We start from the raw sequence: 72,089 nt of genomic DNA, 5'->3' as shown, positions 1-72,089 counted from the left end.
CCTTCTCAGCCGTGGCGCGTCCAATCAGCAGCCGACATCCAGGACCGCACCTGCAAGGCGTCATCCACTCTCTCTCTCACACACACACACAAAATAAATTGTGTTCAATCATGTTAAACTTGGTTGGGGCACAGCCATGGCTCTTTATATTTTATTTTTATTTTATTTTGTATTTTATTTTGAAGTTAGCGCTTTGCATTCTGGGCGATCCTCAGTACAGAGGAAGCCCATGAAGCAGGTGAGACGGTCTCCTCCCTGCTGAGACAGAAATTAATGCAATAAGTCATGTAACTGTGTTTCAGTGTTTAAATGTGTGCTGGTGTCTTTCATTTAATTTTTTTTTTTATTTTTTTTTTTTTTTTTAGCAAAGTTCGGTTTTTTTTTAATTGCTATTAAAAACGATTAGCATGCTAGCATGTCCATTAGCAGCACACAGCTCTCATACGGAGCACGTTGTCTCTGCAGGAGGTGACCAAGTTTCACGGAGCAAGTTATGGATGTGTCCCATTCTGTTTCAGGTATGTGTGTGTAACTGGAAGAATGTTACAGTGTATAAAAATGGAGCTTTAGGGAGCGAATTATTGAAATTGCGAATGTCATTTTTTTGTATTTTGTAGAAAAATGTATTTTATTTTTAATATTATTTGTATTGTAGAAACAACAACTATACGATCACTACTTCAGTACAGAGGAAGCCCATGAAGCAGGAGGTGACCAAGTTTCACGGAGCAAGTTATGGTTGTGTCCCATTCTGTTTCAGAGAATAAACTGCTGCTCCACACCTGACTTCTGCAAGTCTTCATTATACAGCAAGCAGTACAGAATAGGAGAGGTCACATTGGTGCCGTGACTCGAGACTCTTTTGTTGTGCTACCGATGCTGCAGAGCGACCCGGGGACTGTTCTGCTGCTGCTGTTCATCTGCGGTCACTGAAGTCGGTCAGATGTGTTGTTTTGTGCAGTGTTAGACATCAGATAGAGGGTTTATGTACTTTTATTTGATTTTTTTTTTTTTTTTTTTTTTTCAGTTTCCAGTCTAGGCCTTTTGTGGTTTCATCCTTTTGTTTTGTGGTATTGTGTTTTGTTAACTTTTTGGAAAGATGAGTAATCCTCAGGGTAATGTTTTTGTAACTCCTTTTGGTGCTGGCAGAGGGAGGGGTTTTATGCATCCTTCAAGTTTACTGTTTGAGAGTCCTGTTCAGGGGGGTGGTGTAGTGTTGGGTAATCAGTGTAAACCTGGGCGCCCCTTGCTCAGTACTGGTGTTATCCCTCCCCCCAACTCATATGCAAACCCTCATGCCCTTGCTAGCCAGGGCACGCGTTCCCCTGTCCCGGACAGGCACAGCATGTGTTCCCCTGCACCTACCCCTGATGTTATTGCTGCTAGTATTGTAGGTCAGATGGGTGATGCATTGATTCAACAGGTCAGCCAGCGGGTGGCACAGGACATTATCTCTCACCTCAGTGCATCTGTCACTACCCCTTTACTCAGTGCTGCCCCTTCGCCTGCCCATGCTGATATGCTAGCCAGTTCCCCTTTACATAGTGCTACCCCTCGACCTAGCCATGCAAATGTGTCTGCCACAAATGCTTTTGACGTGTCCCATTTGCAATATGTCCCTCATCGAAAGCTGAAGGAGCCCCCCTGCTTCAGAGGAGACAACTCAGACTCTGTTTCCGTCCAGGAGTGGGAGGAGCTCATGAGGAGTTTCATTAAGAGGGGGAATCTGCAACCTGAGGAACAAGCGGAGGAGATCCTTGTTCATCTTGGTGGCAAAGCAAAGGATGTTGTCAGGTTTGGGACCAGGAACAGTGGTATTAACATCACCTGTAACCCCGATGCCATTTATGGTCTCTTGCGGAAGCACTTTGATTCTGTTCCGTGTTCACCACTCCCATTAGCAGACTTTTACACCACTCTTCCTGGGAAGGGTGAGGATGCCTTTGACTACTGGCTTAGACTGAACCGCGCTGTTGACTTGGCCATTGAACGTCTGAAGGAGCAAGGAAAGTCACTGGACAGCCCCAGCACTGAGGTGACTCGAATGTTCATAAAGAACTGCCCTTCTACTGAGCTCGCCATGACCTACAGGTCGAAGACGATAGACAAGTGGACTGCTGGTGAAGTCCAAGACATTCTGAACGAATATCATTCTGAAATGATGTCAGTGAACAGAACTTCCAGAGAAAGGGTGTCAGTGAATGCTCTTGCTGCTGTCTCGCCACCTGCACCACCTGCTGAAGAACAGAGCCCACTGCAGCCACAGGCCACTGACCCTGATGCCCTGAACCGCCTTATTAACATGCTGGAGAAGGTGCTCCTGCAAAGATCTTCCCCAGCTTCAAACAGTCCTGTTCATGGTCCGACTCGACGGCCTGGCCCAAGGCACCCCAGGATCGGTGGGTTGCACTTGGAGGAAATGTCTTCTTCTCCACCATGGACTTGACGTCTGGCTTCTACAATGTGCCACTCCATGAAGAGCACAAAAAATACACAGCTTTCTCTTCACCTTTTGGCCTCCACTAGTACAACAGAATGCCACAAGGTCTGTCCAACAGTCCTGCAACATTCATGCGAATGATGATGTCAATCTTCGGAGATGAAAACTTCACTAGTCTGCTCTGCTATCTTGATGACCTGATGGTCTTTGCCCCAACTGAACAGCAGGCGCTTGAGCGTCTAGAGATGGTGTTCTCCCGTCTGAAAAGTCACAAACTCAAACTGGCCCCCAAGAAGTGTCATCTCTTGCGGAGGTCAGTAAGGTTCCTGGGACATGTCATTTGTGGGGACGGGGTGATGAAGGACCCTGACAAGATGAAAGCCATCATGGATGTGGGAGAGGCTGACCTGATGGAGAGTGATGGTGTGACCCCTTCCTGGAGGAAGATTAATTCTTTCCTGGGCCTAATCTTCTACTATCAGCACTTCATAGCTGACTGCTCTGCTAAAGCAAAACCCTTGTTCAGACTCCTCTCTGGAAGGCAGGTGCAGCATAAGGCCATGAGAGGCAGGAAGGTGAAAAAGCGATCATCTGCTCCACCAGCGCTTATGGCGAGCGACTGGACTGCTGCATGCAAAGAATCGTTCCAGACCCTGAAGAATGAATTAGCTTGCAATGTCACCTTATCCCACCCCAACTTCAGTGAGCCCTTCGTTCTCGCTGTTGATGCGTTGTTTGATGGCATTGGCGCAGTCCTGTCTCAAGTGCCACCAGGTGAGACTGTTGCTCGACCTGTCGCTTTCGCCAGCAAGACACTGTCCCGATCACAAATTAACTATCCAGCGCACAGGTTGGAATTCCTGGCGTTAAAATGGGCCATTTGTGACAAGTTTGGTCATTGTCATTGCCCATTGTCCTACATCTTAACAAAGCCATGTTTGGATGCATGTGAACAAAGATGGGTTGCTAAGCTTGCCGCATTCGATTTCGATCTGAAGTATGTCCCTGGCGTTAAGAACGTTGTCGCTGATGCGCTAAGCTGCGAGCCATTCGTTCAGTCATGTATCAGTCAACGTCTGATGATGAAAGAGCCCTACGTTGCACTGCTGGACCAAGTTAATGGCGTCGTCAGGGGTACAGTGCAAGATGCCTTCCGGCTGACAACTGCCAAGTTCTTCAAGAAAGGGAACCAAGACCATCCGATTCTGATGCTGAAGCCGTTATTTTATTTTGAAAGGTGACCCGCAGCTATTTTAGGTCGAGAAAAAAAAATGGCCGAAATGTTTGTTTGATGGAAAGCGGGTCAAGCCGGAGTGGTTGGTGAGCCAAAAATTCTTTTGACCTCACGTTGTCTGTGTTGCCTCGAACCAAAAACTCAAGAAGGAAAATAAACGAGTTAAATGGAACCCACGTCTCATCAAATTATGAATGATGTAGTGGTGCTGTTATGACGGACGGACGTTGAAGACACCTGAGCGTCAAAGGTAAAGAGCGGCTACATGAATGAAAACTGTGGAACTACACAGTCAATCAACACAATCAACACATTGAACACACAAACACATCACATCCTTCCTTCATTTGGCAGCAGACAATAAAACAGCAGTTGGATCAAAGATGCAGTGGAGTCCGAAGAGACGCCAGTGAAGGATCTCTGATCCAGTGGAGCTCCAAGCTGCAGTGACTTTACACACAACTGAGCATCATGTTGAGTTGAAGCAGCAGATCAGAGCAACACTGTCAGTCACAACAGGACGTGTTGACACTCAGTGGCTGGAACACACTGGAGTGTGAAGCTGCACTGAGGACACTGTAGTGGAGACACTGAGGACCTGGGGCTTCATTTACAAAAACGTACATGGATTTCATCCTGAAACAAAAAAATCTGGATGTTCAAAATGTTGCGAACGCACAAACGCACACCCATTTCCTTTGAGCGTCCCAATCCTTGTGGAATTGATCGCACATGAGCACGAGCCCTGCTCCTCCCTCAGAACACCTCCACATACAAAGCGTTGGACTTTTGGAAGGACAGTCTTGAGGTCAGCATGACTAAAATCTCCAGTGAGGATGGTAAAGCTTTTGGGTTTGCTGTCTGTTGATCACTGATGGCCTGTTACACTTCATTGAGTGCAGTGTTCCTCTCACTGCTGTTGTTGGTGGGAGGGATGTAAACTGCAACTAGCAAAATGGCAGTAAACTGCCAGGGCAGATAGACTGGACGGCACTTTATGATCATCAACTGTGCCAGTGGTGAACAGTGTTTGCATACCACTGCAGTGTCCCGGCACCACGCACCACAGATGTAAACACATGCTGCACCACCGCGGGACTTCCCTCCATTTACATGATGATGGTGATGGTGATGATGATGATGATGATGATGATGATCAGACATTAATGAGTCTTGATTCACTTTCACTGTCTTTAGAATCTCACATGTCGACCACAACTTCTCTCTCTGCTCTCCTTCATCCAGTGAACTCTCAGAGCTTCAGTGTGCAGTGGTGTCTTCAGCTCTGCAGTCCAGCCCCTCCCACCTCACACTGCTGGACCTGAGTGAGAACTTCCTGAGGGATCCTGGAGTGAAGCTGCTCTGTGCTGGACTGCAGAGTCCAAACTGCAGACTGGAAGTTCTCAGGTCAGTTCCTGCTTTCTACTGGTGGACAGTGTGTGTCAGCAGATGACAACTGGTGTGTAACGCTGCTCAGTGTGAAGACTTTGAAGCAGATATTAAAGACTCATCTAGACAAAGTGGATGTTGATATTTTCATGTCAACAATCTGCAGCCAGAAAAGACTTTGGATGGTGGAAGAAAGTGTGGAAAATGTCTCCAGTCACTTTGGAGCTCAATGGAAGTTGTTGATTGGTGATGAAGGTCACATGACTGAGCAGAAGATCGTGTGAAGAAATATTAGAGGCAGATTAATAGTGCAGCAGTATTTCTTCATCTTGTCCTTTGAATGTGTTTGACTTGTAATGAGACTCTGATGACTGAAAACAGCCACAAGCACACAAAGGACTCACTGATTATTTTCCATCTTCACTGCTGATTGGCTGCACACTGACTGACACACTGCTGTTGTTATTGTGTTGACAACCCACTGGCACAATGACTCCTTTGAGGGAATGACTCAGTGATCCCAACAGCTGCACATCTGGATCATCAACAGGGAGAAATGACTCTGAATATGACATTTACACCATGGAAGAAATCAAATATTGATTCTTTATTCAGGCTGGAGAACTGCTGGTTGACAAAGCTCAGCTGTGATTGGCTGCTCTCAGCTCTGAAGTCCAACCCCTCCCACCTCAGAGAGCTGAACCTGAGTTGGAACCACCTTAAGGATTCATCAGTGAAGGAGCTGAGTGGTTTTCTGCAGAGTCCAGACTGTAAACTGGAGACTCTGAGGTCAGTTCACCCTCTTCACTCTACAACTTCTATCACTCTTGTTATTGTTGTCATGATTTTCACTTCACTGCTGTTGGAAATTCAATTTGCAGACACTTTTTTTTGATAATGAATGAAAGGGCGTGTTTTCATTGCCTCACCTCGCCTCGCCATGGTATGGTGTTAGGGTGTTTGCACTGGCTGCTACACAGTTGTAGGGGGCGCTGTTTTGGTACCTCAATCTCCCAGGGTCCGAGCAAGACGAAGCGAGTTTAGTGGTGACGTAGCGACGAGCAGGGCACTGGATTGGCTCCGTGTCCGCGTCGATGTTCCCTGTCAGAGCGGACATCCACGCCAACTCCTTTGACACAGAACTTCCGTGTCAGGTACATTTTACCGTGAATACAAGTAGCTACTATTGGTGTTGTACAAATACATTTATGTGTATACACTTTTTGAAAACAGCTTTTTCAATACATGTTTACTTTCGTCTTTTGGGGAGAGGCAGGCGAACCGGGAATGCCCTCGACGTCGCGAGTGTGTTCAACCATATTCGCGAAAACGACAAACGGCAAATGGCGAAGCGCTCGGTAAAGAAAACAAATCGAGTTGCTCCTGCGTGAGGCGCGGTAAGCTAGGGAACCCCAGGAGTCTTGAGGAGAGAAGAAATACTGATTCGTCGAGAGGACGTGGCTCTTGGCCGCGAGGAAGCCTCAAACACCGCGGCATATAACAAAGTCGTCCTTGGCTCGCGAGGGCAGCTATTTCAAATAAGGAGGCGTGTTTACTGTCTGTTTTTCTGTTTGTTTGTTTTTAAATAAACGCTATTTCCCGTTGTATCCGTCTCGTGTTTACTTTTGGTGAAAATATGAAGGTTGAACTACACATTTGCTCGCATGGAAAACGAAACAATAAATTATAAATGTTGCTGCATAAATGATCAACTGTGACTTCAGTGAGGGAAAGTGTTCTTTCTTGAACAGAAAAGCAACCACAGACCGAGCAACAGGTATGAAACAACTTCTACTTTGTCCATCGCTGCGCTGTTGTGTATCGCACAGAAGTGATGCTGGGGAAAACATTGTCCCGCTTTACCGTGTCGACTCCGCCCACGGTCTCGTAATCACAGAGCCAATGAAAACGCAATTGTACCGAGGCGAACCGTGGTGAGGCAAGGCAATGAAAACACGCCCTAAACTGGGCTTGAAGGAACAGTGGATAAAATCCTCCCATCTAGTGGTCAGATTGCAGACTGCTTTTGTTGCAGATTCTGAAGTCGACGTTTCACTTTGATGTTCAGAGTGATGACACCCTGGTAAAATTCCATCGTTATAAACTCTCCATCATTTCTTCTCTATTCAGGTTGGAGTACTGATGGTTGTCAAAGCTCAGCTGTGATTGGCTGCTCTCAGCTCTGAAATCCAACCCCTCCCACCTCAGACACCTGGACCTGAGTCAGAACCAGCTGCAGGATTCATTAGTGAAGGTTCTGAGTGGTTTTCTGCAGAGTCCAGATTGTAAACTGGAGACTCTGAGGTCAGTTCACCCTCTTCACTCTCCAACTTATATCAGTCTTGTTGTTGTCGTCATGATTTTCACTTCACTGCTGTTGGAAATTCAATTTGCAGACACTGGTTTGTGTTTGAAATGAGTGGAACTGGGTTTGAAGCAGGGGTGCCCATTAGGTCAATCGTGTGGAGTCCTCGTCACTTCCAGCAGGTAGAATGGTTCAGGCAGGAACTCAGTGATCTTGGTCATAATGTACGATGTGCTGGATTTTGTTTTTATATGTGCTGGATTTTACAGTCAAAGGTAAATGAGACGAATCGGCTTCTGCACCGCTCAGATCAAATAAAGGAGACATAAAGCAGATTTCATTTTAAATCTGAAACTATAATAATTGTTAAAATCAATGTATACTTCAGATACCTGCATTCTGTATGAGAGCAGACAGGGACAGCAAAAAGAGTTTGGCTGTTGTTTTCTTTAAATACACGCCAAACTACCGTGCCTGTCACGTGAGCTTGCAATCCTGGCGTAAACTGACGGAGACGCCTCACTCGCAAAATACGCTTCAAAGTCACGCACAGCAGAAGCACCGGAGATCCTGGGAGATGCTGCTAGCAAAACATCTGCGTTCCACACACACACACACACACACACACACACACACACACACACCGATTGTATAGTAGGTAGATCTTTTTGACTTGGTAATTTTAAAAGTAGCTTGCATGTTGAAAAAGTGTGAGCACCCCTGGTTTAAAGGTACAGAGTGTAAAATCCTGCCATCTGGTGGTCAGATTTCAGATTGCAGCGCTCATTCACTCACCCTCTCTCCTTTGTTGAGTGTCAGATTCTAAAGTCGACATTTGACTTTGATTCTAAACTCTCCTTCATTTCTTCTTTATTCAGGTTGGAGGGCTGCAGGTTGACAAAGCTCAGCTGTGATTGGCTGCTCTCAGCTCTGAAGTCCAACCCCTCCCACCTCAGACACTTGGACCTGAGTTGGAACCACCTTCAGGATTCAACAGTGAAGGAGCTGAGTGGTTTTCTGCAGGGTCCAGACTGTAAACTGGAGACTCTGATCTCAATTCACCCTCTTCACTCTACAACTTCTATCACTCTTGTTGTTGTTGTCATGATTTTCACTTCACTGCTGTTGGAAATTCAATTTGCAGTCACTGCTTTGTGTTTGAAGCGTATGAAATTGGGTGGAAAGGTACAGTGTGTAAAATCCTACCATCTAGTGGTCAGATTTCAGATTGCTTTAGTGTCAGATTCTGAAGTCAACATTTCACTTTGATTTTCAGAGTGATGACACCCTGGAAAAACTCTCCATCATTTCTTCTCTATTCAGGTTGTGGAGATGTAGTTTGTTAGAGCTCAGCTGTGATTGGCTGCTCTCTGCTCTGAAGTCCAACCCCTCCCAACTCAGACACCTGGAGCTGAGTTGGAACTGCCTTCTGGATTCAACAGTGAAGTTGCTGAGTGGTTTTCTGCAGAATCCAGACTGTAAACTGGAGGCTCTGAGGTCAGTTCACCCTCTTCACTCTACAACTGCTGCAAATATTGTTGTCATGACTTTGAATTGAGTTTGTTGGAATTCACTTTGATTCCATTAGAAATGTGTAAAACTGGTTTTAAATTACACACACACACACACACACGTATGCGCACATACGCACTCACGCACGCACACACACACACGCGCGCGTGCGAGCGCACACCCAACTGTGAATGACACTCTCCATCATTTATTCCGTATTCAGGTTGGAGAGGTGCAGGTTGTCATGGATCAGCTGTGATTGGCTGCTCTCAGCTCTGAAGTCCAACCCCTCCCACCTCAGAGAGCTGGACCTGGCTGAGAACTATCTTCAGGATTCATCAGTTAAGGAGCTGAGTGGTTTTCTGCAGAGTCCAGACTGTAAACTGGAGACTCTGAGGTCAGTTCACCCTCTTCACTCTACAACTTCTATCACTCTTGTTGTTGTCGTCATGATTTTCACTTCACTGCTGTTGGAAATTCAATTTGCAGACACTGGTTTGTGATAGTAATGAATGAAACTGGGCTTGAAGGTACAGTGGGTAAAATCCTCCCATCGAGTGGTCAGATTGCAGATTGCAGATGCTGAAGTGGACATTTCACTTTGATTTTCAGAGTGATGACACCCAGGAAAAACTCTCTATCATTATAAACTCCATCATTTATTCTCTGTTCAGGTTGTGGGGCTGCAATTTGTCAGAGCTCAGCTGTGATTGGCTGCTCTCAGCTCTGAAGTCCAACCCCTCCCACCTCAGAGAGCTGGACCTGAATATGAACCCCCTGAAGGAGTCATCAGTGAAGCCACTGATGGATCTTGTCTACAGCAGTGACCATCAACTGGAGAGTGTGAGGTTAGTACTGGTTTGGAACCAGTGGATGATGGTTCCAGCACCAAAGCCAGTTGATCCCACAGCAGAGGTCCAGTGTTCCCAGTCACAGTGTGAGAGGAGGATGGTGACGTCCAGCTGCTCCTCATTCATCCAACATCTGCTGCCAAACTGCTTCTTCTCTCAGTTCACCACCCAATTATTGATCAGTTCATCTTCATCAGGCCTCAGTATCAGTCCTACACTCCATGGTCACATGACCTTCTGATGTTCCACACTTGACATGTGACTGAGAGTCTGCTTCTTCTCACCAGTCACTCCATCATCTCCATCAACAGTCAACGTCTCTGTGATGATGCGTTCAAGGACCGTGAGTCCTGAGTCCTGCTGTCTCTTCTTATCTTTGCAGGTGGTGGTGAGGATGAGGAGACTGAAGAGGAGCGCTCCATCTACTGGTGGCTGACAGAACTACAACCAGTGGAGCCAAACAGCAAGCTGCACGCACCAACACTGTGTGGGCGTGTCACGACCTTTGACCCCAGTGCAGCCTGGTGGCTGGCGGACTGCTTCTCCCTACAAGCTGCTGTGGTTACTGGGAGAGACGTCCCAGAAGCCACTGGTGGAGCTTAATCCTCAGTGGAAGAAGCAGGACTTGGAGCAGCTGCTCAGTGAAGGCAGCAGCAACACAACCACTGCTTCTGCTCTCATCATCCACGGCTGGAACATCTCAGCATGAAGGTTCCACACATCAACAACACACTGCTCTGCTCTCACTTCAGAGTTCTATAACATCTTCATTTTGGAGGTGAAAAATACTTTTCAAGAGACTTTATTTCTGCTTCATGATCTTAAATAAGGAAATCATGTGGAAAAGATAAAGTGATTCACAACACCTGTGATGGGAACTCAAATCATTATTGAATCATAAGTAAGACAAAAGAAGTTTCCCTCAAAATAATTCATGGTTTTGATGCTTGCCAGATGTTTGTGTGGAGATTTCAGAAGGACGTCAATGAATCAGAAGGAAACCAGATCATTTATTTTATGTGATTATGTTATATCATCCTAACTTTGTTACGAGCTCAAACATTATATTTCAATGATTCAATATTCTGACAATAAAAGCCATCACAACCTCTGACCTGTGTGACCTTGACCTCAACTGACGTTTCATTTCTGCTGCTTTAACACTTTGATTATATATCTCCTGAAGTCCTACCATGGGGATTCTCCATATCTGAATAACTTGTGTACTCAATTCTTCTGTAGGCCATACCCACTTCTCCACTAGGTCTCAACATAAACCACATGAATCAATGAAAATAAATCTCACTTTTACAAACAAATCCAATTCAGTTCAAATATAATTTAAATAAAATAAATGATACATTATAATTAATCACCAACAGATAAATCAATGCAAGATATGAGGTGGTTTGCCCTCTCTGGGTCGGTGGGGAAGCCCTGCCTCAGGGGGAGGAGTTCCAGCATCTCGGGGTCTTGTTTGGGACGCCTCCCTGGGGAGGTGTTCCAGGCATGTCCCACCAGGAGGAGACCCTGCTGGAGGGACCAGGTCTCTGGGCTGGACTGGGAAGCCTTGGGGTCCCACTGGAGGAGCTGGAGGAGGTGACTGGGTCCAGGGAAGTCTGGGGGTCTCTGCTGAGGCTGCTGCCCCCAAGACCTGACTCCAGATACGGCAGTAGAAGATGGATGGATGGATGGATGGATGGATGGTTGCCAGGTGATAGAACATTTCATAAAAACAGACTCTGCATTATAACTTCTATTGCACTCTAAATAACTCACTCCAATATAACTGCACTCGTCCTTCTCTCACATTACATTGGATCACAATGACCAAACAACACAACAAAGACAATGATCCAACTGTACTGCCACTTCCAGACTCAGTGTAGGTCTGTAGGCCTCTTGGACCTTCATGTGAACCACTGCGTGTTGACTGGAGGTGAAACATGGCTGACTGCTGTCCTCCGACCTGGACAATGCAATCTCACTTTCAATCTCACAGCCACTAAAAAACCTGATTGTGATTGAGAGGTCCTCAGCAGCCAATCACTGTTGGGAGTCCAGCCTTCAAACACTCCTCCTGAATCCACAGTCACATCTGTGAGCATCTGGAACTTTGGCCCTGATCCTCCACACCACACAACTTGGGATGACAGCGCCACCTACCTGGATCCTTTCAGCAGCCAGTCCATGCTCTGACCCGTTTCCACTGTGGCCTGTTGTGTCATCTGGACCGGAGTCTGGATCATCAGTGTCCAGGTTCATGGAATCTGTCAGAGTGCCGCCGTCCTGTGATGTAATGATAGAGAATCACTCTATTTATACTAATGTGCAGAACCACAAGAGTGTCATTTCTTCACTGCTGTCAGCAACAAGCATTTGGTGTCACACTGGTGTACAACACTTATGGGCTAATTAATAAGAAATGACATATTTATGAATCACCCGCAATGCCCAGATTGTTGCTGCTTATCTGCTGATATGAGCCGTCAACTGTTGCAATATAGAACCACGGGCAGGAAATTACAATTAGTGTAGAGTGTATTATAATTTAAAAGTTTACTAACGGTAGTTCTTTAAAGAATTTAGCAGGGATGGAACAGCCTAACGTGACGACGTCACTTGTAAAACTGAAGGAGCTCAACCTGCTGTCACGGTGAAAACTCCGTGTTACGTCCCGTCGAGGGGGACCGAGACGCAACGTGTGGGACACCTTCCCCCACTCCCAAGGCTCATTAATTTCTCACGGCAGTTGGCAGTTTCAACAAAAACATTTATGAATCAGTAAATGAAATAAACAAAACAACTTAACCGGTGGGCAGCAAAGGTTTCAGGGTGGGCCCAGGCCAAAATAATAAACCAAACTCCAACTACCTCGCCTAAGAACTAACTAAAGAAAGAAAGAGAAGCCAAATACAGAAAGGCTAACCTCCCTACATACTTAATAAACAGGAGAAAAGAGGGGACAAAGAAAATGGCAGCCCACCCCTACGGCTGCGTGCTCTAACACCATTTCAGAAGTGACTAACTGCAGACTTGGGAGCGGAGGAGGGATGACCGTCAGGCTGGCTCGACTGCTCCTCCTTCTCAGCCATGGCGCGTCCAATCAGCAGCCAACATCCAGGACTGCACCTGCAAGGCATCATCCACTCTCACACACACACACACACACAGACACAAACATAGAGGTACCTAGACCAACCTGTGGGTCATAACACCCCCTCCCTTAAGAACCAAACCCTATTAACATACCGACAAACAAAACTAAACAAGAAAACCCTCAGTTCCCCCGAAATAAGAATTTCGCAGCTAGTCCACATGTACACGTGATAATGCATCTGCCAACACAATATCAAGATCCCTAGATAGTAAGTTTGATGGATGGATAGAAATAGATAAGTTAGTTAAAGTTACACACACACTATACATATATATATATATATATATACCTATATATATATATATATATATATATATATATATATATATATATACATACATATATTTATTTTTTTATTTTTTTATTAACCTCTTTCAATGAACTCCAAAACATACATGGTCAAAATTCATATTATTATTATGTTGTTTTTTTTAAATGCTCATACAAAACAAGAAAAGTGGAGGGAGAGTTGTCTGAATTGGGTTCAGTGAGCATCACATCCACTTCTAGGGCATTATTTCCAGCGGCAAGTTTCTGTTACGACTGTTCACTTGCGAACTCAAGGGCAAAGATTGGTGGAGTGACGAGCAACCAGCACGTGAAGTCTACGATCAGCTTCCTCCCACGGAAGTACCATAGGAGGACACGGATTAAATAGTATGGCTTGTCCACCAGAAGGCTGTATTATGGTGTACGTAATATAAAACTTCTGCCCAGTTCTGCTTGTATTGCATTGTATTGGTTGGTGTTCCTGAAGTTTCATTTTTCGTCCCTTTTTATTTTTTACATCCATGTTTGTGATGAAATTGTATTGTGAATCGATAGCTCGCATTGCATGCTGGGAAACAGCGTCACTCAAGGAAGTTTTCGCTTCGCTGACACGGTCCTGAAGGGAAGTGGGTTTTAGTGCACTGGAACGGGATGAATGTGTTTAATCAAGCAGTACAAACATGATTAATTGTCTTAATACTTCACTTCGAATGGCCATATTGTTTAGGATTAGAATTAGACGACAACTTCTTCACAATATTTGCAACTATTCAATTTGACCAGCAGGTGTCAGTAGAAGACGAAATTTCATGTTGACTATTTCCTAATGGAAGTGCTCTTTTTACGTTGGATTTTTCTCATAATTATTTGAAGTGTAGGCCTGTATCTGCACACAATTTGGAATTCGTCCCAGCGCCCTGAGCTGTAAATTTGGACGGTGTAAAATGAAAATGGCCAGCTGCAGCAGAAAAGTGGACCCATATATATATATATATATATATATATATATACATCTGCAATTCATATTTTAACGGTTTATATAGACCCCTCAGGCTCCATTCAAAATGGGGGTTATTGTAGGAGAGTTGCAGTCAATTGAGATTTGGAGAGAGTTTGGATTACTAGATTTTGGATAGTGTTTATAGTTTGGAGTGTTTGAGACTAGATAGCGTTTAGTTTGGAGATAGTTTTGAGAGCTTAGGGAGAGAGTGAGGAGAGGAGAGGTGATAGGATGGAGCCCCCTGTCCTGTACATCAATGTCAATGTTACACAAGCATCTATGTCAGGGGTGCCCATTACGTCCATCGCGATCTACTGGTCAATTGCGAAGGGAGTTTGGGTCTATCGCATGGAGAGAGAGAGGGAGAGAGGGAGTGAGTGTGAGAGAGAGAGAGAGAGATCCGCGTCAATTACAGCAGGTAGAATGTTCAGGCAGGATTAGAAAACACGGTGGATCTGGTTGATTTTGGTCATAATGTACGATGTGCTGGATTTTGTTCTTATATGTGCTGTGCTTTACATTCATTCATTCATTCATTTTCCATACCCGCTTAGTCCCAAACTCAGGGTCACGGGGGTCTGCTGGAGCCTCTCCCAGCTGTCTTAGGGCGAAGGCAGGGGACACCCTGCACAAGGGTGTCCAGGGTAAATGTGACGTATCGGCTTTGGCACCATTCAGATCAAATAAAGACCAGACAGGGACAGGAAAAAGAGTTTCGCTGTTGTTTTACACGCAAAACTAACGGGGTTGTTGCGTGAGCTTGCAATCCTGGCGTAAACTGATGGAGACGCCTCGCTCGGAAAATGCGCTTCAAAGTGCGCACACACTACAGACGCGCCGGAGATCCTGGGAGATGCTGCTGGCAAAACGTCTGCATCACACACACACACACACACACACACACACACACACACATTATCCCTAACCTATGCGCTGGAAAACACAAAACTATACAGCAAAACATCTTAACGTAAACACACTTTTATTGATAAAATCAAACATAGGCAGATATAACCTAAACAATTTTAAACCATGAGTTTTCTGTGCAATGATGAGCATAAATGCACATGGGAACATGTTGACCCATTTAATCCTCTCTTTCTTTATCATTGGACTACAAATATATTTCTGAATGAATATGTTTTCCTGTTTTATCGGAAGTGGATCTTTTTGACTTGCTCATTTTAAAAGTAGCTTGCATGTTGAAAAAGTGTGAGCACCCCTGATCTATGCCCTTTTCCAAGTCCCACAATCACTTTCACTGTCATCTGCCTGATTACACCCATGCCATTTTCAGAAAAAAATTGCACAAACAGAATACATTCAAAAAATGTATCATACACATAGTTATCAAGTCAAGTTATTTATTTATTGTCATTGTTGAACAAAGTTAACAACAAAATTTGTTTGGAGCATGCCCATAACCACTGGCATCAGTACCGATAAAATAATCATAAATAAGTGAGAAAAAAAAACAAAAAAATATATATAATTTATGTACAGAAATTATTTGGTCATTCATTTTTTGCAATTCATAGTCATTCCCAACAGACATAACAGACACAAAAATTCAATGCATCACACGTGGTTCAGACACAGCTTGCCTGTGATTGTACATTTGGCCAGTAGGTGGTTTCGTGTGCACATGAAACTTCGAGAAATGAACCGTTTCTCGAACCAGTTGGCTCAAGTGGTTCAATGCCACATGAGGCTTCACCTCACCATCACTACAGTCACTGCATCCTGAATCAGTCACAGTCAAAGTCGCACACCACCTCTGCTTTGTTCTGGACTGTGGAATGGGCAATATTAATTTAATCTAATTAAATTCTGTTTTATTACTTTATGTCTATTTTAATGCTCTTTGTTGGTGCTGAATGGAAGTGTGGTTGTTGTTTTATGAGCTAATGGATAGACAGGTGGCCTATAACATAAGACGCTTAAATGAAGTGAATAGGATATGTCCACATTGTCAAGAAAGGAAGCAGGGTGTCTTTAAAATCAATAACATTTGAATAAGTATTAAAAGTTGAGTTGATGTTATACTTGTATTGACATTATGAGTAATTTATACAACCTTTCCCAGGAACTTTTCCCAATGATGAGGTTGAGGGCCCATCATCTGCAATTCAGCATTCTGCAGGTAGTCAACACCAAAACAAGCGTATTCAGCTGTCATAATCCTGTTTGTAAATAATACACATAAACTGTGTACTTGTAATATAAGTCAAACTTTGGTAACTTGAATATAATTCTCACAAAGGGATTTTTCATGTGTATGCACTTTGTATCTGTTATGAATTTAAAAAATAAACATTCATAACTAAACTCAGTTGTTGGTTTCCATCTCTATAAGTTAACAAAGATACATAGATACCTATGAAACACTTGTTTATCTTGCTGAAACTAATACTAGGTTACTAGTACTAGATACACCAGTATACTCTCCCGGAGCACAGATCAACCCACTCAAACAAACAAAAAGCATTTTACTCAGTCAGATAAGATTACTAAATGCTGGATGATACACTGTTTTGTGCATTATTTGGGTAAATAAAATAGTTCTATTATTCATACCTCCGCCTACCATTTATTATTCCCTAAGGCATAGGGCATTTAAAAAAACAAAACAAATGTCATTCCGGTGTGCCACCCGTCTGTGCCCCGAGCTTGCCCCCCCAAGAAAAAAATTCTAGGACCGCCCCTGTTTCCAACACTGTGGATGCTCGGTTGTTTATTGCAGCAGACAGATAAACAATTAAACGGCTAAAGCCATCTATTCCACCGTGAATGACAAATCTCCAGCTTTTGGTAAAAAAGGGAGAGAAGATGGAAAGAGAAATCTAAAATATATAAGGCATCAGATAGCTAATTGAAAAAGGTTCATGCACAGCTTATTTGACACAAAAAAAGGTATGGTACAAAGATGAAAAGATTTGGAGTGGGTAGAAAATCTCAATGTTTCATTTATTCAAGTATTTAAAAACAGTTTTGAAAAATACCGTATTAATTTGTGGTTTCCATCTATGTGCCACATTGCATTTGGTGCAGGAACAGAATACTGCCTCCGTCTTAGTGTGCGATTGGCCAAGGCTCGCACTTCAGTCCCAATTGGGTCCACTCTTCTTAAGGAATCACGTACTCTTTGAACTACAACAACAGCAAAAAAAGAAAAGAAAGACAAACTACATAAAATATTAAAGGCACAAATCCGTGTTAACACAGATAATGCTGACAAAAGGTATGATTTCATTTATTAAATACCCCCCCTTTCTTTTTTTAAATATACCGCCATTCTTTTTTTAATCATCCATGTAAGCACTTTTAGCTACATTTTGTACGGAAAGCGTTATACAAATAAAGCTAATTATATTTGTTTGTTTCGGTTTAACTGATGCACAATACAGATTACTGAATACATTCATGTGGGGATCAACTTCATATCAAACTTACTTTGCACTCGTAATCCCCTGGCATGAAGGAATGCTCTCATCATTCTGTACCCTGTGTTTGGGTGACTGAGTTGGATTTCTGCAATGACAGCATCCAGCTCTTCATCACAAAGCGCTGAATACATGTCCGATATTCTAAACAAACAAAGAATAATTCCTGAAATTTTACTTGGCAAGAGCCAAAACATATATAATAATAATGATAATAATAATAATAATAATAATAATAATAATAATAATAATAATAATAAACTTTTATTTGTACAGCGCTAAATCACAACCAAAGGCGTCTCAAAGCGCTTTATACAATCGTATAATATATGATATATTATATATTATATACTGATATGATTAAAAGCGTCCATTTTCACTGCAACCAATTTGACGTGTATTTGTTGTATCATTAGTGTTATTAGGTACAAGTGTTGCTGCGTTCATTGCAAGGTTAACGTCATTTGCGTCAATAGATATGGAAAACAACTACACTTAAGTTTAAAAGAAATGTGCACGTTTTGTAAATGGCAATTTCTTAATATTATTATTATTATTATTATTATTATTATTATTATTATTATTATTATTATTATTATTATTATTATTATTGTTAGTGTTCTGTTAAGGTGAAACAACAAAGAAGCCTTTAAGTCTAAATTGTTTAATAAATAGGTTAAGAGCAGTTGGTGTAAGTATGAAAGTCATTTCATTTATTTGTTGCATTAAGAGAAGCATTTATAGAGCGTCGTTGCCACCTACTGGCATCTTTCGGTAGTATTTCTGTTGTAATTTTGAAGCGAACTTTATACCGGAAGTAAGACACGGGAAACACACTGCCAGCGTTTTCTGATGAGCACCCGTTCCTGTAAACCAGTGTTTGTGTGCCGCGAGATATTGTCAGGTGTGCCGTGGGAAATTATCCCATTTGTGTGCGTGTGCAGTCTAGCCGGCAGAGTAATCATGTAGTACTCTTCCATACCAGTAGGTGGCAGCAGCAGGTAGCTAATTGCCTTGCGCTTGGAGACAAGCGAATTAGTGACGCATGGATGCAGCGACAGGTGTGTGGATTGTGGATAGCGGGACGACGGTTGAAAGTGATGGATAAGTTTTTGAAGAGGAAAAATGGGTCTCAAGACTGTCGACGGGGGGGGGGGGGGGGGGGGGGGGGTCACCGAAATATACGGGACACAAAGTGAAGTGCGTCCTGTATCAGTTCATGACGGGACAGGTTTTTTAGTTGCCAAGTACGGGACAATCGCGTATTTTACGGGAGTAGACCACAGGCAGAAATCAAATGAGGTTTTGTCATTTTCCCTTAAAAACGGGACAAATTGTGTCCCGGGAGAGATTTTATTTTTCCCGGGACAGGTGGTGAAAAAAGAGAACAATTCTGGGAAAAACGGGACGGGTGGCAACACTACGCTGAACTTGTGGCTAAATCAAAAAAGTCCCACACTGTGGCAGAGCAATTAATACTTCCCGCCTGCAAAGCCATTGTAAATGAGACGCTCGGACCCGAAGCGGCTAAAGAAATAGCCAAAGTCCCTCTCTCAGATAACACAATCTCCAGACGTATGAATGAGATGTCTGCAGACATCGAAAGTGTGGTTTTGGATCAAGATCCCTATCAGTAAGAAATTTGCCTTGCAACTTGATGAGTCTACTGATATAAGTGTTGTTGCAGATTCTGAAGTCGACATTTCACTTTGATTTTCAGAGTGATGACACCCTGGAAAAACTCCATCATTATAAACTCTCCATCATTTATGCTCTATTCAGGTTGGAGTATTGCAGGTTGTCAAAGATCAGCTGTGATTGGCTGCTCTCAGCTCCGAAGTCCAACCCCTCCCACCTCAGACACCTGGACCTGAGTGAGAACCTGCTGCAGGATTCAGCAGTGAAGGAGCTGAGTGGTTTTCTGCAGAGTCCAGACTGTAAACTGGAGACTCTGAGGTCAGTTCACCCTCTTCACTCGACAACTTCTATCACTCTTGTTGTTGTCATCATGATTTGCACTTGACTGCTGTTGGAAATTCAATTTGCAGACACTGGTTTGTGTTTGAAATGAATGAAACTGGGTTTAAAGGTACAGTGTGTAAAATCCTCCCATCTAGTGGTCAGCTTGCAGATTGCAGATTCTGAAGTGGACATTTCACTTTGATTTTCAGAGTGATGACACCCTGGAAAAACTCTCCATCGTTACAAACTCTTCATCATTTATTCTCGATTCAGGTTGTGGTGCTGCAGTTTGTCAGAGCTCAGCTGTGATTGGCTGCTCTCAGCTCTGAAGTCCAACCCCTCCCACCTCAGACACCTGGACCTGGATGGGAACCAGCTGCAGGATTCAGCAGTGAAGCCACTGATGGATCTTGTCCACAGCAGAGACTATCAACTGGAGAGTGTGAGGTCAGTACTGGTTTGGAACCATTGGATGATGGTTCCAGCACCAAAGCCAGTTGATCCCACAGCAGAGGTCCAGTGTTCCCAGTCACAGTGTGAGAGGAGGATGGTGACGTCCAGCTGCTCCTCATTCATCCAACATCTGCTGCCAAACTGCTTCTTCTCTCAGTTCACCACCCAGTTATTGATCAGTTCATCTTCATCAGGCCTCAGTATCAGTCCAACACTCCATGGTCACATGACCTTCACATGTTCCACACTAGACATGTGACTGAGAGTCTGCTTCTTCTCACCAGTCACTCCACCATCTCCATCAACAGTCAGCGTCTCTGTGATGATGTGTTCAAGGACCCTGAGTCCTGACTCCTGCTGTCTCTTCTTCTCTCTACAGGTGGAGGTGAGGGAGGATGAGGAGGAGACTGAAGAGGAGCGCGCCATCTAGTGGTGGCTGGCATAACTACAACAAGTGGAGCCAAACAGCAAGCTGTGTGTCACGACTAGTGATGGTGAGGTGAAGCCTCATGAGGCATTGAACCACTTGAGTCAACTGGTTCGAAGCTTCATGTGCACACGAAACCACCTACTGGCCAAATGTACAATCACAGGCAAGCTGTGTCTGAACCACGTGTGATGCATTGAATTTTTGTGTCTGTTATGTCTGTTGGGAATGACTATGAATTGCAAAAAATGAATGACCAAATAATTTCTGTACATAAATTATATATATATATATATTTTTTTTTTTTTTTCTCATTTATGATTATTTTTTATGGGTACTGATGCCAGTGGTTATCGGGATGCTCCAAACAAATTTTGTTGTTAACTTTGTTCAACAGTGACAAATAAATAACTTGAATTGATAACTATGTGTATGATACATTTTTTGAATGTATTCTGTTTGTGCAATTTTTTTCTGAAAATGGCATGGGTGTAATCAGGCAGATGACAGTGAAAGTGATTGTGGGACTTGGAAAAGGGCATAGATCAGGGGTGCTCACACTTTTTCAACATGCAAGCTACTTTTAAAATGAGCAAGTCAAAAAGATCCACCTCCTATAAAACAGGACAAGTCATTCAGAAATATATTTGTAGTCCAATGATAAAGAAAGAAAGGATTAAATGGGTCAACATGTTCCCATGTGCATTTATGCTCATCATTGCACAGAAAACTCATGGTTTAAAATTGTTTAGGTTATATCGGGTTATATATAGTTCGGGACTAAGCGGGTATGGAAAATGAATGAATGAATGAATGTAAAGCACAGCACATATAAGAACAAAATCCAGCACATCGTACATTATGACCAAAATCAACCAGATCCACCGTGTTTTCTAATCCTGCCTGAACGATTCTACCTGCTGTAATTGACGCGGATCTCTCTCTCTCTCTCTCTCTCTCTCACACTCACTCTCTCTCTCCCTCTCTCTCCCCATGCGATAGACCCAAACTCCCTTCGCAATTGACCAGTAGATCGCGATGGACGTAATGGGCACCCCTGGCATAGATGCTTGTGTAACATGGACATTGATGTACAGGACAGAGGGCTCCATCCTATCACCTCTCCTCTCCTCACTCTCTCCCTAAGCTCTCAAAAATATCTCCAAACTAAACGCTATCTAGTCTCAAACACTCCAAAATATAAACGCTATCCAAAATCTAGTAATCCAAACTCTCTCCAAATCTCAGTTGACTGCAACTCTCCTACAATAACCCCCATTTTGAATGGAGCCTGAGGGGTCTATATAAACCATTAAAATATGAATTGCAGATATATATATATATATATATATATATATATATACATATATATATATATATATATATATATATATATATATATATATATATATACACATATATATGTATGTATGTATATATATATATATATATATATATACATATATATATATATATATATATATATATATATATATATATATATATATATATATATATATATATATATATACATATATATATATGTGTCCACTTTTCTGCTGCAGCTGGCCATTTTCCTTTTACACCGTCAAGAGAGCACTTCCATTAGGAAATAGTCAACATGAAATGTCGTCTTCTACTGACACCTGCTGGTCAAATTGAATAGTTGCAAATATTGTGAAGAAGTTGTCATCTAATTCTAATCCTAAACAATATGGCCATTCAAGTATTAAGACAATTAATCAGGTTTGAACTGCTTGATTAAACACAGTCATCCCGTTCCAGTGCACTAAAACCCACTTCCCTTCAGGACCGTGTCAGCGAAGCGAATACTTTCTTGAGTGACGCTGTTTCCCAGCATGCAATGCGAGCTCGCGATTCACAATACTATTTCATCACAAACATGGATGTAAAAAATAAAAAGGGACGAAAAAAGAAACTTCAGGAACACCAACCAATACAATGCAATACAAGCAGAACTGGGCCAAAGTTTTATATTACGTACACCATAATAGAGCCTTCTGGTGGACAAGCCATACTATTTAATCTGTGTCCTCCTATGGTACTTCCGTGGGAGGAAGCTCATCGTGGTGGTCACGTGCTGTGTGCTCATCACTCCACCACACCAATCACAGTTGAGTGAGTTAGTGAATGGAAAAGTCGTAAAAGGAGAAGCTTGCTGCCGGAAATAATGCGCTACAAGTGGATGTGACCCTCACTGAACCCAATTCAGACTACTCTCCCTCCACTTTTTTTGTTTTGTATGAGCATTAAAAAAACAACAACATAATAATAATATGGATTTTGACCATGTATGTTTTGGAGTTCATTGAAAGAGGTTAATAAAAAAAAAGGGGTGGGCTGCCATTTTCTTTGTCCCCTCTTTTCTCCTGTTTATTAAGTATGTAGGGAGGTTAGCCTTTCTGTATTTGGCTTCTCTTTCTTTCTTTAGTTAGTTCTTAAGGCGAGCTAGTTGGAGTTTGGTTTATTATTTTGGCCTGGGCCCACCCTAAAGCCTTTGCTGCCCACCGGTTAAGTTGTTTTGTTTATTTCATTTACTGATCAATAAATGTTTTTGTTGAAAACCGCCAACTGCAGTGAGAAATTAATGAGGCTTGGGAGTGGGGGAAGGTGTCCCACACGTTGCGTCTCGGTCCCCCTCGACGGGACGTAACACAGAGTTTTCACCGTGACAGCAGGTTGAGCTCCTTCAGTTTTACAAGTGACGTCGTCACGTTAGCCTGTCCCATCCCTGTTAAATTCTTTAAAGAACTACCGTTAGTAAACTTTTAAATTATAATACGCTCTACACTAATTGTAATTTCCTGCCCGTGGTTCTATATTGCAACAGTTGACGGCTCATATCAGCAGATAAGCAGCAACAATCTGGGCATTGCGGGTGATTCATAAATATGTAATTTCTTATTAATTAGCCCATAAGTGTTGTACACCAGTGTGACACCAAATGCTTGTTGCTGACAGCAGTGAAGAAATGACACTCTAGTGGTTCTGCACATTAGTATAAATAGAGTGATTCTCTATCATTACATCACAGGACGGCGGCACTCTGACAGATTCCATGAACCTGGACACTGATGATCCAGACTCCGGTCCAGATGAGCCAAGAGGCCACAGTGGAAACGGGTCAGAACATGGACTGGCTGCTGAAAGGATCCAGGTAGGTGGCGCTGTCATCCCAAGTTGTGTGGTGTGGAGGATCAGGGCCAAAGTTCCAGATGCTCACAGATGTGACTGTGGATTCAGGAGGAGTGTTTGAAGGCTGGATTCCCAACAGTGATTGGCTGCTGAGGACCTCTCAATCACAATCAGGTTTTTTAGTGGCTGTGAGATTGAAAGTGAGATTGCATTGTCCAGGTAGGAGGACAGCAGTCAGCCGTGTTTCACCTCCAGTCAACACGCAGTGGTTCACATGAAGGTCCAAGAGGCCTACAGACCTACACTGAGTCTGGACGTGGCAGTACAGTTGGATCATTGTCTTTGTTGTGTTGTTTGGTCATTGTGATCCAAAGTAATGTGAGAGAAGGACGAGTGCAGTTATATTGGAGTGAGTTATTTAGAGTGTAATAGAAGTTATAATGCAGAGTCTGTTTTTATGAAATGTTCTATCACCTGGCATCCATCCATCCATCCATCCATCCATCCATCTTCTACTGCCGTATCCGGAGTCAGGTCTCGGGGGCAGCAGCCTCAGCAGAGACCCCCAGACTTCCCTGGACCCAGTCACCTCCTCCAGCTCCTCCAGTGGGACCCCAAGGCTTCCCAGTCCAGCCCAGAGACCTGGTCCCTCCAGCAGGGTCTCCTCCTGGTGGGACATGCCTGGAACACCTCCCCAGGGAGGCGTCCCAAACAAGACCCCGAGATGCTGGAACTCCTCCCCCTGAGGCAGGGCCTCCCCACCGACCCAGAGAGGGCAAACCACCTCATATCCAGCATTGATTTATCTGTTGGTGATTAATTATAATGTATCATTTATTTTATTTAAATTATATTTGAACTGAATTGGATTTGTTTGTAAAAGTGAGATTTATTTTCATTGATTCATGTGGTTTATGTTGAGACCTAGTGGAGAAGTGGGTATGGCCTACAGAAGGTTTGAGTACACAAGTTATTCAGATATGGAGAATCCCCATGGCAGGACTTCAGGAGATATATAATCAAAGTGTTAAAGCAGCAGAAATGAAACGTCAGTTGAGGTCAAGGTCACACAGGTCAGAGGTTGTGATGGCTTTTATTGTCAGAATATTGAATCATTGAAATATAATGTTTGAGCTTGTAACAAAGTTAGGATGATATAACATAATCACATAAAATAAATGATCTGGTTTCCTTCTGATTCATTGACGTCCTTCTGAAATCTCCACACAAACATCTGGCAAGCATCAAAACCATGAATTATTTTGAGGGAAACTTCTTTTGTCTTACTTATGATTCAATAATGATTTGAGTTCCCATCACAGGTGTTGTGAATCACTTTATCTTTTCCACATGATTTCCTTATTTAAGATCATGAAGCAGAAATAAAGTCTCTTGAAAAGTATTTTTCACCTCCAAAATGAAGATGTTATAGAAGTCTGAAGTGAGAGCAGAGCAGTGTGTTGTTGATGTGTGGAACCTTCATGCTGAGATGTTCCAGCCGTGGATGATGAGAGCAGAAGCAGTGGTTGTGTTGCTGCTGCCTTCACTGAGCAGCTGCTCCAAGTCCTGCTTCTTCCACTGAGGATTCAGCTCCACCAGTGGCTTCTGGGACGTCTCTCCCAGTAACCAGTAACAGCAGCTTGTAGGGAGAAGCAGTCCGCCAGCCACCAGGCTGCACTGGGGTCAAAGGTCGTGACACGCCCACACAGTGTTGGTGCGTGCAGCTTGCTGTTTGGCTCCACTGGTTGTAGTTCTGTCAGCCACCAGTAGATGGAGCGCTCCTCTTCACTCTCCTCATCCTCACCACCACCTGCAAAGATAAGAAGAGACAGCAGGAGTCAGGACTCACGGTCCTTGAACGCATCATCACAGAGACGTTGACTGTTGATGGAGATGATGGAGTGACTGGTGAGAAGAAGCAGACTCTCAGTCACATGTCAAGTGTGGAACATCAGAAGGTCATGTGACCATGGAGTGTAGGACTGATACTGAGGCCTGATGAAGATGAACTGATCAATAATTGGGTGGTGAACTGAGAGAAGAAGCAGTTTGGCAGCAGATGTTGGATGAATGAGGAGCAGCTGGACGTCACCATCCTCCTCTCACACTGTGACTGGGAACACTGGACCTCTGCTGTGGGATCAACTGGCTTTGGTGCTGGAACCATCATCCACTGGTTCCAAACCAGTACTAACCTCACACTCTCCAGTTGATGGTCACTGCTGTAGACAAGATCCATCAGTGGTTTCACTGATGACTCCTTCAGGGGGTTCATATTCAGGTCCAGCTCTCTGAGGTGGGAGGGGTTGGACTTCAGAGCTGAGAGCAGCCAATCACAGCTGAGCTCTGACAAATTGCAGCCCCACAACCTGAACAGAGAATAAATGATGGAGTTTATAATGATAGAGAGTTTTTCCTGGGTGTCATCACTCTGAAAATCAAAGTGAAATGTCCACTTCAGCATCTGCAATCTGCAATCTGCCCACTAGATGGGAGGATTTTACCCACTGTACCTTCAAGCACAGTTTCATTCATTACTATCACAAACCAGTGTCTGCAAATTGAATTTCCAACAGCAGTGAAGTGAAAATCATGACGACAACAACAAGAGTGATAGAAGTTGTCGAGTGAAGAGGGTGAACTGACCTCAGAGTCTCCAGTTTACAGTCTGGACTCTGCAGAAAACCACTCAGCTCCTTAACTGATGAATCCTGAAGATAGTTCTCAGCCAGGTCCAGCTCTCTGAGGTGGGAGGGGTTGGACTTCAGAGCTGAGAGCAGCCAATCACAGCTGATCTATGACAACCTGCACCTCTCCAACCTGAATACGGAATAAATGATGGAGAGTGTCATTCACAGTTGGGTGTGCGCGCGCACGCGCACGTGTGTGTGTGTGCGTGCGTGAGTGCGTATGTGCGCATACGTGTGTGTGTGTGTGTGTAATTTAAAACCAGTTTTACACATTTCTAATGGAATCAAAGTGAATTCCAACAAACTCAATTCAAAGTCATGACAACAATAACTGTAGCAGTTGTAGAGTGAAGAGGGTGAACTGACCTCAGAGCCTCCAGTTTACAGTCTGGATTCTGCAGAAAACCACTCAGCACCTTCACTGTTGAATCCAGAAGGCAGTTCCAACTCAGCTCCAGGTGTCTGAGTTGGGAGAGGTTGGACTTCAGAGCTGAGAGCAGCCAATCACAGCTGAGCTCTAACAAACTACATCTCCACAACCTGAATAGAGAAGAAATGATGGAGAGTTTTTCCAGGGTGTCATCACTCTGAAAGTCAAAGTGAAATGTTGACTTCAGAATCTGACACTAAAGCAATCTGAAATCTGACCACTAGATGGTAGGATTTTACACACTGTACCTTTCCACCCAATTTCATAGCTTCAAACACAAAGCAGTGACTGCAAATTGAATTTCTAACAGCAGTGAAGTGAAAATCATGACAACAATAACAAGAGTGATAGAAGTTGTAGAGTGAAGAGGGTGAACTGACCTCAGAGTCTCCAGTTTACAGTCTGGACCCTGCAGAAAACCACTCAGCTCCTTCACTGTTGAATCCTGAAGGTGGTTCCAACTCAGGTCCAAGTGTCTGAGGTGGGAGGGGTTGGACTTCAGAGCTGAGAGCAGCCAATCACAGCTGAGCTTTGACAACCTGCAGCCCTCCAACCTGAATAGAGAAGAAATGATGGAGAGTTTAGAATCAAAGTCAAAAGTCGACTTTAGAATCTGACACTCAACAAAGGAGAGAGGGTGAGTGAATGAGCGCTGAAATCTGACCACCAGATGGCAGGATTTTACACTCTGTACCTTTAAACCAGGGATGCTCACACTTTTTCAACATGCGAGCTACTTTTAAAATGACCAAGTCAAAAAGATCTACCTACTATACAATCGGTGTGTGTGTGTGTGTGTGTGTGTGTGTGTGTGTGTGTGTGTGGAACGCAGATGTTTTGCTAGCAGCATCTCCCAGGATCTCCGGTGCTTCTGCTGTGCGTGACTTTGAAGCGTATTTTGCGAGTGAGGCGTCTCCGTCAGTTTACGCCAGGATTGCAGGCTCACGTGACAGGCACGGTAGTTTGGCGTGTATTTAAAGAAAACAACAGCCAAACTCTTTTTGCTGTCCCTGTCTGCTCTCATACAGAATGCCGGTATCTGAAGTATACATTGATTTTAACAATTATTATAGTTTCAGATTTAAAATGAAATCTGCTTTATGTCTCCTTTATTTGATCTGAGCGGTGCAGAAGCCGATTCGTCTCATTTACCTTTGACTGTAAAATCCAGCACATATAAAAACAAAATCCAGCACATCGTACATTATGACCAAGATCACTGAGTTGCTGCCTGAACCATTCTACCTGCTGGAAGTGACGAGGACTCCACACGATTGACCTAATGGACACCCCTGCTTCAAACCCAGTTCCACTCATTTCAAACACAAAGCAGTGACTGCAAATTGAATTTCCAACAGCAGTGAAGTGAAAATCATGACGACAACAACAAGAGTGATAGAAGTTGGAGAGTGAAGAGGGTGAACTGACCTCAGAGTCTCCAGTTTACAGTCTGGACCCTGCAGAAAACCACTCAGCTCCTTCACTGTTGAATCCTGAAGGTGGTTCCAACTCAGGTCCAAGTGTCTGAGGTGGGAGGGGTTGGACTTCAGAGCTGAGAGCAGCCAATCACAGCTGAGCTTTGACAACCTGCAGCCCTCCAACCTGAATAGAGAAGAAATGATGGAGAGTTTAGAATCAAAGTCAAAAGTCGACTTTAGAATCTGACACTCAACAAAGGAGAGAGGGTGAGTGAATGAGCGCTGAAATCTGACCACCAGATGGCAGGATTTTACACTCTGTACCTTTAAACCAGGGATGCTCACACTTTTTCAACATGCGAGCTACTTTTAAAATGACCAAGTCAAAAAGATCTACCTACTATACAATCGGTGTGTGTGTGTGTGTGTGTGAGTGTGTGTGTGTGTGTGAGTGTGTGAGTGTGTGTGTGTGTGTGTGTGTGTGTGTGTGTGTGTGTGTGTGTGTGTAACGCACTTGTTTTGCTAGCAGCATCTCCCAGGATCTCCGGTGCTTCTGCTGTGCGTGACTTTGAAGCGTATTTTGCGAGCGAGGCGTCAAAACAAAATTCAGCACATCGGACATTATGACCAAGGGCCAATTCCAATTCCTCCCTTAACTCCTCAATCTCAACCCTCGCCCTTAACCCTCAATCTTTGGCCCTCAATCTTGGCCCTCAAAAATAAGTGTAAGGGCTTAGAAATGGGACACCCCTTAAGTGCAGTTACGTCTTCAGACTGTGGGGGGCTGCCGTACGCCAAAGCTAAGTCCAGTCTGTCAAGAAGACGACAACGACGAAGAAGAAGGAGAAGAAGAAAAAGACGATGAAAAAGAAGAAGTCCTCCATCGCTACACAACGAGGTACACAAGTAACGTGAAGCCGGGACCGCCGGTCCGGCTGACAAACATTGTAAAGTAAAAAAAATAAAAATGTTACGCAACAACGATGTCAATAATCCATAAAAAACTCTTAAACTAAGACAATAAAATGGTTTCGTAATATTTATATCTTTATTAACTAAGAAAATACTTCCATTTGTAGCTCGCTTTTTTGTCGCCATCTTTTTCGAAGATGTCTTGGCAAAAATACACAATGCCTTCTGGGTAGCCCTCACTGCCAAGGGTGGTCCCGGAGAATCTCAATATTGAGGGCGATACAGCCCTTAATCTCCTCCCTCAACTGGACGTTCTTAGAATCGGGACAGCATTTGCACCTAGCAGGGAGCTCGCATTTTTGAGATTGAGGGTTGAGATTGAGGGTTAAGGGAGGAATTGGAATTCACCCCAAGATCAACCACAACCACCGTGTTTTCTAATCATTGACTTCCTGCCTGAACCATTCTACCTGCTGTAAGTGACGAGGACTCCACTCTTAAAGCTCTCTCTCTCTCTCTCTCTCTCTCTCTCTCTCTCCCTCTCTCTCTCTCTCTCTCTCTCTCCCTCTCTCTCCGACCTAATGGGCACCCCTGTTTCAAACCCAGTTTCACTCATTTCAAACACAAACCAGTGACTGCAAACTGAATTTCCAACAGCAGTGAAGTGAAAATCATGACAACAATAACAAGAGTGATAGAAGTTGTAGAGTGAAGAGGGTGAACTGACCTCAGAGTCTCCAGTTTACAGTCTGGACTCTGCAGAAAACCACTCAGCTCCTTCACTGATGAATCCTGCAGTTGGTTCTGACCCAGGTCCAGGTGTCTGAGGTGGGAGAGTCGTTGGACTTCAGAGCTGAGAGCAGCCAATCACAGCTGTGCTCTGACAACCTGCAGCCCTCCAACCTGAATAGAGAAGAAATGATGGAGAGTTTAGAATCAAAGTCAAATGTCGACTTTAGAATCTGACACTCAACAAAGGAGAGAGGGTGAGTGAATGAGCGCTGCAATCTGAAATCTGACCACCAGATGGCAGGATTTTACACTCTGTACCTTTAAACCAGGGGTGCTCACACTTTTTCAACATGCAAGCTACTTTTAAAATTACCAAGTCAAAAAGATCTACCTACTATACAATCGGTGTGTGTGTGTGTGTGTGTGTGTGTGTGTGTGTGTGTGTGTGTGTGTGTGTGTGGAACGCAGATGTTTTGCTAGCAGCATCTCCCAGGATCTCCGGTGCTTCTGCTGTGCGTGACTTTGAAGCGTATTTTGCGAGTGAGGCGTCTCCGTCAGTTTACGCCAGGATTGCAAGCTCACGTGACAAGCACGGTAGTTTGGCGTGTATTTAAAGAAAACAACAGCCAAACTCTATTTGCTGTCCCTGTCTGCTCTCATACAGAATGCAGGTATCTGAAGTATACATTGATTTTAAGAATTATTATAGTTTCAGATTTAAAATGAAATCTGCTTTATGTCTCCTTTATTTGATCTGAGCGGTGCAGAAGCCGATTCGTCTCATTTACCTTTGACTGTAAAATCCAGCACATATAAAAACAAAATCCAGCACATCGTACATTATGACCAAGATCACTGAGTTGCTGCCTGAACCATTCTACCTGCTGGAAGTGACAAGGACTCCACACGATTGACCTAATGGACACCCCTGCTTCAAACCCAGTTCCACTCATTTCAAACACAAAGCAGTGACTGCAAATTGAATTTCCAACAGCAGTGAAGTGAAAATCATGACGACAACAACAAGAGTGATAGAAGTTGGAGAGTGAAGAGGGTGAACTGACCTCAGAGTCTCCAGTTTACAATCTGGACTCTGCAGAAAACCACTCAGAACCTTCACTAATGAATCCTGCAGCTGGTTCTGACTCAGGTCCAGGTGTCTGAGGTGGGAGGGGTTGGATTTCAGAGCTGAGAGCAGCCAATCACAAATGAGCTTTGACAACCAGCAGTACTCCAACCTGAATAGAGAAGAAATGATGGAGAGTTTATAACGATGGAATTTTACCAGGGTGTCATCACTCTGAACATCAAAGTGAAACGTCGACTTCAGAATCTGCAGCAAAAGCAGTCTGCAATCTGACCACTAGATGGGAGGATTTTATCCACTGTTCCTTCAAGCCCAGTTTAGGGCGTGTTTTCATTGCCTTGCCTCACCACGGTTCGCCTCAGTACAATTGCGTTTTCATTGGCTCTGTGATTACGAGACGGTGGGCGGAGTCGACACGGTAAAGCGGGACAATGTTTTCCCCTGCATCACTTCTGTGCGATACACAACAGCGCAGCGATGGACAAAGTAGAAGTTGTTTCATACCTGCTGCTCGGTCTGTGGTTGCTTTTCTGTTCAAGAAAGAACACTTTCCCTCACTGAAGTCACAGTTGATCATTTATGCAGCAACATTTATAATTTATTGTTTCGTTTTCCATGCGAGCAAATGTGTAGTTCAACCTCCATATTTTCACCAAAAGTAAACACGAGACGGATACAACGGGAAATAGTGTTTATTTAAAAACAAACAAACAGAAAAACAGACAGTAAACACGCCTCCTTATTTGAAATAGCTGCCCTCGCGAGCCAAGGACGACTTTGTTATATGCCGCGGTGTTTGAGGTTTCCTCGCGGCCAAGAGCCACGTCCTCTCGACGAATCAGTATTTCTTCTCTCCTCAAGGCTCCTGGGGTTCCCTAGCTTACCGCGCCTCACGCAGGAGCAACTCGATTTGTTTTCTTTACCGAGCGCTTCGTCCATTTGCCGTTTGTCGTTTTCGCGAATATGGTTGAACACACTCGCGACGTCGAGGGCATTCCCGGTTCGCCTGCCTCTCCCCAAAAGACGAAAGTAAACATGTATTGAAAAAGCTGTTTCAAAAACTGTATACACATAAATGTATTTGTACAACACCAATAGTAGCTACTTGTATTCACGGTAAAATGGACCTGACACGGAAGTTCTGTGTCAAAGGAGTTGGCGTGGATGTCCGCTCTGACAGGGAACATCGACGCGGACACGGAGCCAATCCAGTGCCCTGCTCGTCGCTACGTCACCACTAAACTCGCTTCGTCTTGCTCGGACCCTGGGGGATTGAGGCAGCCAGTGCAAACACCCTAACACCATACCATGGCGAGGCGAGGTGAGGCAATGAAAACACGCCCTTTCATTCATTATCAAAAAAAAGTGTCTGCAAATTGAATTTCCAACAGCAGTGAAGTGAAAATCATGACAACAACAACAAGAGTGATAGAAGTTGTAGAGTGAAGAGGGTGAACTGACCTCAGAGTCTCCAGTTTACAGTCTGGACTCTGCAGAAAACCACTCAGCTCCTTCACTGATGAATCCTTAAGGTGGTTCCAACTCAGGTTCAGCTCTCTGAGGTGGGAGGGGTTGGACTTCAGAGCTGAGAGCAGCCAATCACAGCTGAGCTTTGTCAACCAGCAGTTCTCCAGCCTGAATAAATAATCAATATTTGATTTCTTCCATGGTGTAAATGTCATATTCAGAGTCATTTCTCCCTGTTGATGATCCAGATGTGCAGCTGTTGGGATCACTGAGTCATTCCCTCAAAGGAGTCATTGTGCCAGTGGGTTGTCAACACAATAACAACAGCAGTGTGTCAGTCAGTGTGCAGCCAATCAGCAGTGAAGATGGAAAATAATCAGTGAGTCCTTTGTGTGCTTGTGGCTGTTTTCAGTCATCAGAGACTCGTTACAAGTCAAACACATTCAAAGGACAAGATGAAGAAATACTGCTGCACTATTAATCTGCCTCTAATATTTCTTCACACGATCTTCTGCTCAGTCATGTGACCTTCATCACCAATCAACAACTTCCATTGAGCTCCAAAGTGACTGGAGACATTTTCCACACTTTCTTCCACCATCCAAAGTCTTTTCTGGCTGCAGATTGTTGACATGAAAATATCAACAACATCCACTTTGTCTAGATGAGTCTTTAATATCTGCTTCAAAGTCTTCACACTGAGCAGCGTTACACACCAGTTGTCATCTGCTGACACACACTGTCCACCAGTAGAAAGCAGGAACTGACCTGAGAACTTCCAGTCTGCAGTTTGGACTCTGCAGTCCAGCACAGAGCAGCTTCACTCCAGGATCCCTCAGGAAGTTCTCACTCAGGTCCAGCAGTGTGAGGTGGGAGGGGCTGGACTGCAGAGCTGAAGACACCACTGCACACTGAAGCTCTGAGAGTTCACTGGATGAAGGAGAACAGAGAGAGAAGTTGTGGTCGACATGTGAGATTCTAAAGACAGTGAAAGTGAATCAAGACTCATTAATGTCTGATCATCATCATCATCATCATCATCATCACCATCACCATCATCATGTAAATGGAGGGAAGTCCCGCGGTGGTGCAGCATGTGTTTACATCTGTGGTGCGTGGTGCCGGGACACTGCAGTGGTATGCAAACACTGTTCACCACTGGCACAGTTGATGATCATAAAGTGCCGTCCATTCTATCTGCCCTGGCAGTTTACTGCCATTTTGCTAGTTGCAGTTTACATCCCTCCCACCAACAACAGCAGTGAGAGGAACACTGCACTCAATGAACTGTAACAGGCCATCAGTGATCAACAGAGAGCAAACCCAAAAGCTTTACCATCCTCACTGGAGATTTTAGTCATGCTGACCTCAAGACTGTCCTTCCAAAAGTCCACCAGCATGTTGGATTTCCAACAAGGGGGGACAACGCTTTGTATGTGGAGGTGTTCCGAGGGAGGAGCAGGGCTCGTGCTCATGTGCGATCAATTCCACGAGGATTGGGACTCTCAAAGGAAATGGGTGGTGTGCGTTTGTGCGTTCGCAACATTTTGAACATCCAGATTTTTTTGTTTCAGGATGAAATCCATGTACGTTTTTGTAAATGAAGCCCCAGGTCCTCAGTGTCTCCACTACAGTGTCCTCAGTGCAGCTTCACACTCCAGTGTGTTCCAGCCACTGAGTGTCAACACGTCCTGTTGTGACTGACAGTGTTGCTCTGATCTGCTGCTTCAACTCAACATGATGCTCAGTTGTGTGTAAAGTCACTGCAGCTTGGAGCTCCACTGGATCAGAGATCCTTCACTGGCGTCTCTTCGGACTCCACTGCATCTTTGATCCAACTGCTGTTTTATTGTCTGCTGCCAAATGAAGGAAGGATGTGATGTGTTTGTGTGTTCAATGTGTTGATTGTGTTGATTGACTGTGTAGTTCCACAGTTTTCATTCATGTAGCTGCTCTTTACCTTTGACGCTCAGGTGTCTTCAACGTCCGTCCGTCATACCAGCACCACTACATCATTCATAAATTGATGAGACGTGGGTTCCATTTAACTCGTTTATTTTCCTTCTTGAGTTTTTGGTTCGAGGCAACACAGACAACGTGAGGTCAAAAGAATTTTTGGCTCACCAACCACTCCGGCTTGACCCGCTTTCCATCAAACAAACATTTCGGCCATTTTTTTTTCTCGACCTAAAATAGCTGCGGGTCACCTTTCAAAATAAAATAACGGCTTCAGCATCAGAATCGGATGGTCTTGGTTCCCTTTCTTGAAGAACTTGGCAGTTGTCAGCCGGAAGGCATCTTGCACTGTACCCCTGACGACGCCATTAACTTGGTCCAGCAGTGCAACGTAGGGCTCTTTCATCAGACGTTGACTGATACATGACTGAACGAATGGCTCGCGGCTTAGCGCATCAGCGACAACGTTCTTAACGCCAGGGACATACTTCAGATCGAAATCGAATGCGGCAAGCTTAGCAACCCATCTTTGTTCACATGCATCCAAACATGGCTTTGTTAAGATGTAGGACAATGGGCAATGACAATGACCAAACTTGTCACAAATGGCCCATTTTAACGCCAGGAATTCCAACCTGTGCGCTGGATAGTTAATTTGTGATCGGGACAGTGTCTTGCTGGCGAAAGCGACAGGTCGAGCAACAGTCTCACCTGGTGGCACTTGAGACAGGACTGCGCCAATGCCATCAAACAACGCATCAACAGCGAGAACGAAGGGCTCACTGAAGTTGGGGTGGGATAAGGTGACATTGCAAGCTAATTCATTCTTCAGGGTCTGGAACGATTCTTTGCATGCAGCAGTCCAGTCGCTCGCCATAAGCGCTGGTGGAGCAGATGATCGCTTTTTCACCTTCCTGCCTCTCATGGCCTTATGCTGCACCTGCCTTCCAGAGAGGAGTCTGAACAAGGGTTTTGCTTTAGCAGAGCAGTCAGCTATGAAGTGCTGATAGTAGAAGATTAGGCCCAGGAAAGAATTAATCTTCCTCCAGGAAGGGGTCACACCATCACTCTCCATCAGGTCAGCCTCTCCCACATCCATGATGGCTTTCATCTTGTCAGGGTCCTTCATCACCCCGTCCCCACAAATGACATGTCCCAGGAACCTTACTGACCTCCGCAAGAGATGACACTTCTTGGGGGCCAGTTTGAGTTTGTGACTTTTCAGACGGGAGAACACCATCTCTAGACGCTCAAGCGCCTGCTGTTCAGTTGGGGCAAAGACCATCAGGTCATCAAGATAGCAGAGCAGACTAGTGAAGTTTTCATCTCCGAAGATTGACATCATCATTCGCATGAATGTTGCAGGACTGTTGGACAGACCTTGTGGCATTCTGTTGTACTAGTGGAGGCCAAAAGGTGAAGAGAAAGCTGTGTATTTTTTGTGCTCTTCATGGAGTGGCACATTGTAGAAGCCAGACGTCAAGTCCATGGTGGAGAAGAAGACATTTCCTCCAAGTGCAACCCACCGATCCTGGGGTGCCTTGGGCCAGGCCGTCGAGTCGGACCATGAACAGGACTGTTTGAAGCTGGGGAAGATCTTTGCAGGAGCACCTTCTCCAGCATGTTAATAAGGCGGTTCAGGGCATCAGGGTCAGTGGCCTGTGGCTGCAGTGGGCTCTGTTCTTCAGCAGGTGGTGCAGGTGGTGAGACAGCAGCAAGAGCATTCACTGACACCCTTTCTCTGGAAGTTCTGTTCACTGACATCATTTCAGAATGATATTCGTTCAGAATGTCTTGGACTTCACCAGCAGTCCACTTGTCTATCGTCTTCGACCTGTAGGTCATGGCGAGCTCAGTAGCAGGGCAGTTCTTTATGAACATTCGAGTCACCTCAGTGCTGGGGCTGTCCAGTGACTTTCCTTGCTCCTTCAGACGTTCAATGGCCAAGTCAACAGCGCGGTTCAGTCTAAGCCAGTAGTCAAAGGCATCCTCACCCTTCCCAGGAAGAGTGGTGTAAAAGTCTGCTAATGGGAGTGGTGAACACGGAACAGAATCAAAGTGCTTCCGCAAGAGACCATAAATGGCATCGGGGTTACAGGTGATGTTAATACCACTGTTCCTGGTCCCAAACCTGACAACATCCTTTGCTTTGCCACCAAGATGAACAAGGATCTCCTCCGCTTGTTCCTCAGGTTGCAGATTCCCCCTCTTAATGAAACTCCTCATGAGCTCCTCCCACTCCTGGACGGAAACAGAGTCTGAAACGGAAACGGAGTCTGAGTTGTCTCCTCTGAAGCAGGGGGGCTCCTTCAGCTTTCGATGAGGGACATATTGCAAATGGGACACGTCAAAAGAATTTGTGGCAGACACATTTGCATGGCTAGGTCGAGGGGTAGCACTATGTAAAGGGGAACTGGCTAGCATATCAGCATGGGCAGGTGAAGGGGCAGCACTGAGTAAAGGGGTAGTGACAGATGCACTGAGGTGAGAGATAATGTCCTGTGCCACCCGCTGGCTGACCTGTTGAATCAATGCATCACCCATCTGACCTACAATACTAGCAGCAATAACATCAGGGGTAGGTGCAGGGGAACACATGCTGTGCCTGTCTGGGACAGGGGAACGCGTGCCCTGGCTAGCAAGGGCATGAGGGTTTGCATCTGAGTTGGGGGGAGGGTAACACCAGTACTGAGCAAGGGGCGCCCAGGTGTACACTGATTACCCAACACTACACCACCCCCCTGAACAGGACTCTCAAACAGTAAACTTGAAGGATGCATAAAACCCCTCCCTCTGCCAGCACCAAAAGGAGTTACAAAAACATTACCCTGAGGATTACTCATCTTTCCAAAAAGTTAACAAAACACAATACCACAAAACAAAAGGATGAAACCACAAAAGGCCTAGACTGGAAACTGAAAAAAAAAAAAAAAAAAAAAAAAAAAAAAATCTAATAAAAGTACATAAACCCTCTATCTGATGTCTAACAGTGCACAAAAGCAACACATCTGACCGACTTCAGTGACCGCAGATGAACAGCAGCAGCAGAACAGTCCCCGGGTCGCTCTGCAGCATCGGTAGCACAACAAAAGAGTCTCGAGTCACGGCACCAATGTGACCTCTCCTATTCTGTCCTGCTTGCTGTATAATGAAGACTTGCAGAAGTCAGGTGTGGAGCAGCAGTTTATTCTCTGAAACAGAATGGGACACAACCATAACTTGCTCCGTGAAACTTGGTCACCTCCTGCTTCATGGGCTTCCTCTGTACTGAAGTAGTGATCGTATAGTTGTTGTTTCTACAATACAAATAATATTAAAAATGAAATACATTTTTCGACAAAATACAAAAAAATGACATTCGCAATTTCAATAATTCACTCCCTAAAGCTCCATTTTTATACACTGTAACATTCTTCCAGTTACACACACATACCTGAAACAGAATGGGACACAACCATAACTTGCTCCGTGAAACTTGGTCACCTCCTGCAGAGACAACGTGCTCCGTATGAGAGCTGTGTGCTGCTAATGGACATGGTAGCATGCTAATCGTTTTTAATAGCAATAAAAATAAAAACGAACTTTGCTAAAAAAAAAAAAAAAAAAAAAAAAAAAAAAGAAATGAAATGAAAGACACCAGCACACATTTAAACACTGAAACACAGTTACATGACTTATTGCATTAATTTCTGTCTCAGCAGGGAGGAGACCGTCTCACCTGCTTCATGGGCTTCCTCTGTACTGAGGATCGCCCAGAATGCAAAGCACTAACTTCAAAATAAAATACAAAATAAAATAAAAATAAAATATAAAGAGCCATGGCTGTGCCCCAACCAAGTTTAACATGATTGAACACAATTTATTTTGTGTGTGTGTGTGAGAGAGAGAGTGGATGACGCCTTGCAGGTGCGGTCCTGGATGTCGGCTGCTGATTGGACGCGCCACGGCTGAGAAGGAGGAGCAGTCGAGCCAGCCTGACTGTCATCCCTCCTGCGCTCCCAAGTCTGCAGTTAGTCACTTCTGAAATGGTGTTAGAGCACGCAGCCGTAGGTAGTGATGGCCGATGGAGGCTTTGTTGAAGCTTCGACACTTGTTTCAAAAAATGGTTCATTACTCGAGGCTTCAATGACACAGTGCTCGAGGAGGTCATCTAGTGCTCAATAAAATGAAGTGCAATAGAAACGTGTTCATTGTTTCATAGGTTGTTTGGGATTTGATTCGCCATGCATTCTTGTTGGACAACACTACATGGTTGTACGGTTCAATGCTGACACAATAAAATAAAAATGAAAAATAAAGACAATGTCTCTTTTTTGGCATGACTGATTGTAGTAGACTATAGCTCTATACTATACTATAGCCTGACAGTTTGTGCAATGAATTATATTATATCCTAAAACAAGACTAAATAGCCCATAGTTTAAAAATATGTTCAATAGTAAGTGTTCAGTGGGTGAGATGTCAAATGTGATCTATTTAAAATGTAGAATAGATGAGCTAAATAACACATATATAATACACGTTGATGAGAATTGAACCGTCGCCTCAGTCTTGCAAGTCCAAGATTGTCATAATGTACCACAAACCCAAATCACACTCCCTTTTTTCATCGAAGCTGTTTGAGTAGCGTTAGCACACCGTGATTCCTCATCAACTACAGGCCTACACTTCAAATAATTAAGAGAAAAACCCAACGTAAAGAGAGCACTTCCATTAGGAAATAGTCAACATGAAATTTCGTCTTCTACTGACACCTGCTGGTCAAATTGAATAGTTGCAAATATTGTGAAGAAGTTGTCATCTAATTCTAATCCTAAACAACATGGCCATTCGAAGTGAAGTATTAAGACAATTAATCAGGTTTGTACTGCTTGATTGAACACATTCATCCCGTTCCAGTGCACTAAAACCCACTTCCCTTCAGGACCGTGTCAGCGAAGCGAAAACTTCCTTGAGTGACGCTGTTTCCCAGCATGCAATGCGAGCTAGCGATTCACAATACAATTTCATCACAAACATGGATGTAAAAAATAAAAAGGGATGAAAAATGAAACTTCAGAAACACCAACCATTGCAATACAAGCAGAACTGGGCTGAAGTTTTATATTATGTACACCATAATACAGCCTTCTGGTGGACAAGCCATACTATTTAATCCGTGTCCTCCTATGGCACTTCCGTGGGTGGAAGCTCGTCGTAGAGGTCACGTGCTGGTTGCGCGTCACTCCACCGATCACCTCGGGGAAGGTCGTTGCCCTTGCAGGGTACCTGATTCAGGTGAGTATATGGAAAATATGGGTCAATGTGGTCAGTCGTAACAAGAGAAGCTTGCTGGCAAAAATAATGCACTACAAGTGGATGTGACACTTTTTTTTTGTTTTGTATGAGCATTTAAAAAAAACAACAACATAATAATAATATGGATTTTGACCATGTATGTTTTGGAGTTCATTGAAAGAGGTTAATATATATATGTATATATATATGTGTGCGTGTGTGTAACTTTAACTAACTTATCTATTTCTATCCATCAATCAAACTTACTATCTAGGGATCTATCTACTACTAACTCTCAAAAAACTAACGGACAACCAAGAGCAACAAAACCAACCTACTGCAATTCGTATATTTTAGTGTGTGTGTGTGTGTGTGTGTGGGTGTGTGTGTGTGTGGGGGGGGGGTTAAAATGAGCACAGTGATGGTTCTGCAGCATAAAGTGTATCTTCAGTCGTCGATTGTATGTGTGGGAGTCCCTCAGGTTCAGCCCAGCTGATTTAGTGTTCGGTGAGAGGACCCTTGCGTCTGTTAAGGGGTAAGTGGCTTTCCGATGTTAAACGAGTAGAGAATAATGAGTTAGATTACGTAATTTTTTTTCCGTGAACGCTTGCATCGTGCTTGTGAAACTGCTCACCAAACTCTTGTCGCCAGCCAGTCTAAAATGAAGCGGCAGTTTGACAAGAAAGCTGTGGCTCGAGTTTTTGAGACAGGCGTTGTGTGTTGGTATTGTTGCCGTTACCCGGTTCCGGTTTGCAGGATGGTTTTTCTGGTCCGTATGTCGTGGAGCGCAAACTTTCCGATACAGATTATGTAGTGCACACTCCTGATAGTAAACGATCGTCCCGCGTCTGCCACGTCAAAATGTTGAAAAGTTACGCCCGGTTCACACAGGACGCGGAAGCGCCGCGAAGTGAAGCGCCGCGAAGTGAAGCGCTGCGAAGCGCCGAGCGCTTCCATTCAGCGCCCATGTTAATCAATCAGTGCGTTTACATGCAGAGCCTATGGAGGAAGCTGGTGCCGCTGCACGCCGTTTCCAGCAGAATAACAGCGAAATTACCCAAATAAAAACAAATCAGGAAAACATCTGTTTGCTGTGCTTTTATTTACAAAGTTAAAATTCTTCTAACTTACAAAAAATGTGAACGAAAAGGTAGAAATATAAATACGAAGGAATACGTATTTGTTCAGGGGTGCGCAAAGCCGGAGTCCTGCATTTGCTGCGCTACCCTTTTTAAAAAGGTCTCCGTTGCGCGTTATTTTAATATGTCCATCTCTTTTAGAAGAGAAAGCATCGCCCCGGTCTCATCCTCTCTCCAAATGTCAACATTCTTATTCGCGTTTGCCAGGTGGTTTCGCGCCGTCTGTTTTGTTAGACGACGTAGTTGTGCGGTCATGAGTTGCGAGAGCGAGGCGTGGCGCATGCGCACTCGCATTGTCCAGTTAATAGTCCGATTAAGGCGTATACATGGCAGAGAAATTCGAATTCCAATCGCATTATCTGGGTGTCTCAATCGGAGTTCTCCGATTCCAATCGGAGTTCTCAAACTCCAATCATAATCGGAGTAAGGTGTTTACATGCACGTGAGTTCTCCGATCATAATCGGACTAAGGCAATAGTTCGATTTTCTCTAGTGCCATGTAAACGCACTGAATGTAGTGGTTCAGACCAGACGCGAACAGGCGCGCGGCTCGTGCCATTCATTTCAATGGAAGCGGAAGCGCCACGAAGCGGAGCGCCGACGAATTTCGCGAGCGAGGCTCCAACTGGTTCACACCAGACGCGAACAGCTCCGCGACGGTCGACAAGCGCTTCTGCTCAGCTGCACTCTTTTTTTCACTCCCACTTTTTCACTTTTTTTTTTCTTTAAAAAAAATAAAATGAAAAAAATCATTTTCGTCATCGCCCCCCCTCGCCCCGTAGCCAGCCCGCTCCATAGCTCACTTTTGTGCATGTGTGTGTAAATAAATAGAAACACGCACTCAGGTGTCCATCTCAAGACAAGACCTCTTTCATAATGATCATTGACCGGCATCTCTAGGATCAAACAGACGTATTTTGATCAAGTCTTCCTCTGTGTGTGTGTGTGTGTTTAATGTCTCTCGCACTCTGATAGAATGTACTGACAAATATAACATACAAATATGATATATGATCGAATTTGTCATTGGGTTTTTATTTTGAAATTAGTTTATTTTGAAAATTCACCGGATTTTCTCGTTTTTATTGAGCGACTTCCTGTACTATTGACGAGGACCGCTCACGGCTTGCGCACGAAATAGAGCAGACGCCGAAACAACAAATGCATGCCGCGAGCCGCGCAACCACCACATTGATTAACGTGGGCGCCGAATGGAAGCGCTCGGCGGCGCTTCGCTTCCACGTCCAGTGAACTGACGTTCGATGCATGGCGCGATCTGCGAGGGGAGCCGCGCGCCTGTTCGCGTCTGGTGTGAACTACTACATTGATTAACATGGGCGCCGAATGGAAGCGCTCGGCACTTTGCGGCGCTTTGTGGCGCTTCCGCGTCCAGTGTGAACCGGGCGTTACGTCACTAGGAAGAATGTGTCGCCTGAGCCTCCGCCCCCTCCGTGCCCATTGGCGGAGGGAGGGCTCATGAAAAAAAAAAAAAAAAAAAAAAAAATCGGTGTTCATTCGGCGCGCCTGGGAAACTCTGAAATTATGAATAACTTAAGCTTGTTTTTGTCCCATTTGCCTGCATCAGCCCGTCATGATATTGTTAAATTAATTGAGAGCCACCCACTATTGTTTTCTGACCACCCCCGCCATACGTCAGTTTTGCACCATGACATAGAAGTAGAGGGACATGCCACAAGTAAGCAGCACGCACACAGAGTCAATTCTGGGAAGTTAAGAAAGAAGCTTTGGCTCTCCTTCTGACAGTGCCCATCTTGATGTTAATTTGGGGTCAGGTTTTTACAGACTATAATGCCCTCGTGGTCCTGGATAGGATGCGCAATCAAACCAGCCGTACATGCGGTGGTCTCTGCTCCTGCAAGACTTCAATCTCCATATTTGCCACAGGAAGGGGGGTTGATAATGTGTTGGCAGATGCGTTATCACGTGTACATGTGGACTAGCTGCGGAATTCTTATTTCAGGGGAACTGAGGTTTTTCTTGTTTAGTTTTGTTTGTAGGTATGTTAATAGGGTTTAGTTCTTAAGAGAGGGGGTGTTATGACCCACAGGTGGGTCTAGGTGCCTCTATCTAAATAACTATTACCAATTTTAAACGTTTAGTTTTTTACTACTACACAAATGTAAAGTCAAACAACATACGCTTACAGAAACTCACACAACAAAATATGAATTAAAATGTGTAAAACAAAAAGAAAAAAAAATCAGCATTCAGATAACAGTTTTGTCCTTTAGTGAAGATTGACAATGAGAAAAACCAAGAGCCTCATCTTTGTGCGGCTGATCCTGTTTCTTCTCTCTGTAAATATCTGCCCTGTTTTGGAGAAGATTCTCTCTGAGGGGACTGATGTTGCTACAATGCACAGTCTCCATGCCATCACATGTGTAAGGCGTCGGTAAATTGAAGCCTGCAGTTTGCAGTTGCAGCTGTTGCACGACAAAACGGGTCAACCAACCCGACAAACGACCCGGGTGATAATCGGCTCCGATCGGCTTGCGATGGAATTGGGACACCCGGGACAACACCACCTTTTTTTTTACCTGCCGCACGGAATGACGTTGAGCGTAACGTACGCTAAATCATAATATCGCGCCAGTCAAGGTCATATCGCGGGCCTGTCCCGCTCACCAGATATCCAAGAAGGTTGGTGAGGGCTGAGCGGGCAAAACCTTTGGTGACTAAGTACCGAAGGGGTGAATTTTTTCTCTACCTTTTTAAAAAAAGGGGGCACAGGGACGCCTGTGCAGCTACAAGTAATAAGTCTAGACAGGGATGGGGAAGAACCAGAGCAAAGTGGCTGCTGCAGTTCCCCAGGGGGGACAAATTGTGGACGACATGCGGAAAAAATACGGTCCAGATTGTCTTGATATGTTGGATGTTTGGGTTGAAAAGTATGGTTTCCCAGAGGGGGGGATCACTGAGTATGGAGGAATTGAGAAACCTCCGGGATAAACTGAATATAGCCGAGGGAAAGGTTACAAAAAAGAAAAACAGGTGGGAGATTCAAATCATCAAAGATCATGAAAGGTGTTTTTCATTCTGGAAACCTGAAGCAGAGGTCAGGGACAGGAAACAAGTAAAGAAACGTGTGAACAGCGCTGGGCGCTGGAGCACAGGGGTGACAGAGATAACGGCAGAGGGTGCACACGCTCACACACACTCCCCAGAGGAGGGAGAAAAGGAGCCACTCACACACGAGCATTCAAATGCACCAAATCGTCTGTATCCTTCTCTTACAGGCCTGAGGGACCCTCTCCTGGACATGCCTGTCTTCCCTCCTCCCGCCTGCCCTCATCCAACGCTACCACCGTACAACCCTGCGCACTCCAGCACCGACGCCGCAGCGTCGCCACGTTCATCAGGACTGCCGTCAACCAAACGGCCAGCCTCATCACTGCTTTCAGACAAGGGCTGCTCCCCCAGATCGCCAAAGCAGTTAACAGAAGCTGCTGCGTGGGGATTGAAGATGCCCGGCTGACAGAGGTCCGACGTCATGCAGTGCACGCTGAGAGGCTTCTGCAGGAGGCCAGTGATGCAGAGGACAAGAAGATAAAGCGTGCCTCCCTCACCATGATGAAGCACCTCAGTGACACAGCGAGACGGCCCTACAGGAACAACGACAACCGACGAAGGGCGACTAGCGGAGACAGAGGCGAAAAGGGGGCGTGCCACATCTGCGGCCGAATGGGTCACTGGGCCAGAGAATGCCCTGACAAAGGAAGACACCGCGGGCAGAACCATGCCCACCGCAGCCAAGAGAGTGATCGCGAGGACCGGAAAAGAGGATCCAGAGGGGACCAGGACGTGTTTATGTAGCATAATTGTGGCAAAGCACTGTTCCTGCTTTTGTTGTGGTTTGTGGCGTGTGTGAGAGTGATCAGTGAGCAGGGTGCAGTTACCCACTTCTACCAGTGGAGGTCGTGTTCGCCCCGGGGAATAACGCTAGAGAGGTCTCTCAAGTGGCTCGTGAGACCTTTGTGGAGCGAACCGTCGTAGCGGACGTTAACGTGTGTGTTATCTGTTGTGCTTCCACAGGTGAGAAAGGGAAATGGTTGAAAATAAGAGCAAATGTATGTGTGGCTGTTTCGTAATTGAAGTCTGAGATCGAGGGTATGTGAGTTAAATTTACGTTTTGAATGTATCGTCTCCGAGTGATTACCTAGCGAAGAGGAAACAACGGCTAGCCCGTTGCTAGGTTACCAGGAGGCGGGGTTGACGCTCGGTTACGTTAGTGTTCGTTTAACGTTATGGGATGTTTATTCAGTAGAAATGTGAATATTTAAACGTATACGAGTAAGATTGAATGTGGGAAACGACATGATTAATAAGTTCAAGTCGAAGTCGGGTATGGATCTGTGTTTTGAAATGTAAAAAGTAGATAACGCTCGAGAGGAAGTCTCTCAAGTGGCTCGTGAGACGTATGCGGAGCGAACCGTAGTAGCGGACGTTAACATGTGTGTTGTCTGTTGTGCTTCCACAGAAAACCAAAATAAAAGCTTCTAAAGAAACAAAGAAAAACAAAAATAAATGTGTCTTCGCAACATTACCATGCTACATTTACGTTTGACTATCTGCTTTAATATAAAACCACAACAAATGTGTTTTATAATTGTCTTTATATAATCTACAAATGTATTTGTGTGATCCAGGGAAAATTCCATGTTTGTTTGCGAAACTCATTGGAAGAATGAAGAAAATCTGTTTGATTGTTATTGTCATGAACATGAATCACAAAACATATATATATATATATTATTGTTATTGTTATTATTATTATTATTATTATTATTATTATTATTATTATCATTATTATTATTATTATTATTATTATTATTTTTCCATGTGTCACTTTAACAGAGACAACACCATCTGTAATTACTATGTTTGGTTGCATTTCCCTGGCAGGCAAAGATAGATGGAAGAGACATCTCTCTGGGTGGAAGATGGGACTGGCTTGTCTGTGGATGGTGGAGGCTCGCTGGGCTCATCAATCCGTCCATCCATTCACCTTGTTTGTCTCATCCTGACTGCAGCACGCCACTGTGGAGGCTTGACATAACACACATTAGATTAATAACAGAAAAGCAAAATGTGACTGATGGTGTATTATTTAGTGTGCTTCAGTTATAATTCTCATAATGACTATTTTGCTGGCTTCAGACAATATATTTAATTGTCCTGTCTTAGTTAAAAGCCCACTCACCACGACAAGATGCAGGCCAAGAGTGGGAACACAAACACAGACCAGAAACGAACAGGACAAATCCAGACAAGACAACAAAAAACACAAACACAAATAACACTAATATCACTTTGACCTCTATCTTTTTTCACAAGAACTTTTATTTCTTTACAAATTCAACCTTAGATTGTGTCACAACAAACTAAATAAACCCTTGAAACAGCCAACAAAACATGAAATAACACTTCATCAATATTATAATGAGTATCCTCATAAATGATTTCAAGATAACTTTCAACACTTTCTTACAAAATTTTTTTTACGTCTGCCGTAACGATTTTCAAGTTTTTTTCATGTGAATATTTTAACATTGAACATGTTAACTGAACAGTCAATGTAAAATCCCTTCATTGTTGCTCTGACCTCTTCATCATTTGTGACCTCTTCATCATTGGTGATCTGTACATCATTTGTGACCTCTACATCTACATCAGACACAGTATGGCTGTCACATGGTTCCTGAATCACGAGAAAACTGTCTTCTTCCAAGATCTCTGACACCTCTTTACATTTTTTAGAATATGTGTGGTCAAAGATTTGATCAAAATCACGTGTGTGTGTGTGGGTGTGTGTGTGACTCACTTACCTTTTGTTTGGTAGTCATGCTCTTACCTGATTTGAAGAAACTAAAAATGGTTGGTACAGCTGTTGAAGTTAGGCACTTTCTCTCACCACGCAAAATGAAAGATTTCTCCTCAAAGTGAAGAGCACACAGCCTGGAGTTGTCATTGGGTGTCCAGTTTTTTCTTCTCACATTTTCCACCCATTTGTGCAACCTTTTTCTGTCCCCAAAAGGAAAGCTGTAAAAAGCAAAACATTCCAAAATTTTTTTTGTGTAATTTTACTTAAAATTGGGTATGCAAACATATTTAACTCATTTAAGCTTGAACACAATGCAGACAGTTGTGCAGAAAGTTTAGTGTTAGCTAAAATATCGGGCACACAGACGTACTTATTATGTATACATTTCTTTCCATTGTAACAGGTCACTACAAGATCTGCAATCCATTACCTAGAATTGGTTTTCCTTAAACTGATGTACAGGATTACTAATCTGACTTTGATGGGCAAATTTGACAACAGAATAAAATTATGAAGCACTAAAACACAGGACCACAGAACAATTAAATGCATGATGAAATAATGATATGCTTTGTTAAATGAAATAAAATGGCATTTTCAACTGCCCGGACCTGGGACCTTTCTGTGTGGAGTTTGCATGTTCTCCCTGTGTCTGCGTGGGTTCTCTCTGGGTTCTCCGGCTTCCTCCCACACTCCAAAAACATGCACGTGAGGTCAATTGAACGTTCTAAATTGTCCGTAGGTGTGCATGTGAGTGTGAATGGTTGTTTGTCTCTATGTGGCCCTGCGATGAACTGGCGACTTGTCCAGGGTGTCACCCTGCCTTCGCCCTAAGACAGCTGGGATAGGCTCCAGCAGACCCCCGTGACCCTGAATAGGAATAAGCGGGTATAGAAGATGAATGAATGAAATCTTTATTGAATGAATGACACATTTTATTTCACTCGTCGTTTATGTAATTATTATTTTTTGCTCCATAGCTTTCATGATTCAGCATTACATGTTAAGCGTGATGAATTGCATGAAAAGAGAGAGCACTCGCTGATAAATTAACATGGTGTGCTGTTTAATTCCATGAGGACGACAAAATATTTGCAAATTTGTGTTAGCTACACACACACGGACGTACGGACGTAAAAACGTCAGCGGCATAAAAGTTCCTTACAGTCATTTCATTAATCATTCTTACCGAAATAACGTGGGTCCTTTGCACCCTTTGCCTGTTGATCGGGTGACACAGTTAATTGCAGCACAGGTCGGCATTTTCTCGAACACTGTAGAGAAGCCAAAAGTTGACCGGTCGACAGGTGCAAGAGAAAGGGAGGAACTTTCAAGATCGTTCAGTTTTTATTTTTTATTTTTTAGTTCTGATGAAATAAATAGACCAATCATTTCATTACTTTGTCTGCTTTCCAAAGAGAGTTGCTTCAAAGAATTATCATTTATTATTCAGTGGCACATTGCTCACTTGTTTAATACACAAATAATAGTATATTATTATAATAATACTATTTTATTAATATAATAATCATCATCATCATCATCATCATCATCATCATCATCATCATCAAAATTTCCAAACAACAATCGTCAGTTGTTCCGTAAAAAATACATTAATTTCCACGTTGAATTTCGTACGGTTCGTGACGTTTTTGGGAGCCATGCGCTGGGTGAGCAACTTCATTGAAAGGAATGGGACGCCATCTTGGACTCTGGGGGCTTGCCGCACTGTCACGCAGGTTGTGACGGTGCGGGCCGGCGACGCACAGGTATGATGTGAATGATTGACAGCTACCATTCGTTCCCGTTAGCGAGAGGATTAAAAACAAACAGACACCATAATGGCATCAAAAAGGAGTTATCCCAGCGGTGCGGAAAAACGGAAGGAAAAGAAAACTGATCAAGAAAAACTTGCAAAGGGGAAATGTAAGTTATTTGTTTGTGATGTGGGCTGGAGAGGAGGAGGGGAAACGCTGTTGTCCCCCCCCCCCCCAAGTTTGTTTATTTGTCCTGCTAGCCAGCTAGCTAGCTAGCGTCGGATAAATGTTAGCTGGCTGGCTAATATTTGTTCGTCATGAATCAGCGTTTTTGTTTGTTTTATGAAAGTTGACCATATCCTGCCATGTTGGCCTATCCTGCCATGGGAATGACTGATTGACTCCACACCCGTTTATTCACATTCTAACAGGGAGGGCGGGAGGGAGGGCATGTTGTAGTTGTTGTAGTCAGTCCCCTGTTATTGTTCAGTGGAAGTTGTCTCTCACATATTTGACTCTTAATGTTATTTTAGCCTTAACTTAGGATGAATTTACTAAGCTTAGTTTGTATTTTGTAGGCCCTTAATTAGAAATGTGCTACTGTTTTAGAATTCAAAGAAATATTTTATGGAAATACTTTATTTGGCATGGTGTTGACTATTTTAGACTGTTGTGGCAGTGGGTCATTTATCTTAGTTTTATTACTTTAACTAGTACAGTGTGTAAAGTAATGCCAAAAACTCTTAAAAGTGACAGTTTTGTAATTGGGTAAAAGCTTTAAAGGGACACTGCAATCATAATGTTTAATTTAAAAACAAATACATTTTTAATTTTCCTATATTACTGCAACATCACTGTAATAATAAAATAGGAAAATGTGCTTCTGATCTGTTTTGCTTGATGATCTAGTGAGCTTTGTCTCTGCAGGAGCAATTCTAAAATATGTTGGCGCTGCAGACATTGAGCCCGAGGGATCTCCCGAACATCCTGACCAGGAAGCTCCAGGACCAACATGTTCCTCAGAACCTCCTTCTGTCCAGGTGAATAATGTGTGTTATTCTTAGTAGCTAAGCTGATAAGTGTGGGACGAAGCTAAGGCAATTAAGCGTTATTTTGATTGTTGGTTTGCTTTTTAGTGTTGCACTTGTTGGTTTGTTGGATTTTCTTATTTAAAGTAAGCATTTTTTTTTTTTATGAATACTCAATCTGTTGTATTTATTGACATATAGAGGATTCTTTTCCTAGTATTATAGTGTTTGTTTGTTTTTAAATCAGTTTAACTTGCCTGAGTTGCTCAACTGAAGATGTTTAATTTTACCTGTAGCCTGTTTTGCTCACGAGGTGTAATAGATTGTGGAATCTTAGTAGACCTTAGTAGACGCACGCTGCTGAGAGTGGCAGCAATCAGCTCCGATGACCGTGGTGCTTGTAAATAAGGCAAATGCGCCATCTAGTGGGATACAGCATGTTTATTCGTGTTGGAGCAATGACAAGTACTACTAACAAAACAAAAGATGCACAGGGTAAAAAAAATAATCATAAACTCAAGCCCAACAAAGATAACAGATGGGCATAACTGTACATAGTAATGATTACTAGTACTTCCAACATTTGTATATTTTACTTTCAACTCGAATTTGAACTATTCATCCCCTTTTTTCAGCAGCCATTAACACTAATAAATTAAATCAAATCAAAACAATAAATTAAAGCTGCAAGCAGCGTTTGCGGGGCTGAGCCGCCGTGGCCGCCGCGACCCCTGATGACCGCCGATGACCCCCGTCCTCTGCCGACGCCCGGCGACATCTGCTGAAAGAAGTCTATGCAAATGATGCAGATTTCTCACCTCCATTTTTTTTTTTTGGAGGATGCTGTCAAATGTAAAATATTGGCCTTGATGAGACAAACACGTGGATGTTTGAATGATGTCTGTAGCACTTTTGTAAAGGAAACTGCAGCCATTTACAGTATAGTGTGTGTGTGTGTGTAGAAGTAGCGATACCACTATTTTTCCTTTCGATACGATACCAGGTGATACCAAGGCTAGTATCCCGATACCAATACAGATACCGATACTTTTAGACGTCCAACTTGTGTATATGAAAATGATGACTTTTACAACGAAAACTCGTGAATGTTATTATAAAAAATGTATTTTATACCTATGTATAAGAATTAAACAAGCTGCCAAATATCAGACTTTGTTTTAATTTTAATCAGAGAAATCAAATCAACAGGTCAACTGAAAATCTGAGCAAATCTCTCTCAAAAAAGAGAAAATAAGAGCAGCTGCTCTCAATTCAATATAATTCTTTTTGGACCACACGGAGTGGTCTTCAGGTTAGAACTTGACAGAATATGTCTGTCTCTTTGGGAGTCATCTATGAAAAATTTAAATATTCTTGATGTAAAAGGAAGTCTTTTATGGGAAGTATAACTCACATACCACCACAAATAGACTAAATAGCAACAGTTTTACTTGAAATGTGCCATTTAAGTAATTTAATTATTATGCTTTTCCAACTTAAAAGTGACACTGAATGGTGTTAAGATGATGGCAGGAATGTGAGTTAAATTAACAAATACATATTGTGCTGGGAGGAAACATTTTTATCTAACTAAATAAATAAAATATGTTTTAATGAAAAATTGACAAACATTCTGGTATTTTATGTAAATGTATCTTATCTACGTCTATATGTCTGTGATGGTGGGCACTGGGATGTATTTTCACTCCACCTGGATATTGCCTTTCTCTCTGCAGTGCTGGTTGGAAATTGCGCTCACGTTGACGGGGGGGGGACGCATGCTATCGCTGTCGCGCTACGCTAACGTGTCGGCAAAGTTAACGTGCCAAGTTTCGTTGCGGGGGGGGGGACTGGACTCCAAGATGCTCCTGCTGATCACTGCTATGCTGGAGATGTGGCCTGTGATGTCTGCACTGGGAGGAAACTGAAGGCCCTCAAGTCCTGTCTGGTCTGTCGGGCCTCCTACTGTGACTCTCACCTCCAGCCTCATCGTGATGCTGCTCCCCTACAGAGACACAAGCTGATGGAACCCAGCCAGCAGCTCCAGGAGAACATCTGCCCTCGTCATGATGAGGTGATGAAGATGTTCTGCCGCACTGATCAGAAGATCATCTGTGCTTGTTGCTGTGTGGATGAACATCAAGGTCATCAGACAGTGTCAGCAGCAGTACAGAGGCCTGGGAGGCAGAGAGAGCTGGAGGAGACCAGGTAGAAGATCCAGCAGAAGATCCAGCACACAGAGGAAGACCTGAAGGGGGTGGAGTCCATCAACGGCTCTGCTGATAAAGCAGTGAAGGACAGCGAGAAGATCCTCACCCAGATGATCCGTCTGCTGGAGAAAAGACGCTCTGAGGTGCAGCAGCAGGTCAGATCCACACAGGGGGCAGCAGTGAGTGGAGTCAAAGAGCTTGAGAAGAAGCTGGAGCAGGAGATGATGGAGCTGAAGAGGAGAGACGCTGAGCTGGAGAAGATCTCACACACACTGGACCACAGCCAGTTTCTCCACAGGTTCTCCTCACTGCCAGCACTCAGTCCGTCTCCAGACTCCTCCAGCCTGGAGATCCGTCCTCTGAGATACTTTGAGGACGTGGCAGCAGCTGTGACCAAGCTGAGAGATGAAATACAGCAAGTTCTGCAGAGTGCACAAACGTCTGTTATTATCTGAGGATCACAGAAAAGTGACATTCATGGAGGAAGTTCAGTCTTATTGTGATCATCCAGACAGATTCACTGACAAGAAGCAGGTCCTGAGTAGAGAAGGTGTGACTGGACGATGTTACTGGGAGGTTGAGTGGAGAAGGGGGAGGGACTTCTGTGGTTTATTTTAGGGGGTTGGTGTAGCAGTGGCCTACAGGAACATCGGCAGAGCAGGAAGGTCAGAGGAAAGTAGATTTGGATTCAATTGCTGTGTCTCAATTCAGGTTCTGCATCCTTGAAGTGCGCATTTTGAAAGGAAGTTGCGTCATCGCACTGCGCGAAGGCTTGTCCCAATTCCCGAGGGTGTTTAGGACACTCAAAATGCGCACTCGTAAATACGCACTCGTTTTAGCCGATTCCAAGGATACACCGCTACTATCCTTCGCGTACTTGGGTATCCCATGATGCTTTGCGTGCTGCTGCAAACCATCGTGGGATCCTGGGAAGTCAGCTGAAATTAGCGGCATGTACTGGTTAAGGCACGACATATAAATCTAAATATTGACGTTTCACATAAAGTATCCAGTTTTTAAGGTAGGATTTTATTTATTTGAACATTCAACGGCATCGTTAGATGGCGAACCAATGGTTAGCATGATACTATAAAAACGTCACTTCCGGGGTTGGCCAGCAGGAGGGAACGGCGGTGACGAAACAAGGAAATACGCCGAAGGCTAGACCGTCCTGAGTGGTTACCGGGGAGGCAGGGTTTGGTGCAGAACCTGAATTGAGACACAGCAAATGACAAATCCTGGAGTTTATATTGTTACCCAGGTGAATATTGGTTTCGTCACAACAACATGAGTACTCGTGTCTCAGGTCCTCGGTCCTCCAGAGTGGGAGTGTACCTGGAACCATGGAGCTCCTCCACAGAGTCCAGACCTCCTTCACTCAGCCGCTACATGTTGGACTTTATGTTCCTTCAGGTTCTTCAGCTGAGTTGATGAAAGTGTGACTGAAGTCGTCAGAGAGACTCTGAGCTGAATTCTCACCTTTGATTCTTCTTCTGTCTTGACGTTTGTTACCCAGTGTCTCCGGCTGTCAATCACAGGGTGGGCGGGGCCTGGACGCCACTTCCTCGTTGGTGCTCCTGGTGACTGTTGTCCACCTGCTGGATGTTTGTGCCACGTTGTTTCTCTTCCTCTGCAGCCCATTCATCCCGCAGATTAATAATGTGTCATTAGTCCACATGACAACTTTATTACTGTGGAAACACAGCTGAGGTCTGTTTCCACTCTGGACCTTTCCACCCTGACCTTTGACCTTTCAACAACTCATCCATCTGATCAACCTTCTGACTGTTGATCCGTTTGTTAACAATCAGATGAATGCATGTAAATATTGTGAGAGAATTTTGTCTTTTGATTCTGCTTGTTGGCTCAATGTGACAACAGTCAATCAATAAGTCATGAAATATACCATCAGTCTATACTGCATAACAATGTCAAGTCAATGATCAACTGTTGAATTGAAGCAATAAAGCAACAAGACAATCCAGATAAAGTCTCTGCTTGTTGGTAAATTTCTCTTCTGTCAAGATCTCCATGTATTCACCACAGACATTTAGAAAGTCAACACCATGAAGACAAGATCAAAGTTTCAAAAGCACATCAGTCAATGTGGGAAACAGCTGATATTTATCTGGCATACACACACACACACACACACACACAGACACACAGACACACAGACACACACACACACACACACACCACTATTTTACAGAACAAGTAGAGAACGGGTACTTTACTGAGTCACAGTGTATTTACTTTATTGCATCATAACCAATGTTCCCTCTAAACTGCTTGCTTGCGCAATCGCGCACTACTTGCACATTCTCAGCGCACAAGGAAATCTATGTAGCACATAAAATAAAATTCAACAGAAACGTATTAATTAATAATTTTAGAGCTTTTATTAGGCGGCGCACCGCTACGCCTTCGGAATGAAGTTTTTTTTTCTTCCAGCTGCACCGTATGAGTCCAAAAGGCAGAGAAAGTTTCCAGGCTGCAGCACCGCGCTGACATAGATTGCGTAACAAAGTGAAGAGGTGCCACTCCGCTCTATTTTCACTGGCTAACTGCAGCACACTGGCTTAACTTGTCTATTCAGAGAAGAGCTATCACTTCGGCTTATTTTTCAATCTATCACGCGCATGCCACTGCACATTGACGCAACATGACCCTCAGCCAGGCCACAACTGGACCTCAGCCAGGCCAAAGCAGGACTTTTCCTATGGTTAAAGCAGGACTCTCACATATAACACATTACACATCTAATCAACAACAAGATTTTGCTCTTTTTCATTTGAAGTGGGCCAAATCACTTATATTCAAAGTAAACTCATGAAAATTGCTGCTGGAATTTGATTCTTTTAATAAGCCATGTAACTTGCAATGATCCAAGGTTTTGAACAGGTGTGATACTGGTGTGTGGCCACAGCGTGCACATCTGATGTTGCCCACAGTGGTCCTCAGTGTGCTCAAGGAGCTTGTCTGGATGCCCAGACACATGGAAAATTAGAGGGAGCATTGATCATAACACCCATGATCATGTGAATTCATATATAGGGATTATATAATTCTATATGTTATATATTATGTTGCCTGACAGCGCCACCTGGGGAGTTGCACCCCAGGAAATAGACTATAATAAAATTCCTCGGGCTACACAGGTTCGTTACGCTTTGAGATTTGAGAGGACGAGACGGACTTCCAAAGAAACAGCTTTATTCAATCACAATTTAAAATAGTTGACTCTTTTTTAAACACACCAAGGAAAATCTTTTTTTTTTAAAAAACAATAAGACCAGGTTTAGCTGCCTGAGTGAGTGTCAAAAAAAATAAGTACTATACCAAAAAGATTGTTCAACATCATAAGAAAATAAGGGGAGCAGGGCTGGACGTAGCCGAGCGGAAAGGCTAAAGAAAAAACAAAGAAAAACTGAAAAAAGGGAATAAACAAAGCGAAGGGAATCACTACAAAGCAAAATTTCCCTCGTGCTGTGCAAAATAAAGCAAAGTGAAGGGGAATCACCGACGCAGTCTGCCGCACGCTACGCCAACTCCTGTCCAAAAGAAAAGAGAACACAATGAATACACTAATACATTGAGACACTCAGGCAAGCGTTAAACAGTTCAAACAAAAGAAAATTTTTCTTTAGTCTTCACACACACACAAAACAAAAGGTAACGATCACTGGGGAACAAAATAGTAATGAACTAAAAAGGAAATCAAACTGTAACAAAATCGCTACTCAATAGAAAACCCAAAGTTTCACCAAAATTTTACCAAGAAAACAAAGAAAACAAAAGCAACCAAAGAAAGTGGTGACGCCAACAACAAAAACAGACAAACTCAGTTGTCTAAAAGGAGGGGGGGGTTAAACATTCAGCAATGAATGCCCATTGCCCACCTCTGGGATTGCGAGCCGAAATGCCAAGAACTGCGGAGGACAGAGTTCTCAGCGTGGACACTGGGGTTGCCGGGGCGACGGAGTGGAGACAAAGTCAAGTGCGTCCCGTCTCAGTTCATTACGGGACAGCTTTTTTAGTTGCCAAATACGGGACAATCGCGTATTTGAGCATGGAAACGACGCAAAGTCACAAACAGAAATACAAGTTTACAACGGTACAAAAAGAGGATCGTGGTGCAAACGCAAAAAAAACAAAACAAAAAAACAACACGCTGCAGGACATAAAAACATTCACTTCATCAGAGGAGCGATGCAAAGCAAGAAAACACATGCAAAAAAAAAAAACGCTGCATAACGCATTCCCTACACCGGAAGTAGAGTTGCTCCACGAGGAGCGCTCCCCTACAGCGAAGAACAGTCCCGACACTTCCAGTGAGAGTCGCCGCCTCCTACAGTTTCAACACCGGGACATCTCGCGGGGGTGGAGGACCTCCACCTGAATGTGGAAGTGGGTGTGTTTCCACAAAATATGTGTCTTCATGGTATTTAGCTTTTTAATGAAAGGACTCTTAAAACACTGAAAGATAAATGCAATATAGCTATTTTATCACTTACTGTAAATGTACAGGTAGGAGACATTTCCTGCTTGGCATTGCTGCCTGTCGCACTTCTTTCGGTGCCCACGGGTCAGCTGCAGGGTCATCAACCATGAACTACCATTCATTGACGTTTCGCCCCTTGTGGCGGGACAGTGACAGGGACGTATGCCTCGTTGATTCTGTGGTTGTTGATGGGGTGAGGCGTTTTTTCCCCAACTCCTGTCCTTGTTTCGTTCTTTCTTTTATACAGTCAGGCAATCTTTGTAGATACGCTACTTTTATTGTATGGCCGCTAGTTATAACAGTGCTCATCAGGTAAAACACCCGGAAGCCAACGTCATCAACTCGCACTAGATGTCTCTGCATATTGCATGGAACTTGGCTGCCATCTAGTGGTTAACTCTCGTAACATCTCCTTTAACATATGGAAAGAAAGCAGTTGAAAATGGACAATATTGACCGGATGAGAGTTACGTGGCCAGCAACAACAATAGCTGGCTACAGGTTAAACAGAAATGACTAGTTCACTCTCCTAAACATTAGAAAAAAATGAACAGTCCACATGAACAAAGTGGCACAGAAATAAAAAAGAGATGACAGAAAGTTTAAACAACAAAGTCTTTGCGGTACCTCTCAGGAGGTTTTATGTTGGATCTGGTTCTGGTCTGCTTGAGGCCTAAATGTCCAGATTGGGGGACACTTGGCACATCAGTCAACACTGGAGCCCGTTCTAGTTCTGAAGCCCCTTCCCTCCTGTCACCAACTATGTGCTCGAGTCTGCTGTCTGTTTGACTGTTGTCCCAGTCATCTTCCACCAGGGGACTATCAGATTGCATGATGAGAGTTTCATCCACCGGTGGAATGTGCCTCCTGTTGCGCCTGTATACCTTGTCCTGTACAACCACTTCATATGACCTGTCACGCAATCGGTTGCTGCAAATCCCCAGTGACCAGGAGCGAGAGGGCCCATTTGGTTGTAGGAAGACCCGAACTGTGTCGCCTTGCATTATCATGGGCTTGTCGTGAGCATGTTGGTCATATCACCACTTCGATGCAGTGACCCGTGCCAGCTTACGAGGAAGTACCCCCTGTATCACAGCCGGCTTCAGCAGAGGTGGATGAGAGGGTAACAATGTGCGTGTGCGTCTGGACTGGAGTCGCTGAACAGGAGAGCTATTGGGTCCCTCTGTGGAAGTGTTCCTCCGTGCTAGTACGGCCCTCCATCTGTCATCACCAGCATGCACTGCCTTTCTCAGCAGGGTCTTGGCAATTTTGACAGCCGACTCAGCTTTACCATTACTCTGGCTGTGGTATGGTGAGGATGTGAGGTGTTTGAAGTCCCATACTGTTGAAAAAGTTTGAAAGTCCATGCTGGAGAACCGTTGTTTGTGATGACAATATTTGGTATTCCATGCCGGCTAAACTGACGCTTGCAGCATTCAATGACAGTGGAAGCCGTTGTGTCTAGTGATGTCCAAACGAGGCTTCATGAGGCTTTGAACCCTTTTGGACTATTGTGTTGAAAATTGGTTCATTACTCGAAGCTTCATTCATTAAGAACGTGGGGGTCATCTGCTGGCGCACTGGTTGTACTGCAGCCATGCAAAAGGTTGATGACCATAGCAAGTGTGCACCTTGAGATTTTCTGTATTTGTACACTTTTATTATTTATTTATTCAAATGTTGGTAACTTTTACTTTGTTTTATGACTCTGTGTTTTCGTATGTCCTTTTATGTATGTTGGCTACTGAAAACAAATTTCCCCCTCTGGGGGATTAATAAAGCATCTATTTCTAGATAAAACTGAAACGAACTTCATTTCATGTGTTGCTTTTCCTTCTTGCTCCGCCCTACCAATATATCAAGGCTACCTTGATATATTGTTCATGTTAAACGAAATTTGTTCCTCTGTCTAACATTAAATAAATAATTAATAATAAATAAATAATAAACCATTGCCAAAATCATTGCTGAAAATGTTAGGGTCAGAAATAATAGTAGTAAAGAGGTAAAGTTCATGTGAATATGCAGATAAAAAGAAGAAATTGATTCATAATATATATATGTATATATATATATATATACACATTTGTATATATATGTATATATATATATATGTATATATATATATATATATATATATATATATATATATATATATATATATATAGTTGTTATCTTGCGTTGTTATCTCATAGTTTTCCCATTGTGCTCTAAAGAATGTCCAGTTGTTATATACGTCGCCCTTCATGTCCATTTCGTCTGGTACAGGAATCGAAAAAACCATGGTACGTCAGGTATTAGCTTAGCAGTTTAGCTCCATTGAAAAAACGTCCAGCCTTTATAGCGCCTTGTTGTTCTGTCTTCAGCCGCGGCGTTAAGTTTCCGCTTCTTTTATACAGTCAGGCAATCTTTGTAGATACGCTACTTTTATTGTATGGCCGCTAGTTATAACCATAGATATATACAGAAGGCTAGATGTCTCACAGCGCAGAATCAAACGTCCGCACTGGCCGCCATCTTTCCACAGTCAGGCAGTCACGGTCTGACGTAGTGAATGTGAGGGAACGTGAGTGATCTGAACAAACATTAACACTCTGATCTCGCTGAAAACTTGACGGCTTTGCACACGGTTTGCTTTCTTACAAACGCTCATAACGTAGCAATAATTCTGGATGGTTGAACATGTTGAGAGTGCAGTTTTCTATGAGAAAAAAAACACAACGGTGCTATGGCAGCTGCACAAGTTAATACGACTGAGACCACTAAGATTTTCATTTCTTAAGTTAAGTTTAGCCAACAGCTATTTCAGGACAAACTAGTATTTTGTTCACATACAATATTTGTGGTGTCGGTTGTAGTTATTCGCTGAGGTGCGTTTCCTATAACGTTGCTGCTGCATGAACGCAGTCTCATCAGTTCATGCAGCAGAGACACGGTGATCAATAAACTAGAGCTGCTGATATCTCATCCCCCACCTGTTTGATTCAGAGTCGAACGGTGACAACCTGAGATTACAGCTTGTTGTGATAAAAGGGATTAGGATTGGTAGGTGTAAATAAAACAAGCAATTTGACATATGGAGAGACAGAATAGCTTTTTTTCTATATAATTTAACTTAATTCGCAAATGATTTACAATTGGATTGCTTTGCTACAGCATCATGCATTATGGTTTCTACAGGAAATCGGTGACTGAAAAAATGCCGAACTTCTGTGCTGCTTATGGATGCAGCAATCGTCGCTGTCCACAAACAAAAGCTTGTAGGATCACATTTCATCTGTAAGCTATTGTTGGAGCTGTTTGATTAATGTTACGATTTAGTGCTGGTTTGTTCAGTTTAGCGTTTAGCATATATGTTTTTATTAAATACGGGTGTGTGCGTGTGTTTGCTATTTTCACATGAAAGCCTATGGTTATAAATCATTAATAAGTATGCAGTATCGTAACTATGCTTATAACCTTTATAACAAACCAAACCGCTCGAAATTAGGTTGAAAATAGAGCAATTTAGGGCTATTTAAAAGAACATGCACAATAAGAATACATAGTTATGAGTGAGAGGGGCGGAGCGAGGTGACTGTGGCAAGATGGCTGCCAGTGCGGACGTTCGATTCCATTGGCCAGCAGCGCGGATAAGACATCTCGCCTTCTGTATATATCTATGGTTATAACAGTGCTCATCAGGTAAAACACCCGGAAGCCAACGTCATCAACTCGCACTCGATGTCTCTGCATATTGCATGGAACTTGGCTGCCATCTAGTGGTTAACTCTCGTAACACTGTCCATTATGAGACATCTCGTCATCTACTCAAATCTTACAATAAAACTGTCAAACAGGCAAGAATAACCCATTTCTCCAACCTCATCACAAACAATAGCAAAAACCCTTGATTTCTTTTCTCTACCTTCAATCTTTTAACCAATACAAATTTTAATCAGGACGTACAGACACCAACAGATTTCTCATTATGATTATTCTCCCTTTTATACTTTTAGTGCCAGTGTTTCCTCATGGGGGGCCCTCCATGGTGGGAGCTACGCCTGGTCTGCCCATAGGGGCGCTGCAGGCCATGATGCCCCCTTTTGTGGACAGCTCCCCATAGTGGCCTTTCCTCATCAGATTCTTCAGTGCCAAGCCGTTTTATCTAATGTCTGTGTGAATATGGGGTTGAGAGTTTGTCTGTGTGCGTTGGTGGGGAGGGGTGGGTCCGTATGGGGTGGGGGGAGGGGCAGTGGAGCTTTTTATTTTTTCTCATTGTTATTATTATGATTGTTGTTCTTATTCTTCTTCTTATTACCTTTCTTTGTTTTGTTTTGTTTTATTTTGTTAAGCACTGTGGGTTGCACATGTTGTGTATGAGCAGTGCTATATAAATAAAGTTTATTGTTATTATTATTATTATTATAGAAACATGAAGACACATCAAAGAGTAACATGAGGTTGTTGTTGTGACAGTGGACGGTAGAGAGTCTGAATCCCCGTCCCAGGCGCAACTCCTCATGGAGGCTTCTGAGGAGGTCAAAGATGGCCAATCCGTCAATCCCAGCTCCATAACGGAGGTCGATGGAAGGAAGCCGCGAGCATTGCGCACTGATCCAGGAGAGCTTTCACCTGGCTTGATGAATCCGTGTCTTCTCATCCTGGATGGCTTTTAGTGCGACCCATGAAGCCTGGACACACATGTTGTGGATTGGTTGAACGCTGAAGGCTTAGTGACTCATCTTGGATGACGCAATCCTACTTTGGTGCAAGGGGGCCCAGACAGCAACATCATAAAGAGCCAGTAATGGACTCCACAGTGCAGCACTCGTTCGCTCGCCCTCCCTCTCCCATTTTATTCTGTAGTGTCAGATTCTGAAGTCGATTTCACTTTGATTTTCAGAGTGATGACACCCTGGAAAAACTCTCCATCATTATAAACTCTCCATCATTTATTCTCTATTCAGGTTGGAGGGGTGCAGTTTGTCAGAGCTCAGCTGTGATTGGCTGCTCTCAGCTCTGAAGTCCAACCCCTCCCACCTCAGAGAGCTGCACCTGAGTTGGAACCAGCTGCAGGATTCATCAGTGAAGCCACTGATGGATCTTGTCTACAGCAGTGACCATCAACTGGAGAGTGTGAGGTTAGTACTGGTTTGGAAGCAGTGGATGATGGTTCCAGCCCCAAAGCCAGTTGATCCCACAGCAGAGGTCCAGTGTTCCCAGTCACAGTGTGAGAGGAGGATGGTGACGTCCAGCTGCTCCTCATTCATCCAACATCTGCTGCCAAACTGCTTCTTCTCTCAGTTCACCACTCAATTATTGATCAGTTCATCTTCATCAGGCCTCAGTATCAGTCCAACACTCCATGGTCACATGACCTTCTGATGTTCCACACTTGACATGTGACTGAGAGTCTGCTTCTTCTCACCAGTCACTCCATCATCTCCATCAACAGTCAACGTCTCTGTGATGATGCGTTCAAGGACCGTGAGTCCTGAGTCCTGCTGTCTCTTCTTATCTTTGCAGGTGGTGGTGAGGATGAGGAGACTGAAGAGGAGCGCTCCATCTACTGGTGGCTGACAGAACTACAACCAGTGGAGCCAAACAGCAAGCTGCACGCACCAACACTGTGTGGGCGTGTCACGACCTTTGACCCCAGTGCAGCCTGGTGGCTGGCGGACTGCTTCTCCCTACAAGCTGCTGTGGTTACTGGGAGAGACGTCCCAGAAGCCACTGGTGGAGCTGAATCCTCAGTGGAAGAAGCAGGACTTGGAGCAGCTGCTCAGTGAAGGCAGCAGCAACACAACCACTGCTTCTGCTCTCATCATCCACGGCTGGAACATCTCAGCAGGAAGGTTTCACACATCAACAACACACTGATCTGCTCTCACTTCAGACTTCTATAACATCTTCATTTTGGAGGTGAAAAATACTTTTCAAGAGACTTTATTTCTGCTTCATGATTTTAAATAAGGAAATCATGTGGAAAAGATAAAGTGATTCACAACACCTGTGAAGGGAACTCAAATCATTATTGAATCATAAGTAAGACAAAAGAAGTTTCCCTCAAAATAATTCATGGTTTTGATGCTTGCCAGATGTTTGTGTGGAGATTTCAGAAGGACGTCAATGAATCAGAAGGAAACCAGATCATTTATTTTATGTGATTATGTTATATCATCCTAACTTTGTTACGAGCTCAAACATTATATTTCAATGATTCAATATTCTGACAATAAAAGCCATCACAACCTCTGACCTGTGTGACCTTGACCTCAACTGACGTTTCATTTCTGCTGCTTTAACACTTTGATTATATATCTCCTGAAGTCCTGCCATGGGGATTCTCCATATCTGAATAACTTGTATACTCAAACCTTCTGTAGGCCATACCCACTTCTCCACTAGGTCTCAACATAAACCACATGAATCAATGAAAATAAATCTCACTTTTACAAACAAATCCAATTCAGTTCAAATAAAATTTAAATAAAATAAATGTTACATTATAATTAATCACCAACAGATAAATCAATGCTGGATATGAAGTGGTTTGCCCTCTCTGGGTCGGCGGGGAGGCCCTACCTCAGAGGGAGGAGTTCCAGCATCTCGGGGTCTTGTTTGGGACGCCTCCCTGGGGAGGTGTTCCAGGCATGTCCCACCAGGAGGAGACCCTGCTGGAGGGACCAGGTCTCTGGGCTGGACTGGGAAGCCTTGGGGTCCCACTGGAGGAGCTGGAGGAGGTGACTGGGTCCAGGGAAGTCTGGGGGTCTCTGCTGAGGCTGCTGCCCCCGAGACCTGACTCCGGATACGGCAGTAGAAGATGGATGGATGGATGGATGGATGGATGGATGGATGGATGGATGGATGGATGGATGCCAGGTGATAGAACATTTCATAAAAACAGACTCTGCATTATAACTTCTATTACACTCTAAAAAACTCACTCCAATATAACTGCACTCGTCCTTCTCTCACATTACATTGGATCACAATGACCAAACAACACAACAAAGACAATGATCCAACTGTACTGCCACGTCCAGACTCAGTGTAGGTCTGTAGGCCTCTTGGACCTTCATGTGAACCACTGCGTGTTGACTGGAGGTGAAACATGGCTGACTGCTGTCCTCCTACCTAGACAATGCAATCTCGCTTTCAATCTCACAGCCACTAAAAAACCTGATTGTGATTGAGAGGTCCTCAGCAGCCAATCACTGTTGGGAGTCCAGCCTTCAAACACTCCTCCTGAATCCAGAGTCACATCTGTGAGCATCTGGAACTTTGGCCCTGATCCTCCACGCCACACAACTTGGGATGACAGCGCCACCTACCTGGATCCTTTCAGCAGCCAGTCCATGTTCTGACCCGTTTCCACTGTGGCCTCTTGGCTCATCTGGACCGGAGTCTGGATCATCAGTGTCCAGGTTCATGGAATCTGTCAGAGTGCCGCCGTCCTGTGATGTAATGATAGAGAATCACTCTATTTATACTAATGTGCAGAACCACGAGAGTGTCATTTCTTCACTGCTGTCAGCAACAAGCATTTGGTGTCACACTGGTGTACAACACTTATGGGCTAATTAATAAGAAATGACATATTTAGGAATCACCCGCAATGCCCAGATTGTTGCTGCTTATCTGCTGATATGAGCCGTCAACTGTTGCAATATAGAACCACGGGCAGGAAATTACAATTAGTGTAGAGCATATTATAATTTAAAAGTTTACTAACGGTAGTTCTTTAAAGAATTTAGCAGGGATGGGACAGGCTAACGTGACGACGTCACTTGTAAAACGGAAGGAGCTCAACCTGCTGTCACGGTGAAAACTCCGTGTTACGTCCCGTCGAGGGGGACCGAGACGCAACGTGTGGGACACCTTCCCCCACTCCCAAGCCTCATTAATTTCTCACGACAGTTGGCGGTTTTCAACAAAAACATTTATGAATCAGTAAATGAAATAAACAAAACAACTTAACCAGTGGGCAGCAAAGGCTTCAGGGTGGGCCCAGGCCAAAATAATAAACCAAACTCCAACTAGCTCGCCTTAAGAACTAACTAAAGAAAGAAAGAGAAGCCAAATACAGAAAGGCTAACCTCCCTACATACTTAATAAACAGGAGAAAAGAGGGAACAAAGAAAATGGCAGCCCACCCCTTTTTTTTTATTAACCTCTTTCAATGAACTCCAAAACATACATGGTCAAAATCCATATTATTATTATGTTGTTGTTTTTTAATGCTCATACAAAACAAAAAAAGTGGAGGGAGAGTGGTCTGAATTGGGTTCAGTGAGGGTCACATCCACTTGTAGCGCATTATTTCCGGCAGCAAGCTTCTCCTGTTACGACTTTTCCGTTCACTAACTCACTCAACAGTGATTGGTGTGGTGGAGTGACCTCTACGATGAGCTTCCTCCCACGGAAGTACCATAGGAGGACACGGATTAAATAGTATGGCTTGTCCACCAGAAGGCTGTATTATGGTGTACGTAATATAAAACTTTGGCCCAGTTCTGCTTGTATTGCATTGTATTGGTTGGTGTTCCTGAAGTTTAATTTTTTTTTCTCCCTTTTTATTTTTTACATCCATGTTTGTGATGAAATAGTATTGTGAATCGCGAGCTCGCATTGCATGCTGGGAAACAGCGTCACTCAAGGAAGTTTTGGCTTCGCTGACACGGTCCTGAAGGGAAGTGGGTTTTAGTGCACTGGAACGGGATGACTGTGTTTAATCAAGCAGTACAAACCTGATTAATTGTCTTAATACTTCACTTCGAATGGCCATATTGTTTAGGATTAGAATTAGATAACTTCTTCACAATATTTGCAACTATTCAATTTGACCAGCAGGTGTCAGTAGAAGACGAAATTTCATGTTGACTATTTCCTAATGGAAGTGCTCTCTTGACGGACGGTGTAAAAGGAAAATGGCCAGCTGCAGCAGAAAAGTGGACCCATATATATATATATATATATATATATATATATATATATATCTGCAATTCATATTTTAACGGTTTATATAGACCCCTCAGGCTCCATTCAAAATGGGGGTTATTGTAGGAGAGTTGCAGTCAACTGAGATTTGGAGAGAGTTTGGATTACTAGATTTTTGATAGCGTTTATAGTTTGGAGTGTTTGAGATTAGATAGCATTTAGTTTGGAGATATTTTTGAGAGCTTAGGGAGAGAGTGAGGAGAGGAGAGGTGATAGGATGGAGCCCTCTGTCCTGTACATCAATGTCCATGTTACACAAGCATCTATGCCAGGGGTGCCCATTACGTCCATCGCGATCTACTGGTCAGTTGCGAAGGGAGTTTGGGTCTATCGCATGGTGAGAGAGAGGGAGAGAGAGAGTGAGTGTGAGAGAGAGAGAGAGAGAGAGAGAGAGATCCGCGTCAATTACAGCAGGTAGAATCGTTCAGGCAGGATTAGAAAACACGGTGGATCTGGTTGATTTTGATCATAATGTACGATGTGCTGGATTTTGTTCTTATATGTGCTGTGCTTTACAGTGAAACGTAAATGTGACGTATCGGCTTCGGCACCATTCAGATCAAATAAAGACCAGACAGGGACAGGAAAAAGAGTTTCGCTGTTGTTTTACACGCAAAACTACCGGGGTTGTCGCGTGAGCTTGCAATCCTGGCGTAAACTGATGGAGACGCCTCGCTCGGAAAATGCGCTTCAAAGTGCGCACGCACTGCAGACGCGCCGGAGATCCTGGGAGATGCTGCTAGCAAAACGTCTGCGTCACACACACACGCACACCAATTATCCCTAACCTATGCGCTGGAAAACACAAAAATATACAGCAAAACATCTCAACTTAAACACACTTTTATTGATAAAATCAAACATAGGCAGATATAACCTAAACAATTTTAAACCATGAGTTTTCTGTGCAATGATGAGCATAAATGCACATGGGAACATGTTGACCCATTTAATCCTCTTTCTTTATCATTGTATCATCACTTTTCCTGTTTTATAGGAGGTGGATCTTTTTGACTTGCTCATTTTAAAGTAGCTTGCATGTTGAAAAAGTGTGAGCACCCCTGATCTATGCCCTTTTCCAAGTCCCACAATCACTTTCACTGTCATCTGCCTGATTACACCCATGCCATTTTCAGAAAAAAATTGCACAAACAGAATACATTCAAAAAATGTATCATACACATAGTTATCAAGTCAAGTTATTTATTTCTTGTCATTGTTGAACAAAGTTAACAACAAAATTTGTTTGGAGCATCCCCATAACCACTGGCATCAGTACCCATAAAAATAATCATAAATAAGTGAGAAAAAAACCCAAAAATATATATATATATAATTTATGTACAGAAATTATTTGGTCATTCATTTTTTGCAATTCATAGTCATTCCCAACAGACATAACAGACACAAAAATTCAATGCATCACACGTGGTTAGGACACAGCTTGCCTGTGATTGTACATTTGGCCAGTAGGTGGTTTCGTGTGCACATGAAGCTTCGAACCAGTTGGCTCAAGTGGTTCAATGCCTCATGAGGCTTCACCTCACCATCACTAGTCGTGACACACAGCTTGCTGTTTGGCTCCACTTATTGTAGTTCTGTCAGCCACCACTAGATGGAGCGCTCCTCTTCAGTCTCCTCCTCATCCTCCCTCACCTCCACCTGTAGAGAGAAGAAGAGACAGCAGGAGTCAGGACTCACGGTCCTTGAACGCATCATCACAGAGACGCTGACTGTTGATGGAGATGGTGGAGTGACTGGTGAGACGAAGCAGACTCTCAGTCACATGTCAAGTGTGGAACATATGAAGGTCATGTGACCATGGAGTGTTGGACTGATACTGAGGCCTGATGAAGATGAACTGATCAATAATTGAGTGGTGAACTGAGAGAAGAAGCAGTTTGGCAGCAGATGTTGGATGAATGAGGAGCAGCTGGACGTCACCATCCTCCTCTCACACTGTGACTGGGAACACTGGACCTCTGCTGTGGGATCAACTGGCTTTGGTGCTGGAACCATCATCCACTGGTTCCAAACCAGTACTAACCTCACACTCTCCAGTTGATGGTCACTGCTGTAGACAAGATCCATCAGTGGCTTCACTTATGATTCCTTCAGCTGGTTCCTACTCAGGTCCAGCTCTCTGAGGTGGGAGGGGTTGGACTTCAGAGCTGAGAGCAGCCAATCACAGCTGAGCTCTGACAAACTGCAGTCAATCAACCTGAATAGAGAATAAATGATGGAGAGTTTATAATGATGGAGAGTTTTTCCAGGGTGTCATCACTCTGAAAATCAAAGTGAAATGTTGACTTCAGAATCTGACACTACAGAAAATGTCACCTTGAAATTAAATCCTCAGTCCAAAACTAATGTGTGTTGAAATGATGTTTGGTCACATGACCACTGATGACCTGTTTTTCCTTTTCCTTTTTCTTTTTTTTTTTTTTTTTTTACTTCAAACATGAACAGAATGAAGTTTTCATATTCTGGATGTCATTTGGATATGGATCAACCTTCAGTTCAATGTTTATTCAACATGTGTGATGAACTGTGTTTGGTGCTGAAACCATCATCCACTGGTTCCAAACCAGTACTGACCTCAGAGTTTACAGTTTACAGTCTGGACTCTGCAGAAAACCACTCAGTTCCTTCACTGATGAATCCTGCAGCTGGTTCCAACTCAGGTGCAGCTCTCTGAGGTGGGAGGGGTTGGACTTCAGAGCTGAGAGCAGCCAATCACAGATGAGCTCTGACAAACTGCACCCCTCCAACCTGAATAGAGAATAAATGATGGAGAGTTTATAATGATGGAGAGTTTTTCCAGGGTGTCATCACTCTGAAAATCAAAGTGAAATCGACTTCAGAATCTGACACTACAGAATAAAATGGGAGAGGGAGGGCGAGCGAACGAGTGCTGCACTGTGGAGTCCATTACTGGACTCAAAGTAGGATTGCGTCATCCAAGATGAGTCACTAAGCCTTCAGCGTTCAACCAATCCACAACATGTGTGTCCAGGCTTCATGGGTCGCATTAAAAGCCATCCAGGATGAGAAGACACGGATTCATCAAGCCAGGTGAAAGCTCTCCTGGATCAGTGCGCAATGCTCGCGGCTTCCTTCCATCGACCTCCGTTATGGAGCTGGGATTGACGGATTGGCCATCTTTGACCTCCTCAGAAGCCTCCATGAGGAGTTGCGCCTGGGACGGGGATTCAGACTCTCTACCGTCCACTGTCACAACAACAACCTCATGTTACTCTTTGATGTGTCTTCATGTTTCTATAATAATAATAATAATAACAATAAACTTTATTTATATAGCACTGCTCATACACAACATGTGCAACCCACAGTGCTTAACAAAATAAAACAAAACAAAACAAAGAAAGGTAATAATAATAATAAGAAGAACAACAACAATCATAATAATAACAATGAGAAAAAATAAAAAGCTCCAATGCCCCTCCCCCCACCCCATACGGACCCACCCCTCCCCACCAACGCACACAGACAAACGCCCACCCCCATATTCACACAGACATTAGATAAAACGGCTTGGCACTGAAGAATCTGTAGAGGAAAGGCCACTATGGGGAGCCGTCCACACAAGGGGGCATCATGGCCTGCAGCGTCCCTATGGGCAGACCAGGCGTAGCTCCCACCATGGAGGGCCCCCCATGAGGAAACACTGACACTAAAAGTATAAAAGGGAGAATAATCATAATGAGAAATCTGTTGGTGTCTGTACGTCCTGATTAAAATTTGTATTGGTTAAAAGATTGAAGGTAGAGAAAAGAAATCAAGGGTTTTTGCTATTGTTTGTGATGAGGTTGGAGAAATGGGTTATTCTTGCCTGTTTGACAGTTTTATTGTAAGATTTGAGTCGATGACGAGATGTCTCATAATGGACAGTGTTACGAGAGTTAACCACTAGATGGCAGCCAAGTTCCATGCAATATGCAGCGACATCGAGTGCGAGTTGATGACGTTGGCTTCCGGTTGTTTTACCTGATGAGCACTGTTATAACCATAGATATATACAGAAGGCGAGACGTCTTATCCGCGCTGCTGGCCAATGGAATCGAACGTCCGCACTGGCGGCCATCTTGCCACAGTCACCTCGCTCCGCCCCTCTCACTCATAACTATGTATTCTTATTGTGCATGTTCTTTTAAATAGCCCTAAATTGCTCTATTTTCAACCGAATTTCGAGCGGTTTGGTTTGTTATAAAGGATATAAGCATAGTTATGATACTGCATACTTATTAATGATTTATAACCATAGGCTTTCATGTGAAAATAGCAAACACACGCACACACCCGTATTTAATAAAAACATATATGCTAAACGCTAAACTAAACAAACCAGCACTAAATCGTAACATTAATCAAACAGCTCCAACAATAGCTTACAGATGAAATGTGATCCTACAAGCTTTTGTTTGTGGACAGCGACGATTGCTGCATCCATAAGCGACACAGAAGTTTGGCATTTTTTCAGTCACCGATTTCCTGTAGAAACCATAATGCATGATGCTGTAGCAAAGCAATCCAATTGTAAATCATTTGCAAATTAAGTGAAATTATATAGAAAAAAAGCTATTCTGTCTCTCCATATGTCAAATTGCTTGTTTTATTTACACCTACCAATCCTAATCCCTTTTATCACAACAAGAAAAAAGACGGACTGTAATCTCAGGTTGTCACCGTTCGACTCTGAATCAAACAGGTGGGGGATGAGATATCAGCAGCTCTAGTTCATTGATCACCGTGTCTCTGCTGCATGAACTGATGAGACTGCGTTCATGCAGCAGCAACGTTATAGGAAACGCACCTCAGCGAATAACTACAACCGACACCACAAATATTGTATGTGAACAAAATACTAGTTTGTCCTGAAATAGCTGTTGGCTAAACTTAACTTAAGAAATGAAAATCTTAGTGGTCTCAGTCGTATTAACTTGTGCAGCTGCCATAGCACCGTTGTGTTTTTTTTCTCATAGAAAGCTGCACTCTCAACATGTTCAACCATCCAGAATTATTGCTACGTTATGAACGTTTGTAAGAAAGCAAACCGTGTGCAAAGCCGTCAAGTTTTCAGCGAGATCAGAGTGTTAATGTTTGTTCAGATCACTCACGTTCCCTCACATTCACTACATCAGACCGTGACTGCCTGACTGTGGAAAAATGGCGGCCAGTGCGGACGTTTGATTCTGCGCCGTGAGACATCTAGCCTTCTGTATATATCTATGGTTATAACTAGCGGCCATACAATAAAAGTAGCGTATCTACGAAGATTGCCTGACTGTATAAAAGAAGCGGAAACTTAACGCCGCGGCTGAAGACAGAACAACAAGTCGCTATAAAGGCTGGACGTTTTTTCAATGGAGCTAAACTGCTAAGCTAATACCTGACGTACCATGGGTTTTTCGATTCCTGTACCAGACGCAATGGACATGAAGGGCGACGTATATAACAACTGGACATTCCTTAGAGCACAATGGGAAAACTATGAGATAACAACGCAAGATAACAACTATATATATATATATATATATATATATATATATATATATATATATATATATATATATATATATATATACATATATATATTATGAATCAATTTCTTCTTTTTATCTGCATATTCACATGAACTTTACCTCTTTACTGCTATTATTTCTGACCCTAACATTTTCAGCAATGATTTTGGCAATGGTTTATTATTTATTTATTATTAATTATTTATTTAATGTTAGACAGAGGAACAAATTTCGTTTAACATGAACAATATATCAAGGTAACCTTGATATATTGGTAGGGCGGAGCAAGAAGGAAAAGCAACACATGAAATGAAGTTCGTTTCAGTTTTATCTAGAAATAGATGCTTTATTAATCCCCCAGAGGGGGAAATTTGTGTTCAGTAGCCAACATACATAAAAGGACATACGAAAACACAGAGTCATAAAACAAAGTAAAAGTTACCAACGTTTGAATAAATAAATAATAAAAGTGTACAAATACAGAAAATCTCAAGGCGCACACTTGCTATGGTCATCAACCTTTTGCATGGCTGCAGTACAACCAGTGCGCCAGCAGATGACCCCCACGTTCTTAATGAATGAAGCTTCGAGTAATGAACCAATTTTCAACACAATAGTCCAAAAGGGTTCAAAGCCTCATGAAGCTTCGTTTGGACATCACTAGACAAAACGGCTTCCACAGTCATTGAATGCTGCAAGCGTCAGTTTAGCCGGCATGGAATACCAAATATTGTCATCACAGACAACGGACAACCGTTCTCCAGCATGGACTTTCAAACTTTTTCAACAGTATGGGACTTCAAACACCTCACATCCTCACCATACCACAGCCAGAGTAATGGTAAAGCTGAGTCGGCTGTCAAAATTGCCAAGACCCTGCTGAGAAAGGCAGTGCATGCTGGTGATGACAGATGGAGGGCCGTACTAGCACGGAGGAACACTTCCACAGAGGGACTCAATAGCTCTCCTGTTCAGCGACTCCAGTCCAGACGCACAGGCACATTGTTACCCTCTAATCCACCTCTGCTGAAGCCGGCTGTGATACAGGGGGTACTTCCTCGTAAGCTGGCACGGGTCACTGCATCGAAGTGGTGATATGACCAACATGCTCACGACAAGCCCATGATAATGCAAGGCGACACAGTTCGGGTCTTCCTACAACCAAATGGGCCCTCTCGCTCCTGGTCACTGGGGATTTGCAGCAACCGATTGCGTGACAGGTCATATGAAGTGGTTGTACAGGACAAGGTATACAGGCGCAACAGGAGGCACATTCCACCGGTGGATGAAACTCTCATCATGCAATCTGATAGTCCCCTGGTGGAAGATGACTGGGACAACAGTCAAACAGACAGCAGACTCGAGCACATAGTTGGTGACAGGAGGGAAGGGGCTTCAGAACTAGAACGGGCTCCAGTGTTGACTGATGTGCCAAGTGTCCCCCAATCTGGACATTTAGGCCTCAAGCAGACCAGAACCAGATCCAACATAAAACCTCCTGAGAGGTACCGCA

General features: G+C 43.6%; 1 protein-coding gene across 1 annotated transcript; it reads right to left on the bottom strand.

Moving 5' to 3' along the window:
• Positions 1 to 29,831: 29,831 nt before the first annotated feature.
• LOC142895698 (ribonuclease inhibitor-like) lies at positions 29,832 to 54,302 on the bottom strand. The gene is made up of 3 exons (XM_076036916.1): positions 54,292 to 54,302; positions 33,107 to 33,316; positions 29,832 to 29,955 (listed from the first exon to the last, which is right to left on the bottom strand). The coding sequence occupies exons 1-3, from the start codon at positions 54,300 to 54,302 to the stop codon at positions 29,832 to 29,834; spliced, it is 345 nt and encodes a 114-aa protein (XP_075893031.1).
• Positions 54,303 to 72,089: the final 17,787 nt, after the last annotated feature.

The sequence above is a fragment of the Nelusetta ayraudi genome, unplaced genomic scaffold (assembly GCF_046127955.1).
Source record: "Nelusetta ayraudi isolate G7.1 ecotype Tasmania unplaced genomic scaffold, CSIRO-AGI_Nayr_v1 ptg000050l, whole genome shotgun sequence".
Classification (NCBI taxonomy): domain Eukaryota; kingdom Metazoa; phylum Chordata; class Actinopteri; order Tetraodontiformes; family Monacanthidae; genus Nelusetta; species Nelusetta ayraudi.
The sequence above is the reverse complement of the archived record's forward strand: the minus strand, read 5'-3'. Positions and strand labels throughout refer to the sequence as shown.

Excerpts from the sequence above, each read along its gene's own strand:
- LOC142895698 (XM_076036916.1), bottom strand. Across the intron at positions 29,956-33,106 it reads TGCAGACTGGAAGTTCTCAG|GTTGGAGGGCTGCAGGTTGT; the intron begins GTCAGTTCCTGC and ends TTCTCTATTCAG.